The sequence below is a fragment of the Musca vetustissima genome, unplaced genomic scaffold (genome assembly GCF_032173495.1).
Source record: "Musca vetustissima isolate MV318-11 ecotype Yass unplaced genomic scaffold, APGP_CSIRO_Mvet_v1 utg1129, whole genome shotgun sequence".
Lineage (NCBI taxonomy): Eukaryota > Metazoa > Arthropoda > Insecta > Diptera > Muscidae > Musca > Musca vetustissima.
The window spans coordinates 902,102-974,190 of NW_026888644.1; the positions used below are offsets into that span (position 1 = coordinate 902,102).

At 34.3% G+C, this 72,089-nt stretch overlaps 1 protein-coding gene across 1 annotated transcript; it reads right to left on the minus strand.

The window, feature by feature from the left end:
• Window positions 1–25,405: 25,405 nt before the first annotated feature.
• Window positions 25,406–51,926, minus strand: LOC133336548 (probable serine/threonine-protein kinase DDB_G0282963). Its single transcript, XM_061544830.1, has 8 exons — window positions 51,729–51,926; window positions 46,290–46,424; window positions 31,277–32,027; window positions 27,926–30,627; window positions 27,667–27,865; window positions 25,865–26,048; window positions 25,664–25,783; window positions 25,406–25,592 (listed from the first exon to the last, which is right to left on the minus strand). The coding sequence occupies exons 1-8, from the start codon at window positions 51,924–51,926 to the stop codon at window positions 25,406–25,408; spliced, it is 4,476 nt and encodes a 1,491-aa protein (XP_061400814.1).
• Window positions 51,927–72,089: the final 20,163 nt, after the last annotated feature.

A 72,089-nucleotide genomic window follows, 5' to 3' on the forward strand; every position in this document is an offset into this window, starting at 1 on the left:
AACCTTTATCAAACTAGAAAGCAGGTATTTGTCTTTTTTTAGTTAAAGGATAATGCATAAAATTTTCGAAGACGATCAGATAATTATATTGTGATGAAGTGCACCGAAAACTATTTTTTTGTGTTTTTTCTAGGGGGCCAATGGGAATAAGAATTTCACAACACAAGGGAAGGGAATATGGACAAGTAATTAGAAGGGCTGTACTGAACATTAGTAATAATTGTCGGCCTCAGAAAGCAGATGGTTCAAATATCGCGAAATATTCTCCAAGCACAGAATATAGATCCCAGGAAGTTAGTTTTTGCGTGGAAGTTGTGTTACAAATATATTGGGTGTTAGAAAAAAATCTTTTAAATATATCCATATATCTTGAAAACAAAATTTAAAAAAAAATTTACCCCAATTTTATTATGCAAATATATTGTCCGAAATTCTGTTTAATTAAATTAATATAATTTGCATATTTAATTATTTTTCTTTTAAATAATTCCGCTACTCAGAAAATTTCTTTATCATTTACTGACCGCAACAAATTGTCATTTTACTGACCACATTCTTTGTGTGTGTGTCTGTCATTCTCTCTCTCCCCCCCTTTTCACTCTTTGTTCAAATTCATAAATTGAAACCGGAAGTTAAGATTAGCCATTAATCACAATATGGAATACATTTACATATATATATATATATATACATACACCTATATAACGACAAAGAAAATCCTCAATGATTTAAATCCGACTCTCTAACCGTTTCATTTTCTCTGTGTGTGTGTTGACGGAAATTCAAACATATCTAACCGCAAACCACAAAATGACATCTGGGCGTATCGTGGGGATAAAAGGACTCATTAAAATAATCGAGTTATGAATGAGTGAATGAATGAACGAACAAAAGAAAAGAGAAAAACGCCTAGTAACCTCATTACACTCCAAAAACACCCACACACACACACACATTGATATACTCAGCCACTCACTTTCTTCTTTGGCTGGAATAAGCCGCATTTATTTGTGGATTTGCGGGAAGAGGTAGAGATCTGAGGTCTATGTATTTTTCCCGAAGAAAGGGAATTTATAATTTCCATATATTTCTAAATTTGAACAAACAGTCGACAGCCAGCCACAACTCAAGGAAATGGGGTCATATTTATGGACCCAGAGGCATTCAGCCCCCACATTTTTCCCCTTGGTGGTTGGGCTTAAAGTTTTTTTTGTTTTGTTTTTTGAATTAGTTAAAAGACTATGAAATATTTTAATGTCTCAAATATTTAATAAACAGATTTATTTATTAGATTTGTTATTGTAATGGCCGGCCTGAACAAAGAAACAAACAAACGAACAGTTTGCTGGGAATTGGAAAAGGATCTTTTGGTTTTCGCATGGCTGACATACTTCCCACACACACAGACATGCACACATCTACCCATACATTTGCAAAAGAGGAAAAAACACACAAAGTTTATTATTAAAAAATATTGGTTCTTAATATTGTACAAGTCGTTGCCAGGCATTTACTGGAACCTAATAAGCCCAGCAACCAGCCAGCCAGCAAGCCAGGGAACGACAACCAGTCAGACGACATTGGAAAACCAAGAAAATAAAGTATTTTTTTTTTTTGCTTTGTGTTTTTCAATTTTCTATTCTTTGGCCTTCTTCCTCATCGTCTTCAAGACAATCTTGGCTGGTGCTGATGCTGCTGCTGAAAACAGTTGCCACAATTTATGTCACATTTTTTTTATGTAAAACTCTAACTTTTACTTAGCCTTTGTTGTTGTTGTTGCTGCTGCTGGCTGTACTAAAAATACCGGAAAATATGTCCAAGAAAAGACAATTTGAGAACACAAAAACAAACATTGTAACAAGCTTATATGGCACGTACACACACACACACACATATAGATACACACGTACTTTTTATTGCCAGTTAGACATTTAAATATGCAAAAATTATGATTTTGAGAAAGGCAAGAGAAAAATAAAGGCCATTTAGTCGAACTTGTACTTCTTTGGCAAAAAAAAAAAAAAAAAAAAATATTTTCATTTTGAAATATAAATTTTCTAGAATCTATTATAGGGATGGATTTTTTAAGAATACATTTTCAGGACGTATTAGACTCGTATATTTTTATACCCTTCACCACACTGTGGTACTGGGTATTATGTCTTTGTTTGTAACAGGCAATAGGAAGAAGAATACCTGCAGCTCTTCCACAGGAAGAAGAAGGAAAAAGACCTCCAGCTCTCCTATAGGAAGAAGACTCCTGCAGCTCTCTCACAGGAAGGAGAATACCTGCAGCTCTTCCATAGGAAGGAGAAAACCAGCACCCCTTCCTCAAGAAGAAGAATACCTGCAGCTCTCTTATAGGATAAAGAATATCTCCAGCTCTCCCTTAGGAAGGAGAATACCTCCAGCTCTTTTAAATGAAGACGAATACCTGCAGCTCTTCCACAATAAGAAAAATACCTGCAGCTCTTCCACAGGAAGAAGAATACCTACAGTTCTCCTCTAGGAAGAAGAAGACCTCCAGTTCTCCTATATGAAGGAGAATACCTCCAGCTCTTTCAAAAAAAGACGAATACCTGCAGTTCTTCCACAAGAAGAATACCTGCAGCTCTTCCACAGGAAGAAGAATACATACAGTTCTTCTCTAGAAGGAAGAAGACCTCCAGCTCCCCTTTGGGAAAAAAAATACGTGCAGTTCTTCCAAATGAAGAAGACTCCTGCAGCTCCTCCACAGGAAGAGGAATACATGCAGCCCTTCCACAGGGAGAAGAATACCTGCAGCTCTTCCACAGGGAGAAGAATACATGCAGCTGTTTCACAGGATTCTATGAGAATAGAATCACTTTCTGAGTCGATCTACGCATGTCCGTCCGTCTGTCCGTCCATGTATCTTTGTGAACCAACTACAGGTCACATTTATGATCCAATTTGGATGAAATTTGGCATAGGTCACTTATTTGGCCCAAGGACGAACCCTATTGAAATTGGGAAAAATCGGTTCAGATTTACATATAGCTCCCCTGAATATTTTCGTCCGATTTAAGGTAAATGGTGCACCAAAGTCCCTATATATCTTTCGATTTGCCCGAAATTTGGCACAGCGTAATGAATTAGGTCTAGAATGTTGTATGTTAAGTTTCCTGAAAATCGGTTCAGATTTCGATATAGCTCCCATATATATTTTCGTCCGATTTTAGGTAAATAGCGCACCAAAGTCCCTTTATATTCTTCGATGTGCACGAAATTTGGCATGGCATACTGAATTAAGCCTATAATGATGTATGTTAAGTTTCCTGAAAATCGGTTCAGATTTCGATATAGCTCCCATATATATATTCATCCGATTTAAGGTAATTGGTGTACCAAAGATCCTATACATCTCTCGATTTGCATGAAATTTGACACAGCGTAATGAATTAGGTCTAGAATAATGTGTGTTAAGTTTCCTGAAAATCGGTACAGATTTAGATATAGCTCCCATATATATTTTCGTCCGATTTAAGGTAAATTGTACACCAAAGTCCCTATATATTTTTCGATTTGCACGAAATTTGGCATAACGTACTGAATTGAGCCTAGAGTTATGTCTGCAAAGTTTCGTGAAAATCGATTCAGATTTAGATATAGCTCCCATATATATTTTCGTCCGATTTAATGTAAATGGTGTACCAAAGTTCCTATATATCTTTCGATTTGCACGAAAGTTGGCAGAGCGTAATGAATTAGGTCTAGAATGATGTGTGTTAAGTTTCGTGGAAATCGGTCCAGATTTAGATAAATTTTCTATATCTGACCAAATGAAAAATTTAGTATCGGTTGCAGAATGACATGTAATGAATTAGGTCCAATGTGTTCATTTTACTGGTCCTTTAAAAATGCCATATCTGTGAAAAATTTAGTTTGTTGAATATACCCAAAATGGGGAAGGGTCTGTTATGAAGTCGGCCCCGTCCGACTTTACTACTTTCTTTACTGGTTAAAAAAATAAAATTTCCAGGACCTATTATAGTCATGGATTTTTTAACAGCAACATTTTAAGGACCTATTATAGGTTAATTTTTAAGAAAATATTAATTTTAAATTTTTACCAATCCCCGTCCATTAACCCCAAAAGCCCTTGATGCTCTTATCTTTTCGATTTCCATGGAAAACAAAATATCTATTTTCTGCATAATCAAATGTAACCATATTATTCAAGGGAAATTTAGCATTTTATTAAAAATTAAGTGACTACAAAAAAAAAAGACAACGGTTGTTAAATATTTCAATTGAAATTGATACAGAAATTCTGTGGAAAGTGAAAATGCTTTTCGGTTTTAATAACCTACCCACAAACAAAACAAAACGCAACAAAACAAGCAACCAATTATTTTTATTTTTGCATCATATTCTTCTTAAGTAGAGTTTCATTGCCTCTGTCTCTCGATGTCTGAAATAAATAATAAAAAGAAAAACAAGAAATAATAAAATGTATAGAGCCATTGTACGGTCGTCAATGGTGCAGTAGTAGTAGGATTTCGAACTCAAACCAATACGAAACAAAGTGGTTTCGCCATTTAGCTTTAACCAAGACCATACAACCCAAACATGGCCGTCCGTCCATCCATTTGCCGTAGGAAGAACAATGGCATTCATGAAAAGACTTGACCTGATTTATAAAGTATTCAACGATAACATATTTAGAGAAATTTTATGAAAGTTGTTTTGCTAGGAACAACAAATGAAGCAGCAACAACAACTCCAACAACAATCACAACAGCACCAGCAATAACATTCACAATAACACCATAAACAACAACAGAAAGTGAAAGAAAAATATGAAACCACAAAAAGGCAAGCACACAGTTATACTCCCATACACACACACACACACACGATCCACCATTCGGAGGAAAACAAATGAACAACGAAGGAGCCTAACAAGCCAAACCAACTCTCCATTGGCAATATTTGTTTGATTTGATATTCAACAATTCAAATTCATGTTTATGTACCGTACGCGAGAGGGTGTTTGTAGTTAGCAAGAATGGCAGAGAGAGAGACAGAGAGTGGGAGTAGGTGTGTGTGTGTGTCTGATTGTGTGTGAGAGTATATTGATGACTGCCATAACAACGCCACCACTTTCACAACATTGAATAAGAATAATAAGTCAGTAGGAGCTTCTCCTTGTTGTTTTTTTTTTTTATTGTAAATGCCGCTACTACAGGTAGGTGCCGTTGTTGGTGTATATGTTTGTATGTAGGTGTGCTTGAGTGTTTGCTTATTGTGTGTGGACCACAACGATGAGTGTTGATGTTTATTATTATTTGTTGGTGTTGTTGTTGGTAGTTTTTTTATTTGGTTTGTGCTTTTAAGCTTATTTGAACATTCATGCCCGTGTAAAGTGAGCGGAAATGATTTATTTTACCACAAATTAAACAACTAAACGATGTACTTGTATTAATTATATATGTATTTTTGCTGCATAACAAAATGCGACAAACACACGAACACACATAGGTATTTAAAAATTCACTCACACACACACACGCATAGGTGGTCAACACAATGCGTGTGTTAATAACGCCATGGTTGCATTCAGGAGTAATTAAATAAATTTTTAAAATTATTGGGAATATTTTTAAAAATGAATTTTTAAAAAAGGAATATTTTAAAAACGATTTCATTAATAATAGGTTTTATGAGCGACTAATGGTATAAATTACAAAAAAAAAAAAAACAGTAAAGATACCCTTCACCACTTTGGGTATATTCGACATATGTATCCTAACAGATGACGCGTTTTTGTTATATATCTATATCTGAACCGATTTCAGTGAAAATTGCCAGAGCCTAATTTATATTACTTCAGTACGTTGTGTCAATCGGCCTAGCTAGGGATCTTTTCACGAAGCTAAGCAACATCATTTTAGACTTAATTCAGTACCCTATACCAAAATTCGTACAAATCGAAAGATATATATAGGGACTTTGGTGCACCAATTATATAAAATAGGACGAAACTATATATGGGAGCTATATCTAAATCTGAATCGATTTTCACGAAACTTAGCACAAGTCATTCTAACCACAATTCAGTACGCTAAGACAAATTTCATGTAAATCGAATGATTTTCAGAGACTTTGGTGCACCAATTACCTAAAATCAGGCGAAACTATATATGGCAGCTATATCTAAATCTGAACCGATTTTCATGAAACTTAGCACACATTATTATAGACGCAATTCAGTACGCTATGCCAAATTTCGTGCAAATCGAAAGATATATAGGGACTTTGGTGCACTATTTACCTAAAATCAGGCGAAACTATATATGGCAGCTATATCTAAATATCAGTACGCTATGCCATAATTCGTGCAAATGAAAAGGTTTCCAGGGACTTTGGTGCACCAATTACCTAAAATCGGACGAATATATGAGAGCTATATCTAAATCTGAACCGATTTTCATGAAACTTAGCACACTTTATTATAGAGGTAATTCAGTACACTATGCCAAATGTCGTGCAAATCGAAAGATATATAGCGTCTTTGGTGCACCAATTACCTTAAATCAGGCGAAGATATATATGGGAGCTATATCTAAATCTGAACCGATTCTCACGAAACTTTGCACACATTATTCTAGACTTAATTCAATACGCAATGCCAAAATTCGTGCAAATCGAAAGATATATAGGGACCTTGGTACACCATTTACCTTAAATCTTGCGAAGATATATATGAGAACTATATCTAAATCTGAACCGATTGTCACGAAACTTTGCACACATCAATCTAGACTTAATTCAGTACGCTATGCCAAATTTCGTGAAAATCGAAAGATATATAGGGTCTTTGTGCACCAATTACAAAAAATCGGACGAAAATATATATGGGAACTATATCTAAATCTGAACCGATTTTCACGAAACTTTGCCACATTATTCTAGACTTAATTCAGTACACTATGCCAAATTTCGTGCAAATCAAAAGACTATTTATATGAAATCGGAGGAATATATATATGTGGGAGCTATATCTAAATCTGAACCGATTTTCACGAAACTTAGCACACATAATTCTAGGCTTAATTCAGTATGCCATGCCAAATTTCGTGCAAATCGAATGATATATAGGGTCATTGGTGCACCAATTACCTTAAATCGGATGAAAATATATATGGGAGCTATATCTAAATCTGAACCGATTTGTCCCAATTTCAATAGGGTTCGTCCTCGGGCCAAATAAGTGACTTGTGCCAAATTTCATCCAATCCGAATCATAAATGTGACCTTTACTTTGTTTACAATTTAACATGGACAGACCGACGGAAATGCATAAATCGACCCAGAAAATGATTCTTTGCATATACTCAAAAGGAACCATGGGTCTATATCGATTATTTTTGTCTGTTACAAACATATGCACAAGGGCATAATACCCCGTACCACAGTGTGGTGAAGGGTATAAACGATGGCCTATCGTCGATTTTGGCATATAATAAATCTTAAAAATAAATATAGCTTTCTAGGATTCGTAATATTAGGCCCGGATTTGATAAAAAAATATGTTTTCAGGTACCTAACATAGGCGTGGATTTTTTAAAAATACTTTTTCAATTACCCAACATAGGCGTGCATTTTTTAAAAATATTTTTTCCACAACCTAAATCGGTTGTGGATTTTTTTTAAACATATATTTTAAGAGATTTTTTTTTTAATTTTTATATACAATATTTTATTTTTATGCGTTCCCCCCCAAAACGTAGGTAATGGCAACTTCCTTATATTTTTGTTTTACAACAACAAAAAATCCTGCTTCCAGTATCAGTAAACTATGAACGTGTCCTGTTTGATAGATGTATGGTGATTGGTTTACACGTCATATCATTTTATTGCTCATTGGCTTAATTTAGCTATTGAATAACAAAATAGATATCAGCCATAGCTCTTCATCATAAATGATTAACAAATATTATTTCTCAAAACCAAAAATCGCACACACACACACATACAAAATACTCATTTATTATCAGTTGGAAAATATCTCCCCAGGGAGAACTTTTACGGGGCCAAATGGAAGTAAATGTTTTACACTTGAAAAACAAAAAAATACGTCTCTCTATGGTATTCGGTGGGGAACGAGATGGGGGAGGGGGGTATTGAGTGTTAAACATGGGGCTAAAGTCTGGTTGAAATTTTATTGGAATTTATGTGTTTGGAATTTTAATGTGATTTCTGCTTTTTTCATGAGAAGACGACGACTTCATGAGAAACCGGCAATGAACTTTTCATTTCTCAAAAAATGTTCGGAAAAAATCATTGACAGGCTGTTTGTTGTTTGCTGTTGTCGGTAGTTAAGGATTTGTTGTTAACAACGCAACAAGGTATGTAATAACATTTTAAATGAAATAAATATGTAATTATATTCGACAAGAAACCACAACAACTAGGCAGGGGGAGTGATAGAACGTGAGTAGGGAGTGCGAACGGGATTGGTTCGCACTCTCCCTCTGGTATGTTAAATTTAAGCCACGTGGCAAAATGTTAAACAAAATAAACAAATTCTCAAGGTGATGTATGAGTAATATTTAATTTGTATACAGGGGGCGTATGATTAATTTCATTTCAAACAAAAAAATTGGAAATGTTTTTATGTGCACTTTGCCGGCATATTAAACACCTTTTGTTGAGGGCCTTAATAAAAATGAAAAATTGAAAAAAAAAAAAATAAAATTAAAAAAACATAATCCATTAATTGATGTGAAATCCCTGTCAAAAATTTTTTGAGGAGGGAAGTCACCCCTTTTAAGTTCATTTAATTATGCACCCCAGTGCGTATGATTAACATGTAATTGTTTTCCATAACAGCAAATCCCGCCATAATGGTCGGTTGAATGGTGGTTTTTTGGAAATTTTGATTCGCCATTTTTTATTAAACCTAGAAATCAATAGAGGCTTTTTCAGGCCCTATGCTTCGCTGGAATTTTAACTCCAGCCACAGACGTCACTCACTCACCCGCTGTGAATGTCTGTCTGAATACAAATTTTATTTTCGCTCTCTTTTATCACCATCAGCTTTTGATGACCTAATGGGGGTTTTTCGCTCAACTATTTTTTGTTTCTTTTGGAGGGTTTTTTTTATTCCCCCAGATAGCTTTTGGATGGAGTTTTTCATTCGTTCGCATGTGTGTGATTGAATGATTGGATTCATGCTGGTTCGGTGTTTACCCAAAAAATTTGTGCCAACCAAGTTTTTAGTGTTTTTCGCTATGTCCATATCTTAATGCCTTGACCATTTAAAAAATTTTTATTCTACAACTCGTATGTTTTTGTAACAAGCTTATTGCTGCTGTCATGTTGCAGCTGTTAGTTTTTTTCCATGCAATTCGTATATGTTTTGACATTAGACAGAACAGACATTTATTGGCTGCACTGACATTTTATGCTTCAGCTGCTGGAAATCTTGAAAACTTTGTTTCTGTGTTTTTTTTTTTTAATCCAAAACTGGCTTTCAATGTTTATTTGTTGCAGAAAGCAAAACAATGTATAAAATAGTAAAAAGAAAAAATATTAAATATATGTCATACGTCACTCATAGTTAGCGTATAAGTAATGACACCACTCATACGTTCCCCCAGTAAATTAATTAAGTGTCTATGTTGGGTGCATGGAAAAAAAATCCACCCCAATTTGAGGTCCTGTGTTGGGTACCTGAAAAAATTCTATTAAGAAATCGACACCTTTGTTGGGTACATGAAAAAATACTTTTAAAAATCCAAGCTTATTCGAGGTGCAAGTAAAAAAACACGCCTTTTGGTCGGCTTTGAAAAAAAAATATTTTTTTAAATTCTAAGCTTATGGTAGTAGACAATGTTTATATAGACAATATTTTTGCAAAGTCTAGGCTTTTCTGAAGAAAAATTTTATATAAATTATTTATGAAGCGTATAAGTTTTGACATACATCATACGTCCCCAAAACCTTATGTTATTTTCGATCTGTGCATGGAAAAAAAATCCACCCCAATTTGAGGTCCTGTGTTGGGTACCTGAAAAAATTCTATTAAGAAATCGACACCTTTGTTGGGTACATGAAAAAATACTTTTAAAAATCCAAGCTTATTCGAGGTGCAAGTAAAAAAACACGCCTTTTGGTCGGCTTTGAAAAAAAAATATTTTTTTAAATTCTAAGCTTATGGTAGTAGACAATGTTTATATAGACAATATTTTTGCAAAGTCTAGGCTTTTCTGAAGAAAAATTTTATATAAATTATTTATGAAGCGTATAAGTTTTGACATACATCATACGTCCCCAAAACCTTATGTTATTTTCGATCTGCAAATTATACGTCACCCTGTACCCCATATTAAAAATAATCATACGTCACAGATGGTCTTCTCAATCAGACCGTGATATCTTGGAGAATATTTTAAAAGCAGTGACCGGAGCAGTATAGTGGGACGGGACCGACCATTGATACCATACACAACTTCCACGAAAATCTAACTTTTTGTGGTTCTATATTCCGAGCTTGGACAATATTTCGCGATATTGGAACCCTTTTGAACGACTAGAGGTCAACTAATATTACTAATGTTCAGAACAGCCCTTCTAATTATTTGTGTAGGTTCCCCTCACCGTGGGTTGTGTTGTGATGTATGGCTTTCAATTGAAACTGATCATGACCATAACTGGAACCTCATGGAACATTTCAAAGCGATCAGCACTATATTTCCGCACTCTAGTGTGGTTTTGGGTTACGAAATAATATCTGAATACGCAAACACATGTATATATTTGAGTGTAACTCCCCACATCCGAGTACATACGACAATATAATTGGTATAAATTTAAAGGTCAACCACTCCTCTTGGATATACTATCAACTTCTCGGCTCTATGTCCTTCAGAGGCAAATATTTACGCTATAGAATACAAATTTTGTAATTTTTCACACAAAAGTCAGGTTCCATTTGACCCGCTAAATATTGACCGATCTTTATCAAAACAGCATGCTTATTCTTTGGCCCAATGCCCTTCTCCATGTAAAAATTCGAGATTTTTGGGCCATAATTGCGGCCTCTGGAGCGACGAGAAAAACCGACAAAAATTAAGTATTTGCTCCATTTCATCCCCTAAATATTTATCGATCTTTACCAAAAACAATAGGGGTCTTCATTGGCCAGAACCCATCCTACATGCAAAATTTCGTGAATATTGGTTCATAACTGTGCCCTGTATCGTGTTTACAAATTATAATGAACAGACGGACGGACACACATGTCTAGATCGACTCAGCTAGTCGAGATATGACGATCGGTATACTTAAAGGTGGGTCTAGGACTAATATTTCGCGGCGTTACAAACTCTTGGGGCTGCACAAAGCTATAATACCCTGACAACATAGTTGTGTAGGGTATAAAAATTGTAAAAAATGGTGTATGTATGTCATGTCGCCACACATAACCAGCGTATAAGTAATGATACTACTCATAAGCTCCCCCAGTACAAAAATATAGTGTGTAATTCTGGTCTATGGAGGTCTTTAAAAAAATTAATTTTAAAAAATCAAGGCTTATTGGAGATCTTCCCCTATTGTAGATCTTTGAAAATATGTTTAAAAAATCCACGCCACTTAAAGATTTTTGAAAAAAATTTATAAAAGCCATGCCTATTGGAGCCATTTAAATATAATTTTAAAATATTTTTAAAAATTCGAATCTTTTTTAAATACCTATTTATTTCATTTAATATAGTTTTGACGTTTTTATAAAGAATTTTTGTATTTTTCTGAAAAAAAAAAAAACATTTTATATAAATTATTTACAAAGCGTATACGTCATGACGTAAATCATACGCCTATACAACATATTCTCGGTCTGCACATTATACGTCACCCTGTACCCCATATTAAAAACCAGTAAGGAAAGTAGTAAAGTCGGCTTGGCCGACTATATAATACCCTTCAAAGTGGTATATTCTACATATGTATCCTAACAGACGTCGCCTTTTCTAAGGAACATTGACATATGAAATTAAACGAACTTAAATATGCCGCCTTTATCTATAAGTAAACCGACTAACATCAATTCCAACACATGAAAGTATATATAGAAGCTATATGTAAATCTGAACCAATTTCAAGACAACTTGACACACGAAAGGTTATAGTAACTTCAGTACATTGTAGAAAATTGTGTACCGATCGGCCAATCTTTGCGTCTTTAGTGCACAATTTAAATTAAATCGGTGGAAATATATTTATAGGAGATATATATAAATCTAAACCGATTTTCTCGAAACTTAACACACATCATTTTGGACCTAATTCAGTACCCTGTGCCAAATTTCGTGCAAATCGAAAGATATATAGGGACTTTGGAGCCCCATTTACCTTAAATCGGACGAAAATATATATGGGAGCTATATCTAAATATGTATCGATTTTTTCGAAACTTGGCACACATCATTCTGGACCTAATTCAATACTGTATGCTAAATTTCGTGCAAATCGAAAGACCTTGGTGCTCCATTTACCTTAAATCGGGCGAAAATATATATGGGAGCTATATCAAAGTAGAAACCGATGTTCTTGAATTTCAATAGGGTTCGTCCTTGGGCTAATTAAGTGACTTGTGCCAAATTTAATCAAAATCGGATCATAAATGCGACCTGTACTGTGTTTACAATTTAACATCTACAGACGGACGGACATGCATAAATCGACTCAGAAAGTGATTCTATGCATATTCTCAAAAGCAACCATGTGCCTATCTCGTTTCTTTTTGCCTGTTACAAACATCTCGTCTATAGAGACTCCCTTCAGCTTTTCTAGACTCCCTTCAGCTCGTCTATAGAGACTCCCTTTCAGCTCGTCTATAGAGACTCCCTTTCAGCTCGTCTATAGAGACTTCGCTTCAGCTCGTCCATAGAGACTTCGCTTCAGCTCGTCTATAGAGACTTCGCTTCAGCTCGTCTATAGAGACTTCGCTTCAGCTCGTCTATAGAGACTTCGCTTCAGCTCGTCTATAGAGACTTCGCTTCAGCTCGTCTATAGAGACTTCGCTTCAGCTCGTCTATAGAGACTTCGCTTCAGCTCGTCTATAGAGACTTCGCTTCAGCTCGTCTATAGAGACTTCGCTTCAGCTCGTCTGTAGAGACTTCGCTTCAGCTCGTCTATAGAGACTTCGCTTCAGCTTGGCTATAGTGACTCCCTCTAGCTCGTCTATAGAGACTCCCTTCAGCTCGTCTATAGAGACTCCCTTCAGCTCGTCTATAGAGACTCCCTTCAGCTCGTCTATAGAGACTCCCTTCAGCTCGTCTATAGAGACTCCCTTCAGCTCGTCTATAGAGACTCCCTTCAGCTCGTCTATAGAGACTCCCTTCAAGTCGTCTATAGAGACTCCCTTCAGTTCGTGTATAGAGACTCCCTTCAGCTCGTCTGTAAGAGACTCCCTTTAGCTCGTCTATAGAGACTCCCTTCAGCTCGTCTATAGAGACTCCCTTCAGCTCGTCTATAGAGACTCCCTTCAAGTCGTCTATAGAGACTCCCTTCAGTTCGCTATAGAGACTCCCTTCAGCTCGTCTGTAAGAGACTCCCTTTAGCTCGTCTATAGAGACTCCCTTCAGCTCGTCTATAGAGACTCCCTTCAGCTCGTCTATAGAGACTCCCTTCAAGTCGTCTATAGAGACTCCCTTCAGTTCGTGTATAGAGACTCCCTTCAGCTCGTCTGTAAGAGACTCCCTTTAGCTCGTCTATAGAGACTCCCTTCAGCTCGTCTATAGAGACTCCCTTGAGCTCGTCTATAGAGACTCCCTTCAAGTCGTCTATAGAGACTCCCTTCAGTTCGTGTATAGAGACTCCCTTCAGCTCGTCTGTAAGAGACTCCCTTTAGCTCGTCTATAGAGACTCCCTTCAGCTCGTCTATAGAGACTCCCTTGAGCTCGTATATAGAGACTCCCTCCAGCCCTTGTATAAATACTCAGTTTTGCTTGCCAATAAAAAAATCCATTCCTCTCCTCAATCATCTCGAGTTCATTACTCCCGGAATTTAAATTAATCCTGTGCCAAATAACCATTGACCTTGGATTAGAGAACATAGGTCGTAGAACAATAAATTCCTTTCCTTGACAATAAAATCGGACATAAAAAAGAAGCTGCAGTTAAAAATAAAAAAGAAGAACTTTTTAATGTCCTGGATAACCACCATATTCAGTCTTTCCACATTCTCACACGCTTAGTCACAATAAAAATGTAAAAAATTTCAATTTAAATTTCGTCATCAACGGCATACTTAAAAACAACCGGGCATAATGTGACTTTCTAACCATTTTTTTTTGTTGTTGTTGCTTTTGGTGGACCTTTGTCCGTTACATCCTTTGTTGCTGCAATAAAATGTATTTTGAAAAACACAAAGCCAAAGGCAATGGCAATGGCAAACATAAAACATCAGCATAAATTCAAGCTGCCATACGGTTGGATCAAACCAAAAAAATGAATGAAGAGAAATTTCACAACAACAGTGGCAACAGCAGTAACAACAATGGCAACAACAAGAAAGTATACAGCACAAGTTGTTTCACTTAATTGCCAGTGTTGTATGTGTGTATGTGTGGACAAGCGCGGAAAAAAGGAAATGAAGCAAATAATGTAGAAAGGCTCTAACAGCAACAATAACAAAAAGGGCAAGAATTATACAAAAAAGGAAACGAAATAAAAATAGCAGAAACAATAACATGCCACCTCCTGCATCCTGCAACCTCATCCTCTTCTCACAACGCACTTTTTTCAATTTCATTAAAAAAATCCAAACTAAATGCTAAACAACAAAATTGTTGCTCTATTGAGAGTGACAGAGAGGAGGGTCGGAGTTGAGGTTGAGGTAGGCGGAAGGAGAGTGTAAAAACATTATAGATGATAGCGAACAGCTAAAATGACAATATGCGTTGCAAACAACAAAAATAACAACAACAACAACCACGACGACTACAACAAACTGGACAAATATTTATGAATTTCATAGCATGAACGAGCATGGCACAGCGGTCAACAATATGTTGAATGTAGGAAGTGAATTAAAAAAAAGGGAAGAGATCGAGAGATTAAGGAAGTTACGATGATGGATTATGAATGTTTAGAGATAAATGGTACGGATGGGCGGATGGATAAAAATGAAATAAATATTGCATTGCAAATTAAATAAATAATTGATTTTATTATAAATATTTAAAACGTCTAAATTACCTCTAAATGGTCGCTTTCCTCCCAGAATGATTATATACCAGAAATATTTCTTGGCCTTGATAAAGTGTGCGAAGTTTTTTATCACATCCCCAGTCTACTGAACATTGCTGGAGTGGACTAGAAGTTCATTCTCTTGTGTACCTTAAAATTTTATCCTTGAGATTTTTTTCCCACAGTTTCCTTGATAATTTTTTTGTCCTGACCCTTTGATCAGTTCTATCACAAAATATTCTATTTCAAAGTTTTCAACTTTATCCAGTCCTTTAATAAAAAGGAAAAAAAATATTTTCTTTACCAAGGATAATGTATCCTTGCAATTAGCTACTCAACCCAACCCTTAACCGCTTATTCATAAACCGAGGTCAAGGTTCATTGAAACCATTCGCCCAGCGTTCATTAATGTTTTCATTCGGTTTTTTTTATGGCACAGCAATGAACTTCGACTCAGATTGATTATCCGTATCGATGGCGGGTATCAATGACCCTGACACTCCAAAAAAGGTTATTTGTGTTTTCTAAATGTCTATTCGTTGCAGGTTATTTGACGTATCGATTTTTATTGGTTTTGGTCTTCTAGTATTTTTTCTAAAAGGATATTTAATCAAATAAATCATTTGGAGGTGAAATTATTCACGGGGAGAAATGTCTCTCTATCACAAAAAAACAAAACAAAAATTACACAACATAGGGAGTGATGTCTAGACCAACATGTCGCATGAGATTATCGCTTAGGGGAGACAATGGGTATGTATGGATAGAGTCTTTCTTGATGAGCTGAAGGGAGTCTCTATAGACGAGCTGAAGGGAGTCTCTCTATAGACGAGCTGAAGGGAGTCTCTCTATAGACGAGCTGAAGGGAGTCTCTCTATAGACGAGCTGAAGGGAGTCTCTCTATAGACAAGCTGAAGGGAGTCTTTCATAGACGAGCTGAAGGGAGTCTTTCATAGACGAGCTGAAGGGAGTCTTTCATAGACGAGCTGAAGGGAGTCTTTCATAGACGAGCTGAAGGGAGTCTTTCATAGACGAGCTGAAGGGAGTCTTTCATAGACGAGCTGAAGGGAGTCTTTCATAGACGAGCTGAAGGGAGTCTTTCATAGACGAGCTGAAGGGAGTCTTTCATAGACGAGCTGAAGGGAGTCTTCTATAGACGAGCTGAAGGGAGTCTTCTATAGACGAGCTGAAGGGAGTCTTCTATAGACGAGCTGAAGGGAGTTTCTATAGCCCTCATTTTATTTTTGCCTTTTATTCTTTGAAATTGTTGTTTCCCTTTTGTTAAACCCTAACGAGAACATGTCCTTCAGCTTTATTATAAACCACCCCCTTCCCTTCTCCAACAAATGCAACATGTTGCGCCGCATTTTAATGGCCACAAGTGTTGATGGTATTTAAATATGTTTATGGCCCTTTGTTAAATTGCAAATTTCTTTGGGCCTTGTTATTTAGCATGTGTATTTACTCTGGACATGCCATCCCAAAGGGCCGAGAATTAAACGGAAGGATATAGACAACTGCATTATAAATATACACAACAATGGTCAATCCTACAACACATTCACATCCTTTTTTGCCTTTTTTTGTAACCCGGAAGGTCGTTAAGAAGTTAAATTTTATTTTATGGCTTTAAAATGTATTAAAAAAGACAGAATTGCACAAGTCCATGTCGTAAAATTGTCAGAGAGAACAAAAAAAAAAAAAAAAAGAAACAACACCCAACTTTACAATAAGATTAAAATTATAATTATTTTTCCGGGCGAATATCCTTTTAAATAAAATGGAATGAAAAGGATTTCAACACAAGTCCAACGAAAGCAAAAAAATTAATCGTAAAGTTTATTTTTTCTGCTTGTGTTTTTGTTTTCAAATCGGCTTTGTTTAAAGACATCAACGCATCCGTTGTCATTATCTCGTAAATCACAATTCTACGCATACATTGTAGATTTCATTGAAAAGGACATAGGACAGCTGCTGGTGTGAGTGTGTGTGTGAGTAAATTATACCGCCACCTAAGCAAATGCATGCGGAGGGGGAGGAATGCAACAAACGCACTTAACACCCCAATCGAAATATATTACCTACCCATCCCCTCCTCCTCCCGCTGACCCTTAAATCAACCGCTCAGTGGCATAGCCTAGAGTACATCATCACATAGCCGACTGACTGTGTTTTTATAGCGGTCAGTGTGTTAGACAAATTCACATTTCTTTCGCTTTTTTGTTTTGCGTTCATTTTCTGTCTGAATACATTCATCTTTATGGTCCTGCAATACTCATACCTCTCAACTCTCTTCACCTTGCTGCTCGGTGAAGAGAGTTGAGAGGTTTTGAATATTCTCAATGAAATGTTTCTCTGTCACACTCCATCTCTCTCATTCTCTGAGCATTCATTTTTCAATACGCATATCCTTTGTCTGGTATCTAGTGGAGACTGGATGTAAAGGAATGACACAAAAAAGGAAACCATGTTGACATTTTTTGGCAACGCGTGGAGGGTTGCTGTCAAATGAAATGGGGTTGAAAGAAAATATGGTAACTATAGATCCTTTAAAATATTGCCAACCTAAAACTTATGTTCGAAATAGAGTAAAGCCGAATAGTAAAGACATAAACCTTAACAGTTATTTCGAAATGCTGGTTAGGAAAAAGGGTAGCAAAATGTAATACAGGGTGCCTCCAAAATGCATAGATATTTGAAAAATAATGGAAATGTAGCAAAGGTTATAGAAGGTGTATGTCTAGACGACCTGAAGGGAGCCGTCGTCAGTGCCATCTATTGATGGATATGATTCAAATCTTTCAAATTAGTTTTTTTTTTAAGTCCAGTATGAAGTCTATATAGACGAGGGAGACGAGCTGAAGGGAGTCTCTATAGACGAACTGAAGGGAGTCACTATAGACGAACTGAAGGGAGTCTCTATAGACGAACTGAAGGGAGTCTCTGTAGACGAACTGAAGAGAGTCTCTATAGACGAACTGAAGGGAGTCTCTATAGACGTACTGAAGGGAGTCTCTATAGACGAACTGAAGGGAGTCTCTGTAGACGAACTGAAGGGAGTCTCTATAGACGAACTGAAGGGAGTCTCTATAGACGAACTGAAGGGAGTCTCTATAGACGAACTGAAGGGAGTCTCTATAGACGAACTAAAGTGAGTATCAAAAAACGAACTGGAGAAAGTTTCTATAGGTCATCTGAAAGTAATTTCTATAGACGATCGTAACGGAGTATCTAGAGAATGGATATTCAGAGGATCGGGGAAAACATTTTGGAAAATCCGATAACAGTTCAGAAATCCGATAACAGAGAAACCTTTTTAGAAGAACTTAGGTAAGGCTCAATGGAGCTTTGTAAAGCAGCCATTTTTGTTTATTTTAGGTTCATTTCGAAGTAGGACAAAATCACCCAAAATTTTTCATCATAGGGGAGAGGTGTCAATGGGAAAATATCCTATATTAAATTTCACTTTAAGTTTCCGAACAAAAGAAACCGCTATCTCCAACATGTATCTACAAAAGATGAGATTTATATATGGGAAATTGGGAGAAACAGATATTTTTTTCTATATTTATGGGTTAATTGCGAAATAGGGCAAAATCTCACACATTATGTCATCCTAGTGGAAAGGTACCAATGGAAATATTATTCTATATTAAATTTTAGTATAAGTCTCGGAACAAAGAAAATCTGTATCTCTAACAGGTATATATAAAATATGAGATTCAAATGTTGGCCATATGAATAAAACAGATTTTTGTATATATTTTTAGGTTAATTCCGATATGCAGCAAATTAGCCCAAAATACTTTGTCATAGGGGAAAGGTGTCAATGGAAATGTTATTATACATCAAATTTCACAATATGTCTCCGAACAAACGTAATCTCTATCTATATCAGGTATCAACAACAGATTGGACCCAAATGTTAGCCATATAAACAAAATTGTTATTCGTATATATTTTTAGGTTATGTTCAAAATCAGGCAAAATCTCCCATAATACTTGGTTACAGGGGAGAGGTATCAATGGAAATATTATTCTCCATAAAATTTTACTATAAATCTGAAAGCAAACGAAGTCTATATCTATATCAGGTATCAACAAAAGATGGTACCCAAATATTAGTCATATAAACAAAATTCCTATTTTTATATGTTTTTAGGTAAATTTCGAAATTGGACAAAATCCACCATAATACTTGGTCACAGGGGAGAGGTTTCAATGGAAATAGGATTCTATATCAAATTTTATTATGGGTCTCCGACCAAAAGAAATCGATATTTCTAACATATAACTAAAACGGAAGCGATCCATATTTTGGTTTTGTTAAAAACCCGCTATTTGTATGTATTTTTAGGTTAATTCCGAAATCAGGCAAAATCTCCAATATTATTTTGTCATTCTAGGGAAAATGTGACTATGGAAATTTTATTTTCCATCAAATTTTACTATAAGCCTCTGCACAAAAGAAATCTGTATCTAGATCAGGTATCAAGAAAAGATGGGCTCCAAATGTTGGCCATATACACAAAAGTGTTCTTTGTATATATTTTTTAGGTTAATTTCAGAATGGGGCAAAATCGTCCACAATTCCTTGTCATAGGGGAAAGGTATCAATGGAAATATTATTCTCCATCTTATTTTACTATAAGTCTCCGACCAAAGGAAATCTGTAGCAATATCCGATCTCAACAAATGATGGGACCCAAATGTTGGCCATATACACGCAACAGCTATTTTTATATATATTTTAAGGCTAATTTCGAAATCGGCAAAAATCACCCATTATACTTTGTCATAGGGGAAAAAGTGTCAATGAAAATATGAATCTACACTAAATTTCACTATATAGTTCCGCACAAATGAAATCTGTATCTCTTACAGTTATCAACAAAAAAATAGATCCAAATTTTTTCCGTATGAAGAAAAGTGTTTTTTATATATTTTTAGATTAATTCCGAAATAGAGCAAAATCTTCCATACTATGTCATCCTAGGGGAAAGGTATCAATGGAAATATTATTCTATATCAAATTTTACTATAAGTTTCCGAACAAAGGAAATCTGTATCTATATAAGGTATCAACGAAAAATGAGATCCAAATGTTGGTTATATAAGCAAAACTGATATTTATATATATTTTTAGGTTAATTCCGAAATTTGGCAAAATCACCCACAATACTTTATCGTAGGGAAAAGGTGTCAATGAAAATATAATTCTACATAAAATTTCACTATAAGTCTCCGAACAAACGAAATCTGTATCTATAACAGATAACTAAAACAGAAGAAATCCAAATGCTTGAAATTTTAAGAAAAAAAAGTGCATTTGTATATATTATTGTAGGTTATGTTCGGAATCTGGCAAAATTAACCATAAAACTTCGGGTCAGAGGAAAGTTTGGAAAGGAGAAAATATTCTATATCAAATTTCATTTGAAGTCTTAGAACAAAGGAAATTTGTATCTCTAACAGGTATCCATGAAAGATGCGATTCAAAGTTGGTATTGCAAAGGAAATAAAAATTCATATAGATTTTTGAGGTTATGTCGGAAAATGGATAACATGGCCCAAAATATGTCATCTTACGGGAAATATGTCAATGGAAGAATTTTTCTACATCGAATTTCACTATAGGTCTTCGAGCAAACCGAATCTGTATCTACAATATTTCGATATGAAATTGCGGACTCAAATGTAACTAAGCGCATCGAGAAAACAACTTCCAATTATCATACCCTTTATACTCACCATTAATTTTTCCTCTCCATTTTGAAATTGTATTTTATTAAAAAAATATTATTGTTGTTGTTTTCTATGTAATAATTGTTTCTCAGTTTTATTTCTATGTATGAACTTCTAAAAACTATACAATATTTTATTTTGTATTTCTTTGTTCTTGTTGATTTTTATTTGTATTCCATTGTTGTTGGTTTTTGTTTTGGGTTTATTTTATAATTAATCATTTCAATATGTATATCATGTTGTGTGTTTTTGTTATCATAATAATATGTTTATTTGTTTTTTTGGTTTAAATCTAAAAATATGGAAATGTATTTAATGATTAGAGTGTAATGGTGGCTGGTGTATACTATAACCCTCTAAGTCATCATCATTATTAGTATTTTTTTTTTTTCTTTTTGCAAAAAAAAACTTGTAAAGTAAGACTAGACCAATTTTAAAATTATTAAATTTAAACAAAATTGTTAATAAAAATTAATAACAACCAAAAGTTAGTATAGAACCTCTAGTTATTGCACTTAATAAAAAAAGAAAGTCCTTCATTTGTTTTCAGTTTCTTGTTTGGCTAAAGGAAAGAAAGTCTAACGAAATTTGTTATTGTTTTTGGCACACGATTCGAACTTAAACTAAAAATTGCAATCACAACAAAAATGCTAAAATTAATTAAAAATAAATAAATATTGCACTTAATTTATTAAATCGAAATTTCAATACGATGTTTCAAACAAAAGCTTAAAAATATATTATAATCTGTGGTGGTGCCTGGACCTACACATAGCTTAAATTTAAATATGTTTCGATCATTAATGCGAACGTATAGATAGATAGTTTTGCTCTTTGAGAGTCTTTTTGTTTATTTTTCTCCTTTATTTTTTTTCTTTTGCTGCAGTTAGTTGTATTTGTGTTTTTTGTTAAGCTGTTTACATAAAATTAATCAACAAAGTTATCAGTTTTCATTTCTATAAGATTATTTTTGTTAAATGTTTTACCTTTTTTAAATATATCTCAGTTATAGCTACTAAACTATGCCAGGAGATTTAGTTTGAGAGAGAGAGAGAGAGACAGGGAGAGGATTTTTGGGGAGAAAAGAAACAGAAATGTTTGAAATGTAAAGAAAACCCGGCATTTGTATATATTTGTAGGTTAATTTCAAAAAACATCAAAATTTTCCAGAATTCTTCGTCATAGAGAAAAGGTGTCAATGGGAATATTATTCTCTATAAAAATTTAATATGAGACTCGGAACAAAGAAAATCTGTATCTCTTAGAGGGACACACGAAAAATCAAATCCAAATGTTGTTCATATAAGTAAAACTGCTGCTTGTATATTTTTTTAGGTTAATTCGGAAATATGGCAAAATCGCCCACAATACTTCGGCGTAGGGGAAAGGTGTCAATGAAAATATTATTCTACATTGAATTTCACTATAAGTCTCTTAACAAAGGAAATCTATATCTGTAACAGATATATAAAACAGAAGAGATTCAATATTCGGCTACGTAAACAAAAGTGGCAATTTGTTAATATTTTTAGGTTAATTCCGAAATAGAGCGAAATCTCTTATATTATGTCACCCTATGGGAAAGGTGTCAATGGAAATATTATTCTACGTCGAATTTCACTATAAGTCTCGGAACAAAAGAAATCTGTATCTATGCCAGGTATCAACAAAAGATGGGACCCAAATGTTGTTCATATAAACAAATCAGCTTTTGGTATATATATTTAGGTTAATTTCGAAACCGGGCAAAATCACCCATAATACTTGGTCACAGAGAAAAGTTCTCAATGGAAATATTATTCTACGTCGAATTTCACTATAAGCCTCCGAACAAAAGAAATCTGTATCTATAACATATAACTAAAACAGAAGAGATCAAAAATTTAGCTCGGTAAAGAAAGCCGCTACTTGTTAATATTTTTAGGTTAATTCCGAAATAGGGCAAAATCTCCCATATTATAACGTCTTAGGGAAAAATTGTTAATGAAAATATTATTCTATATTAAATTTTAGTATAAGTTCCGGAACAAAGAAAGTCTGTATCTATATCAGGTATCAATACCAAATAGGATCCAAATGTTGGCCATCAACACAATATTGCTATTTGTATATAGTTTTAGGTTATGTTCGAAATCGGGCCAAATCGCCCATAATACTTGGTCAAAGGGAAAAGGTCTCAATGGAAATATTATTCTACGTCGAATTTCACTATAAGACTCCGAACATAAGAAATCTGTATCTATGTCAGGTAACAACAAAAGAGGGGACCCAAATGTTGGTCATATAAACAACACTCCTATTTGTATATGTTTTTAGGTTAAATCGGGCAAAATTACCAATAATACTTGATCACAGGGGAAGAGTGTCAATGGAAATATGATTCTACATCGAATTTCACTATATGCCTCCGAACAAATGAAATCTGTATCTATATCAGGTATTTACAAAACATGGGACCCAAATGTTTGCCATATAAACAAAACTCCTATTTTTATATATTTTTTTGGTTAATTTCGAAATCGGACAAAATCACCCACAATACCTGGTCATAGGGAAAAGGTCTCAATGGAAATATTATTCTACGTCGAATTTCACTGTAAGACTCCGATCAAACGAAATGTGTAACTCTTACATGTTTTAACGAAAAATGAGATCCAATTATTGGTCATATAAACATATCTGATATTTGTATATGTTTTTAGGTTAATTACGAAATCGGGCAAAATCACCCATAATACTTGGTCATAGGGGAAGCGTGTCAATGGAAATATTATTCTACGTCGAATTTTATTATAAGTCTCCGATCGTAAGAAATCTGTATCTTTGTCAGGTATCAACAAAAGAAGGGACCCAAATGTTAGTCATATAAACAAAACTCCTATTTGTATAATTTTTTAGGTTAATTTGGAAATCAGTCATAATTACCCAAAATACTTGGTCATAGGGGAAAAGTGTCAATGAAAATATGATTCTACATCGAATTTCACCATACGTCTTCGAACAAATGAAATCTGTATCTATATCAGATATTAACAAAAGATGGGACCCAAATGTTGGCCATACATACAAAGCTGCTTTTTGTATATATTTTTAAGTTAATTTCAAAATAGGTAAAAATTACATAAATTATGTCACCCTAGGGGGAAGATGTCAGTAGAAATATTATTCTACGTCGAATTTTATTATAAGTCTCCGAACAAAGGAATTCTATATCTATATCAGGTATCAATGAAAAATGAGATCCAAATGTTGGTTATTTAAGCAAAACTGATATTTATATATAATTTTAGGTTAATTCCGAGATTTGGCAAAATCACCCACAATACTTCATCGTACGGGAAAGGTCTCAATGAAAATATTATTCTACATCGAATTTCACTATAAGTCTCCGAACAAAAGAAATCTATATCCCTTACGGGTATCAACGGAAAATGAGATGCAAATATTGGACGTATAAACAAAATTGCTATTTATATATTTTTTAGGTTATTTCGAAATCGGTCAAAATTACCCATAAAACTTCGTCGTAGAGGAAAGTTTGCAAAGACGAATATATTCTATATCGAATTTTATTGGAAGTCTGGGAACAAAAGAAATTTGTATCTAAAACAGATTATCAAGAAAATCACGAATAAATTTGGGATTACAAAGGAAATAATAATTCATAAGGATTTTTAAGGTTAGGTCGGAAAATAGATAAAATGTTCCTAAATATTTCATCGTAGCAGAAATATGTCAATGACAAAATTATTCAGTATCGAATTTCACTTTAGATCCTCTCTCTCTTCTCTCTCTCTCTCCAAAAAAATCTCCATAATCTCAAAAGGATTTCTTTTTGCTGAATGTCACATCTAACATAGAGAGGAGAGAATTAATTTTTTTTTGTTATTTCTCCATTTAATATCTTCAGTGTAGTGTTTGTAATAGTAGTTGTTTGTTATTATTGTTGTTAGTTAGTTGGTGTGTGTGAGTGAGTGAGTTAGCGATTAGGTGAGAGTGAATTATCATTCAATTTAAAAATTATAAAATACTTTTTTTCAGCATCATCATCAGTTATGTATATATTGTCTGTGTGTGGATTTTACAACTAAAAAATTAAAACTTTGCTGTTGTTGTTATTGTTGTTGTTTTTGTTATCAAATTTGCCATCCATAAGTGTTTCTAACATTAAGTATGGGGGGTGCTTTTTTATTATAGGTTATATATATGTATGTATTTTGTTGTTATAATTATTATTTTTGTTGTTGTTGTTGGTTTCTTTGTTATTATCATCATCATTGTTGGCTCTTTTAAAAAAAGAGACTCGATTTGGGTCTTGGAAGAGATTTTTTTGTTTGCAACGTTTTTGTTTTTTTCTTTTAGGAGGGGGGATTATGTGTTGTTTTTGTTTTTAAAAATGGCTGACATTTTGTTGTTTGTTATTGTGTGTTGTTCTTGTTTAAAGTAACTGGGCAATGACCGGCTCAATTAAGCACATATGCTCGGCACCACGGACGGGTAAACGATTCAAACAAAAATGCCTAATCATATCGGGTACCGTCTCAAATGGCCGACTGAATTGTCCCAATATGTATTGGCCGCATTCATTGCGTTGTATGCGCATGTGCATAAAGCCTTTGGCTCCCCTGAAAGTAGGCAATGGAAAAATTCATCATTAATTAAAAATTGCATAATTAATTAAATTACCACCACTCACTTTAAGGACAATGAATAATCCTGTTTGGTAGATTCACAATTGCGCACCAAAAAACTACCCTCCGCCAGGGGGCGTAGAGTGGTTTCCGCTTCAATTCGGGTTATGGCACCATGATACCATCTGGAGGAGAAAAATACAATTTAATTAAAAAAAATTAAAAATTATTTTTCTTTTTTAATTTTAAAAAATTTTTCTACTTACCCCTGCCTCTCCAGTGGTATGGACACATCGATTAGATCCACAGCATTGGCAAATCCTTGATTTAGATTTAAATTTAGCTCCTTATTATTGCTGAGGCCACGCAAATCTAAGCTGCCGAATTTATTGTTGGTTTGTCGTGGCTCATTGAGATTAAGGGTTAGGTTCTGGCGGAACATGGCAGAATCTGTAAAAAAAAACAACACAAAATAGAATCTCAGTAAAAAATTAAAAATCTAAATTCTCCACCCCTATATAAAATAGAAACAATTGTGGTCAATTGCATATCCTAGCCCAGTGCTGCGGCAAGGCATTCAAGTGGAAATGGACATTAATGGGAAAAAATAAAAAAAATTGAAAAACTGCATACAGATGTTCATCTGATTATGGTGTAATGGGAAATGGAGCAAAACAAACATCGAGAAAGGGAAATGCAACAGAATGAAAACCTTTATTGTTGCTAGTTGTGGCATGCCACACGTTCGGACTTAATTATTCTATGATGTTTTGTTTAATATCGAAAGGGAAGGTTTAATTAGAAATAGAAATAGAATAGAGGTGTGGGATCGATAGAGATTTTATGTTATCACAATTGAACGCTTTTTTAAGGTTCGAAAAAGGACTTAAATAGGAGGATATTTAGTGAATTTTTAAATTGCATTTTTCCAAAGGCGTAGATTTTTAAAATAATTTTTTTTCAAGGCCTATCCAAGGTGTAGATTTTTTAAATAATATTTTTTCAAGGCCTATCCAAGGTGTAGATTTTTTAAATAATATTTTTTCAAGGCCTATCCAAGGTGTAGATTTTTAAAATAATTTTTTTCCAAGGCCTATCCAAGGCGTAGATTTTTAAAATAATTTTTTTCCAAGGCCTATCCAAGGCGTAGATTTTTAAAATAATTTTTTTCCAAGGCCTATCCAAGGCGTAGATTTTTAAAATAATTTTTTTCCAAGGCCTATCCAAGGCGTGGATTTTTAAAATAATTTTTTTCCAAGGCCTATCCAAGGCGTAGATTTTTAAAATAATTTTTTTCCAAGGCCTATCCAAGGCGTAGATTTTTAAAATAATTTTTTTCCAAGGCCTATCCAAGGCGTAGATTTTTAAAATAATTTTTTTCCAAGGCCTATCCAAGGCGTAGATTTTTAAAATAATTTTTTTCCAAGGCCTATCCAAGGCGTAGATTTTTAAAATAATTTTTTTCAAAGGCCTATCCAAGGCGTAGATTTTTAAAATAATTTTTTTCCAAGGCCTATCTAAGGCGTAGATTGTTTTCAAAGCTTATGGGGACCTGACAAAAATTTTCCATAGCAAAAAAGTCTTTCTCAGGAGACCTGACAAAATTTTTCCATAGCAAAAAAAGTCTTCCTCGGGGGACAAGAGGTTTTTTTCTATAGAAAAAATTCTTATTCAGGCGACCTGAGGAATTTTTTCTATAAAAAAGTCTTCCTTAGCAGACCTAAGGAATTTGTGTCTATAGAAAAAAAGTTTTCTTTAGAAACCTTAGAAATTTTTTCCCATAGAAAAAAGTCTTCCTTAGGACACCTAAGGAATTTTTTCTATAGAAAAAAAAATCTTCCTCAGGTCAGGTCCCTAGACAATTTTTTTTTTTTTTTTTTTTTGTCAGGGGCCAGAGGATTTTAGTTTTCGAAAAAATTGTTACTCATGGGCCTGAGGATCTTTTTCGGGCCAGAGGCATTTTGTCTATAAATAGTGTTTTTTAGGGGACCTGAGGATTTTTTTTTTTTTTTTTTTTGTAGAAATATTTTTTGTACATCCCACAATTTCCCTTGAAATAAATACTCACCTAACTTCATGCCGGTTTTATTGTCATCTCTCATCGAATGACTGGAGGATGCCTGGGATATGCCACTCGATTCAGTACTGTGCATCATCAGATTATTAATTTCCGCTTGATTGGCCCTTAGGCGGCGTCTCAGCTTCGGCATATCGAAGGGCAAGTCACCCAAATCCACCGAGGTGGCACTGCCCGATGTGCAGGCGTCCTAAAGGAAACACACAAAATTAATTACACCCCAAATTTTGTAAATCACCCTTTCACTCACCTGCTGCAGCGTTTTTCGCCTTCGCAATTTTGGCATATCAAAGGGTAGATCCCTCAAATCCTGTGGCAGACCCACACTACTACTCATCGCACCCACCGCACTAATATCACTGTGATTATTACCACCCTTATCATTGGGCGGGAAATTCAATGTGGGTAAGGTGAATTTTTGCAGACCCATCAAAGGTTTACCATCCTCCCGCGAGTGGAGCGATATGCCACTGTCTGAACCCAAAATTTCATCGGTAAGCTGCATTAGGGTTTTGTTGGCCGGTGGTCTTCGTTTTTTCAAAGCATCGATTTGTAGCTGAGGTGTGGGTCGCATATTTTCTCTATCCTGTAATTGTTGTTGCTGTGAGGACAATTGTTGCTGCTGTTGTTGTTGTTGCGACTGCTGCTGCTGACCAACTGCCGGCCCGCCACCATTATCCTCGGGCGTTACATTCTGCGTCTTATTCTGTTCAGACAACTCGGAGGCCGGTTCTTGGGACGATTTGTCCGATATGGGACTGAGGATATGCAATTTGGAATGTATCACCACGGGTGCTCTCAGGGGAAAAGCCACACTCGAACTGCCAGATTCAGAGCTATGTGAACTCAACGAGGTCGAGTGCCTTGACTCTGAACTGGATGTGCTACGATTGCCTTCGCTCGTGCTCGAGCGCAACGATTCCATGCTGCCACCACTACTCGATGTGGCTATGCTCTCGGTCGAGGAGTAGTTGTGCGTCCTGCGACTGCCATTGCCAACATGGTGGTGGTGGTGATGGTGGTGGGCAGACGAGGAGGACGAGGCATGGCTTTTGCGCAGCTCCAGCACCCGCCCCGACTCCAAGACAAAGGAACGTGGTCGGCTGCGGGACCTAGAGCTGCCGGCGCTCAAATGATTGGCGCCACCCTGATGCATGGCCGATGACAGATGATGATGGTGGCTGTGACTGTTATGGTGTTGTTGTTGTTGATGGTGTTGGTGAATAATGGAAGATGGTGGATTTACATAGGCGCTATCGTTGAGGCTGTTCTCATTGCTGGTGGCTAGCGAGGACACAGTGGCCTGCTGCTGGGACGACTGACGCCCCAGATTCGACTGCAGTGGAAGACGTAGATCTCGCAAACGTGGATGGGCCGGATTCGATGATGGCAGGTTGGGTGCACTTCGTATGCTGTTCATAAAAAAACGCTCATGCTTGCCGGGAAACTTCATGGGCAGTGGCGCTGTGGATGGAGGCGATGGTGTATAGCCGCGCATGGGCAGCTGTGAGCTGGACGTTGTGGGATTGTTCTGTTGATCCACTTCGGGTTCCCGTATGTGGACATTGTTCAAGTCTGTGCTAAGGCCGGAAATGTTGGAGGCCAGTATCTGGTCCGTGCTGCGATTGGCCGCTTGGCCAACGGTCAGGGGCGAACCACTGCCACTGTTGTTGCCACCCGAATTGGAGGCCTGATCCTGGATGGCTTGATTTTTGGAGTTCTTCAAACGTTTGCCATCCAGGCGGCTTTTGTGGGACTTGGAGCTGCGGCTTTCCGTCTTACCGGTGGTGGGCGGAACATTGCCGTTGTTGAGTTGCAGCAACACCGAGTGGTTGGTAATGCGATCCACTTCATCCAAGTCATCATCGGACTTGGCAATCTTACAATCGAAAGCGGTTTCATAAATTTGACGTGTACGACCCGACATATCGTCTTCGAGTTCGGCCAGTGTCGAGTTAACTTCGTCCAAGGCGTTATCGGATTGGGCCAAACTGCTCGAGTCGAGGATGCTACGTGAGCTGGTGTGGTTCAAATGCTTGGAGTCCGGAGCACAATCGTCACACTCATGCACCCCATGGGGATGGACATAGAAGATGCTGCGTGGCCGGAAATACTCATCTATATCGTCACCGATAGAGGGAGCAACACAGGCACAAACTGCAGCCGGTCCTAGCAGTCTATGCGGTGGCATTGACGGTGTCGTTTCGGGGAAGTTGCCACAATTCAAATCCTCGGAAGCTTCTTGGCAAATGTTGCCGTAATCGGCGGCGGCTGGTATCAAAGGTTGGACGTTACAGGTTTTGCGTACCAGGGCTAGGGCGCGGGCATGCCATTCACGCCGCTTCAAGCACTCACTGCAATCGCTTTCCTCGGAGGTGGTGGTGGAGGGCGAATCACAACGGATAATGTGTACACCGTCTTCGGTAAAGGAGTAACGTTTGTTTGTATCGTCCTCGTCGTCTTCGGCGTCGTGATCGTCGGCGTGGTGAGAGGCGTTTGGTAAAACGGTATTGGTAGTGGTTGTTGCCTCGGTTATATCAAATTCGTCTTCCTGTTCGTCACGTTCGTTGTGCTCGGGGGGCACATCTAAACTGGTACTCTTACGATAAGGTTGTCCTGGTTGGGCATAGAGTTGGTTGATGGGTGGTGGTGGTTCGGAGACTGTAGATTGGCGACTTTTTTGTTTGGCCTCTTTGTCGGTAAGGACTTGAGAGGATCCCAAGGCCCCGGCTTCTTTGGATTTTAGTAAGTCGGAGTAGTAATAGGGTGAGGGGTTACGTTTGCTGCCGTATTCCGACTGCGATGTGGTGAGTTTTCGTGGACTACGATTTGTGGCCGAGGGTAAGGGCTTCACCAAATCATCCGAAATGCTATCGGGTGAATTTAAATCAGGAACTTTTACAGAGTGATTGTCGTCGTCTTCATCATCTGAGGATTTGGGTGCAGAAGAATCTGTGGGAAATTGAAAAGAGAGAGGGAAAGGGAAAAGAGAGAGAATAAAGGGAGAGAGAGAACATAGAGTGTTATAAGTTTCTGCTGTATAAAATCAAACAAAAATCCATTTCATGGCTGAGTGACTATCACACCAAACCTGCTGCAGGAAAATAATTAAATTTCCATACCACAGCCCAGGTGGAGCAGATAGACAGACAGCCATCCAGCCCATGGGGCTGCCAACCTGCAACCAAATGTAATTTTTTTCCTGCAGTTGTTAATGGTTAAGTGAAAGTTGATTAAAGTAGTCGGAGGGAAAAACTTTGTTAAAGAGTTTCCCAAGCCATTGAATCAGGGCAGAGATGGAAATTAGAGGGAGAGATAATCTCGGTATTCTACCAGCCATCAGCTGGCCAGTAGCCATTGTGTAAAGGAGAATATAAAAAAAGTTCTTTGGAGAGCATAAAAAATAATCTCTGGCCTCATGTGTAACTAATTGCCAATTGTTCGGAAATTCGACTCAATGAAGAGTTAGAAGGCCACACGATTGATGGCTGTGTTGAAAGGGGAAGTTCGTGATTGATTCCTCCAACTTTTTTGTTTTGTTGTATTTTTTTTTCTTTGCTTCGTAAAGGGTCACTTCCACCCGACCTCTTACCCAACTCACCTGAGCTGTAATTGCTGCGTTTATCCTTCTCCTTGGTTTGAGGAGTTGTTAATGTTTGCGGATTATTGCCAGTTGTTGTTGCTGGTTGTTTAGTTTGCTGTTGTAATGTTTGAGAAGACTGTTGTTGTGACTGCTGCTGTGAGGAAGGCCGTTTAGTTTGGGCCCTCCGCTTGGCCTTCTTGTGATAGACTTTTTTGTGGCGTTTCGTATCTTTGGGATCCGAATAACCTTCAATGAGTTTGACGGATGCCTGTTTTATGGCCGATGTATGGCTGTGTATGGTCGAGGTTAGGCCAGCGGGTAAGGGTGGTGGTAAGGGGGCGCCAGATGTATTCAAAGCTCCTCCACCTACTCCTGATGCAGTTCCACTATTAAGGGTTGCAGAATTGTTATTTGTGATTACAACAGCCTGTGACGATGCTGACGACGGATGTGGTAAACGTTGCTGTGTCTGGCTACGTAGAGATTTTTTCTGATGCTGTTGTTGTTGCTGCTGTTGCTGAAGAGTTTGTGTGGTCTGTGCAGCATGGACCCCAACTGGTTGGGTAGGCAAAGTACTGTGGGCCACAGAGCCAGAAGCTACAGTATTCGGTTCGTTGTTGTTGTTGGTGGTGGTGTTGCTGGCATTTGCCGCCACTAGTTGGGCATTGACTCTGGAGGGTAAAGTCGATAAGGGAGCCGGTGGTGGTGGTATCTGAGGCTCAGATTGTTGCTGCTGCTGTTGTTGCTGTTGGAGCTCAGCAAAGGTTAGCTGTAATGAATGCAAGAGAAGAAAATAAATAATTTTGTAAGGAGAAAAAAAACGATATTTTACTAAATAATAATTAAAACGCTGACGGGCCTAACGAAATTTAGCCAGAAGCGGATAATTTTGTCATTAAAAATATAAAAAATGGCATTAAGAAAAAATTGCTCTTACACGTTATTTAGGATTCTCATTGGATAGCAATTATTTTTACCAAAAATAATGAATATGGGTCCATGCTTTGAGAAAGCCCTTATATAAAGGTACCTCCGAACTTTTGTTTTTTTGAGAATTTCTGACAAGTTTCTTAACCTAATTGCCTGTTATTTTATATTTTGGATTTCCGTTGGCTACAAATATCCTCCTTCTTAAAATTATCAATATAGGTCCACCTTTTAGGGTAGTTCCATATAAAGGTACCTTCCGATTTTTTAGGTATTTTTGAAGATTTCTGGTACGTTTCTTAACCGAATTGGCTCTAACTTGCTATTTTGGATTCTCATGGAGTCCCAAATCTTCCTACCAAAAAAATATTAATATGGATTCAAATTTAGGTGTAGCCTCCATATAACCCTAGCTCCTTCAAATTTCGGAATTTGAGGGAGCTTGGATAAGTTTTTTAACTGAATTGCCCTTTAATTTGATATTTTGGGTTGGCTGGCAAATCATCCTACCAAAAATGATCAATATTGATCCAGGTATGGGTTCAGCCCCCTTATAAAGGTACTTCCCGATTTGCGGAATTTGGGGGAGCTTGGGGATGTTTTTCAACCGAATTGGCTATAATTTAATATATAGGGTTCTAATTTGCTGGCAAATCTTTCCACAAGAAATTATCAATATTGATCCATGTTTAGGTTCAGCCCCCATTATAAAGGTATCTTTCGATTTGCGGGATTTGGGGGAGTTTGGTCATGTTTTTCAACGGAATTGGCTCAAATTTGATATTTTGGGTACTCGTAGGCTGGAAAATCTTCCTACGAAAAATTATCAATATATGTCTACTTTTAGCTATAGCTCCCACATATCGGTACCACCAAAATTTCGAAATTTGGGAGAGCTTGGACAAGTTTTTCAACCGAATTGGCTCTAATTTGATATTTGTGGTTCTCATTAGCTGCCAAATTTTCCTACCGAAAACAATCAATATAGGTCCACATTTAGGTATAGCCTACATACAACGGTACCTCCGAATTTTCGATATATTGAAGATTTCGAGCATGTTTTTCAAACCGAATGGACTCAAATTTTGTATTTGGGGTTCTCATGGTGTCAATAAATTTTCCACCAAAAATTATAAATATTGGTTCATGTTTTGTTATTGGCCCCATTAAGGGTCCCGCAACATTTTCGGCATTTTGAAGGTCTTAGCCGCATTTTCCCTACCGAAGTGGTTGTGATTTGACATTCAAGGATCTTGGAGGGTTAAAAACTTCTGCGCATAAAATGTTTAATATTGGTCCACATTTTGATATAGCTCCCATCTAAAGGTCCCACCCCATTTAAGGTTTTTGATGGTTTCAATTGCCTTTTTCCACCGAAGAGGCTGTCATTTTGGCATTCAGGATTCTTGGAGAGTTAAAAACTTATTCGCAATCAATTTTTAATATTGGTCCCCATTTTGGTATAGGTCTCATATAAAGGTCCCGCTCCATTTGAGGTTATTTGATGGTTTTAGTCGCATTTTCCCCACCGAAATGGCTACAAGTTGCCATTCAGGGTTTTGGGAGGGTTAAAAACTTCTTCGCAGAAAATATTTAATATTGGTCCTCTATTTATTGTAGCTTCCAGATAAAGGACCGCCTCAATTTTCGGAATTTTTAAGGCAAAATCCACATTTACCTACCGAAGTGGCTTTCGGAATTCAGGGTTCTTGAGAAGTTAACTGCTTCTTTGCAGAATTTTTTTTATATATGTCAGTATTCTGATATAGCCCTCATATAAAAAAAAATATTTAATATATTTTCCCCACAGGTGTATGTTTTGATGGACCTTAATTGCCCGCCCGAAGTACTTTTAACTTGACATTTCAGGTTCTTAGATGGTCAGGGATGCCTTGAAGTCCTCTTGTATGGTGTAGGGTATCCTGTAGTCAGTTTCGTCCCACTTTGGTATTTTTCTTACTGGTTTGTAAACGAAAAAGCTACCAAATTAACTAAAAATAATCTGCAACCGCCCCCTTGACCCCCTGCCATCCTCTCCCCCTCTCTTTCACGCTATGGAGGTCACATCGTTACTTAGTGGCGCAAAAAAAAATAAGTAAAACAAACCGCTTTTGGGGAAAAATTATGCCTTTAGCAAACTCATTAACACTGCTTTATGTGGCACATAGCGTAAAATGTTACTGCTGCAGAGACAACGTTTGGAATTTTTTTTTGCCTGGAGTTAGGCTACATACATACTCTCATACATACACACACACACACTCATAAATAAGTGGAAACCATTAAAATCATTTTTTCCTTTCAATTTACCATGATAATAACAATAATGCATAGAAGGAAGGAAGTAGGTAAGTTTTTAATAAAACCATGCCTGGAAGGCTATCACATTTTTCTAGTTTCATAGCCATAGATAACTCATTAAAAAAAATCGCTGGCATAACTAAAAATATTTATTTTACTTAATAGGATGAGAAAAGCGTATTTTAATCAGAGTGATTATTTTAATAACTAAGAGAGGGAAGAAGATGGAAATTGAATTTATTTTTTATATAGAAAATAAATTGAATTTCCTTGAGAGAATTTCCCTGAAGGTAGAGGATTAAAATTTTATTTTTTTATTTTATTTTTATAATAAATATTTCCTTATTAAACTATCAATGAATTTAATAATGGTATTTTTGGTTAATCTCTATTTCCCTTACGCCTAAAAGTATGCTTTATTTCTGCAAAGGCATTCCCTTCTCTACAAACCACCTTCTTTAAACTATTCCTTATAAATTATAGACTTTGTTAGGCCTTGAAATCTATATTTGTATTTAAAAAAGTTCATAAAATGAGTAAGTAATCTATGTATGCATGTATGTATGTCTATTTATAATCACCCATTTGCAATAAATATCAATTTTTAATTATATGTCACAGATACACAGGTTTTACATGTCTTCTAGACATAATAATATCATACGATATCATTGTATTTGTTTAAAATTTATTACAGGAATGGAAAACATGTTACTACAGTTACTCCTCTTCCAGTGACACTCTCTCTCTCTCCTTACCACTCCTTTCCCTCTCTCACTCTTTCGTATAATTTATATTCATATTGAAAATTATTGCAATTAAAATGAAAAATTGTCTGGCAGGCAGATAGACATTTTCTACACAAAGTAGATATTATAGACTTCGGGGTGTCATTCTATTATTGAGAGGGGGACAATGGGGCTGCGGGATATATGGTATTTAATAAATGTTAAAGTAATATGGTCTACAGTTTAACAATGTTTATGATATTTTGCATTGTAAACCACAAAGTAGACAATTTTTAATGGAAGGTAAATGAATGAAGAGGAGAGTTATATAGCAAGGTAAGGGAATAATTCGATGGGAAATTTCCCGCATATTTATGGAATTAAAAAAAAAAAATAAAAAAAAATGTATATCATTAAATTTACCTTATCAACTCTTGAATTAAATTTAGTCATACGCCCCACAGTCCACTGAATTAAAATTAGTCATACGCATCACAACACCTTGAATTAAAATTATCAATGAAACCGACTTTTTTAATTTTTTTCATAAATTTAAAGCAAATATTGTTCATATCATAAGGTCATTATTGGTCCACAAAAGCTCTAAAAGATTATCTTCAAATTCCCTTAATCGCATTTCACATATCTCTTGTAGAATTTTTATAAAAATGGATTTACTAATATTGCCTATGAATTAATATTAGTTATACGCTCCCAAGTACCCCAGGAGAAAAATGTCTGATATTTACAAGAAGTGTGAATAATACCAGGAATTACTGCTTCAAGGATAGCCTGATAAGGTAGTTTAATACCAATATCTTGATATTTTTAAAGCAGTATCAATAATGATATAAAGTCCTTATTTCTACCGATAGGAAAAAATAATTTTATTTTATTTTTTTTTTGTAATTTTACAGAAAATACTGTCCATAGCTTTGCACAATTTTTGGACCATAGAAACCCTAATAAGTAATCAGAGAATTGCCATGTTTACATTTCATATATCTGTTATGAAACGGCTATAAAAATCGAATTACTTACATTACCTATGAATTAAAAGTAGTCATACGCTCCCAAGAACACCCTATAAAATAGCTCATATTTACATAAAGTGCCTATAATTCCTTCAAAAAATAATGCTCCATGTGGGCTGCAAAACGCCCTCTTTAATCTGACAGATTAAACTTTACTACATCAGTTTTTGCAATAACATAAAATTTCCAATTTATTTGTTTGCTCGGGAATTAAGGATAATCATATGCAATAATTTGGAAAATACTACTCCAAGGAAGCCCTAAGAAGTTATTTTAAAGCAAATATAAGGAAAATATAGAAACGACGTCCCACAGTCGAATAGTGATAAAAATACAACTGAGTGCAACTTCTGCGGTGAAGTGGAGAAGAAAATTAATAAAATCCCTTTACATATAACATCTAACTTACTACTAAATATTTCTCAGAAATTAAAATTAGTCATACGCACAAAAACAAGGCTTGTGATATGGAATAAATAGGGCTGATGAAAGTCGGAAAACTTAATATATCATTAAATTATAATATAGCATTAAAATAAATCGAATCATACGCCCCATATCCCATTGAATGAAAATAAATCATACGCCCTATAACCTCTGGAATAACAATTAGTCATACGCCACATAACACCTTGAATCAAAATTAGTCATACGCCCCATAATCACTAGAACTAAATTGTGTATTATTACTCGGTTTAAACTGACACTACATTTCACAAAAAAATAAATAAATAAAAAATTAAAATCCACATGTATAGCTATGAAAAATACTTAAACTATAATAACCGAATAAAATGATCCTTCATATTATAGATTACAGCTCTTATAAACCTTCAAGAAATTACTTCAAAAATCCTTGCATATAACTTGAATAATCTGTGGGGAAATTTGATCGAAAACATAGTTCAAAATTATGTATTTAAAATGTTTCGATTATAGCTCAGAGAATACTTTCACAAATAAGCCTGCAATTAAAAAAATTCACAAAAAATCTGTACAATTCTTGGAATTACTAAAACATTTTTCCGCGTGATAATACCCAATATTAAGGAGAAATCCTTAAAATGGTGTACCTAATTAATTTAAGACTAAAAAATCCATTTACACTATTTAATTCATAAATCGTGCGACCCATAATCAATAAATGTTAATATATAGTATTTGCAATTAAAATTAGGCATACGCCTCAAAGTCCCTTAAAATAAAATTAGACCTACGCTCGATAGTTATTTAAATTACTAGGAAATTAAAATTTATCATACGCTTATAGTCCCTAGAATAAAAAATCGTCATACGCCATATAGCCCTTATAATTAATATAAATCATTCGCCCGTTGTCCCTGTAATTAATAGTAGTCATACGCCCAAAAGTCCCCCGAATTAAAATTCTTCATACTCTCCATTGTCCACAGAATGAAAAAATAATCTTTATAATTATATTTTTATTTCCAATTTCATAAACTCCTTAATTGCCTTTACCACATGGCCAAATGAGTGATTCAAAATCAACTTAATTTAATTAACTTTGTTTTTAAAAATATATTGGCATTATAAGCCACGATCCTTTGCTTAACTTTTTTTGCAGCTGCTGCTGTTGACCAAATATGGCTCCTGAAATGATTTTTTAAAAGGCTATTTAACAAATTAAAAAAAAAATAACAAAGACAACAACCACAACAGCAGGACATTAATTTAACTGTAATGACATACTTAAAAAATGAAAAAAAAAAATTAAGAGTTCATGGTAAACAAACACATGATACTTTGACACTGCAGCAGACAGTTGCCATATTATGAGAGCGAAATAATAAATTACCCACTCATAAAGAATTGTGTATGCAGAATTTGTTTTCATAATAATTAATTTACAAAAAAAACACGACAACAACAACAAAAATAACGGCTGTTTATGACAAGCCCATACAATATTTTTTTATTTATTTTTCAAATAAAGAGAAAAATAAAATTCCATATATCTATTCTCTCTTTGATGTCGTGTATCCTTTTCAATGTTTACTTGTTGTTTTTTTCTCTCTACCATAATTGTAATACAATCTCATCAAGGAGTGTGTGTGTGTGTGTATTTGTGTGCGAGTGTGTGAGGTATCTGATATTTATAGCCAAATGAAATTATACGTAAGCATCAATAAAAGTATCACTTTCACTTGTATTCCAGCCAGCCAAAGACTAATGAATGTTGAAGTTTACGATGATGATGCCGATGATGACAATCAAACTAATGACCAACAAGTTGAGAGGGTATGGGTGTGATGCGTCGTCGTATGATAACAATAATGAAGATTGTATTTATGTGCGTGTGTGTGTGTGGCTGACTTGCTTGTTAGTTGTATTGTCATATAACTCATCATTTCCAGACAAACAACCATGTCTATTGTGTGGTTTAACAATAATGACTATTGTCTGTCGAAGAGCAGACGCAGATGAAGAAGTTAAATAAATATTTGGAAATTTTTAAATTTAAAGGAGAATGAAAAAAATACTTTGGGCAGAGGAAAAAAACATGGCTGATACTAAAATTAAAAGTGATACGCCTGGAATTTTCTGTAATCTAAATAAGTCATACGCCCCACAGTCCTAAGAATTAAAATTAGTCATACGCCCCAAAGTATGCTTATATAGAAATTATAATTATACATTGACCCAGGAATTAAAATTAGTCATACGCCCCACAATCTCTACATTTCAAGCTGTTCATATTTCAGGGTTTTAACTGATCCTGATTTTGAAAAACATATGTTTCTAAGCACAATTAAATTTATCCTGGATTTAAATTAGTCATACGTCCCACAGGTCGTTAAATTAAAACCAGACATACATTCCATTCGTCATAATCCTGGAGTTTAATTGGTCCTTATTTCGAAAAATAGAAGCTTATAAACTCAACAGGTAATTAAAATTAGTCCTAGGCCCTAAAGTTCCAAGACCTATAAAAGGGGTGGATTTTTAAAATATGTTTTCCAAAGCCTATAAAAGGCGTGGATTTTTAAAATAATTTTTTCCAAGGTCTATCCTAGGCGTAGATTTTGAAAATAATTTTTTCCAAGGCCTATCCTAGGCGTAGATTTTTAAAATAATTTTTTCCAAGGCCTATCCTAGGCGTAGATTTTTAAAATAAATTTTTTCAAGGCCTATCCTAGGTGTAGATTTTTAAATTAATTTTTTCCAAGGCCTATCCTAGGCGTATATTTTTCAAATAATTTTTTCCAAGGCCTACCCAAGGCGTGGATTTTTAAACGAATTTTTTTCCAAGGCCTATCCAAGGCGTAGATTTTTAAACGAATTTTTTTCCAAGGCCTATCCAAGGCGTAGATTTTTAAAAGAATTTTTTCCAAGGCCTATCCAAGGCGTAGATTTGTAAAATGATTTTTTCCAAGGCCTATCCAAGGCGTAGATTTTTAAAATAAATTTTTCCAAGGCCTATCCAAGGCGTAGATTTTTATAATAAATTTTTCCAAGGCCTATCCAAGGCGTAGATTTTTAAAATAAATTTATCCAAGGCGTAGATTTTTAAAATAAATTTTTCCAAGGCCTATCCAAGGCGTAGATTTTTAAAATAAATTTTTCCAAGGCCTATCCAAGGCGTAGATTTTTAAAATAAATTTTTCCAAGGCCTATCCAAGGCGTAGATTTTTAAAATAAATTTTTCCAAGGCCTATCCAAGGCGTAGATTTTTAAAATAAATTTTTCCAAGGCCTATCCAAGGCGTGCATTTGTAAAACAATTTTTTTCAAGGCCTATCCAAGGATTAAAAAAAATTATGTTAAAAACCCAGGTTTTAATTGCCTGCAATTAAAATAAGTCATACGCCACATAGCACTCTGAATTCGAATTAGTCATACGCTCCATGGTACCTGTGTATTTTACTGGTTCTAAAGACAGCGAAACTTCGAAACTTCTAGAGGATATTTTTCTGGTAATGACAGATGTTATTAATCTAAAAAATATAACCCTACAAAAGTGTATGTTTCCTTTTTGCAATCCTTGAAGGTACATCCTGCATAGCTTCATATTTATTTCTTTAGTTATGCTAACAAACCTTCCTATCCATTAATATGCCCAATTTATTGTAATTTAAGAATTTGTTAACATCAATCATTTTCATTTCAAATGAAAATACCTTTCATCTAACCAAATTTTTTCCCTCACCTTTGTTTACCCCCCACCACCCACATTTTTTTTTGGAAACGTGAACTTTTTCAACCACACATCTGTGGTAATCTAACTCGCCTATCAATACATTTGACATATACATTCTCTAGCCATAATATGTCACTTTTTGCAGGGATACAATGGACATCAAATCCGGCACCCATACTCATAACCAAGCAACAGACTTGGCCGGATGGCCATAACAAATACCATCTATTTACGACTTTGGTATTGAAAAGGCCTATAGGCCTTTTATTTTTGGTCATACAAAGTGTATCTAAGCCAAGCAGACATTTAGACAAATATCTTACACATACTCTGTCGAGTATTTTTGAAGGGTGTTTCAAGTTGTTGTTGTTGTCGTTTATGTTATTGTCACTGTTGTTGCTATTCAAACTTGTAATGGATGAGTTTTTATTGTTGCCAATATTAAATGGCAGGCGAAGCAGCAGCACTTAGAACATGTCATTGCCAGTGTTTATAAGGTAATGACAATGACTGAGTTGCAACAATAGATATTCAATACCATATTCAAACAACCAACCAACACAATTGCTAATGCATGTATGTGCTACAAAACAATATTAGAAGAAGTCTTGTCTGGGCTGGACTTGACTAGACAGAATATATATTTCCTTTCCCCTTTTTGAATACAGAGAAAGTTGCCATTTTTTTGTTGTCTTACAATCTATTGTTGTTGTCAATGACATTTATAGCCTTCTAATCAAGTTTTGAAATTAAATTCTTGAAAAGGCAATAAATTGGCCTCTGCACAATATGTATTGGGTGGGTGTATATTTTTAATTTGAATATTTGGAAGAAGACATTAATAAAAACAAAAATATATTTTCAATATTTTTTTCAAAGGCGTACATTTTTAAATACATGTTTCCAACGCCTATCTAAGTGTAGATTTTTTAAATAATTTTTCCTAAGTGTGGATTATTTCAATAAATTTTTTCCAAGACCTATCCAAGGCGTGGATTATTTCAATAAATTTTTCCAAGGCGTGGATTATTTAAATAATTTTTTCCAAGGCCTATCCAAAGCGTGGATTATTTCAATAATTTTTTCCAAAGCCTATTCAAGGCGTGGATTATTTCAATACTTTTTTTCCAAGGCCTATCCAAGACGCGGATTTTTTCAATAATTTTTTCCAAGGCCTATCCAAGGCGTGGATTATTTCAATCATTTTTTCCAAGGCCTATCGAAGGCGTGGATTATTTCAATATTCTTTTTCCAAGGCCTATCGAAGGCGTGGATTATTTCAATATTCTTTTTCCAAGGCCTATCCAAGGCGTGGATTATTTAAATAATTTTTTCCAAGGCCTATCCAAAGCATGGATTATTTCAATAATTTTTTTCCAAGTCCTATCCAAGGCGTGGATTGTTTAAATAATTTTTTCCAAGACTTATCCAGGGCGTGGATTATTTAAATAATTTTTTACAAGGCCTATCCAAGGCGTGGACTATTTAAATAATGTTTTCCAAGACCTATCCAGGGCGTGGATTATTTAAATATTTTTTTCCAAGACCTATTCAAGGCGTGGATTATTTAAATAAATTTTTTCCAAGACCTATCCAGGGCGTGAATTATTTCAATAATTTTTTCCAAGGCCTATCCAAGGCGAGGATTATTTAAATTATTTTTTTCCAAGGCCTATCCAAGGCGTGGATTATTTCAATAATTGTTTCCAAGACCTATCCAAGCGGAGATTTAAATATAAACATGTTTATTTATTTCTTTTTTAAAGAAATGTGACTTAACCCCTTTTACTTTTTCACACACTTCGAAATATTATTTAAACACAAAATATTTTTTCCCATGAATTATGAGCTCTTGAGAAAACCCGATGAGAGCTAGCATTTAGCATGTAGAACATAGTAAATATTTATATCCTAAAGAGAAAGATGATGATGATGAAGATGACGAGGATGTATTTTTTTATGAGCAGATATTAAAAAAACATACACATAAATCTCAAGTAGAGAGAAATAAACGTCAATACAACACAAGCATCTTTATATAGTTTTATGTTCGACTCTGAAGTACCCGTCTGAGAATGTTTAGAAGTATGCATGTCTTGAGTACTACACATATACAATTTCACATAATGTTGGTTTGTTTGTATGTGTGTACATGTGTGTATGTTTTTAGTTATTTTTATTGAAATTAATAAAAACGGGAAACCCACCCCCCCTCACAACAACATTTACGTGCTAGACTTATTTCCTAGGTTTTGCTACTGATTTTTGTGTTATTTTCTGTATTTGGCTTAAAAAAAATATTCCCATTTTTTTTGGTTATTGTTGTTCTTTGCCGGTTAGCTGTTATTTGTAAAATGCCGCCTTTTTTCCAGTGTCATGCCTCGGCTGGCTGGCTGACTGTTGTTGTTTATAGCACCCCATGGTGTTCATGTTCTGACGTTTGTAGCCATAACCATCATATACGCATACACACACAGACATAACAGTCATTCATAGCAATGGTCCCCACTAATGCCAACAACGTCATACGCTGTGCACGTTTTCACTCTTGATGTTTTATACGTTAATATCACAACAACAACAACAAAACAACAACAGCAGGCTCAGCAGCAAAAAAAAAACGACAACAGCATCAATACGAACGAACGAACACAACAATATCAAACGAACATAGCGTACATGAGATAAAATTACGCATATTTTACTACGACAACAGCAGCGACAACAACAACAATAATACACAGAGAGGCAGGCAGGCAAAAAATAATAATAACAACAACAAAGAAACCTACCACATGCAGCTTTTCATAAAACCTTCTCCGCACATCGCATTGGGTGGCAAGCCACCCAAAAAAAATGCCACGATACCACCACGATATAAGGATTTTTGTTGTTGTTGTTAAACGAAGTTGTAGTTGGAGTAGTAGCTTGTCTACGCAACCATTATTAATGTACGAGAAAAAAGTGCACACACGAGACTCTCTCTCTAATACAAATGCCCACAAAGGCAAACGTACAGACACACACACATTTTTACTAATGTAAACCACCATTGGCAAGGTACACGAGGCGTATAAGTTATGGCAGACACGCTTAGTCATCATCATCAGCGGCATTGTTGTTGTTTTTTGTTATTATTATCATCATTATTGTCAGTTCGGGATTGTTTGTGAACAGTGGGTGAAGAAAGGGGAAAATTGGGTGAATTTCTAAGACATGAATTTTTAAAAAGATTTTTTCCAAGGCAAGGCATGGATTTAAAAAAATTCAAGGCCTATCTAAGGCGTGGATTTTTTAAATAATTTTTTTTCAAGACCTATCTAAGGCGTAGATTTTTAAATAATTTTTTTTCAAGACTTATCTAAGGCGTGGATTTTTTAATTTTTTTTTAAATAATTTTTTTTCATGACCTATCTAAGGCGTGGATTTTTTAAATATTTTTTTTCAAGGCCTATCTAAGGCGTGGATTTTTTTAATAATTTTTTTTCAAGGCCTATCTAAGGCGTGGATTTTTTTAATAATTTTTTTTCAAGGCCTATCTAAGGCGTGGATTTTTTAAATAATTTTTTCCAAGGCCTATATAAGGCGTGGATTTTTTAAAAAATTTTTTCCAAGGCCTATCTAAGGCATGGATTTTTTAAACAATTTTTTCCAAGGCCTATATAAGGCGTGGATTTTTTAAATAATTTTTTCCAAGGCCTATATAAGGCGTGGATTTTTTAAATAATTTTTTCCAAGGCATATCTTAGGCGCGGATTTTTAAAATATTTTTTCCAAGGCCTATATAAGGCGTGGATTTTTGAAATAATTTTTTCCAAGGCCCATCGAAGGTGTGGATTTTTTAAATAGTTTTTTCTAAGGCCTATTTAAGTCGTGAATTTTTTTAATAATTTTTTTCCATGGCCTATCCAAAGTCTAATACCCCCGCTACTTTTTATTTTCTGTTCACTTCCCCCCTAACCCACAGTCCCTGCTAAATACCGTTGATGATATTGAAAATTGTTGTCATTTTTATGATTGCATGAGTGTGCGTGTGTGTGTGTGCGTATGTTGTGTTTTTTATTTCCATTTAACTTCCAGCTACGTTGATAGAAAAAATAATGATTCTTTTTCTGCCGCCTATTGAATGGGCCATAAAGTTACGATAACAATGGTGGAAACATTTGAGCTATCTTATCATTGGCGAACTTCCCTAATGGAACATAAATATTGTAAAGGTAAAAGGTTGGAAATCAGATCAATGACAATCCGAAAAGGAAAACAAGGAACCTGTCAGATTTTTCACGGCTGGGAAATAAATCTTCAATTTGGTATTTAGGCGGAAAATTTGCTGAGTTTGTTTTGAAATGAAATATTTTTTTTAATGCGGGTTATACCTGTAGCATAAGGCAAAAAATATATTTTGAGGAATTTTGGAAATAAAAAAATCAGGTGCTCCTTATGAAAATGTATTGATATTCCTCAAGATTTTGAAAACCTCTCCCCGTGGACCGTATCATAATTGTTTGCCATTAACAAATATTTTTGATCTTTAAAGTCAAGTTAAAGTCATTAATAGCTTGTCTATCATCACTCACTCCCTCTCCTGCTCATGTTCCTTCACATGTTCCCCCTGAAGCAGCACACACTTGCTTTATAATAACATTTCAAAATGCTGTTTGTCAGTTTACCAGGGGGCTGTTACGACTAAGCCTCATGTGTTCAATTGAGGCGAGTGTTCATGTGTATTGGCGTTGTTAAATCCCCCCATTAATATTGGAAACACAAATGGCAGCAAAAAAAAAAAAAATAACGAAAATATTTACGTTCCTTTCAGCCATGGATTTTCTAAATTTCATTTTCGTTTTCCAGTTTTTTGCAATGTTTTTTTTTCCTAAGCATCAGCCCTTGAAAATGATTTTTTCCATCAACAGCAGCGACCACAGTCGATGATGAAAAAAATCGAAAACGAAAACATTTATGACTTTATGACATTTTATATGCCAAGAATCTAGGCAAAAAATCCACAACAACAACAAAGAAAATCAAAGATTTTTTCAGTTGATGTTTTTTTTTTTTGTAGAAAATAATAATGGCTTTGCAGAATGTTTATGGTGTGTCACCATGTGAGCCTCAAATAAAAATAGGAAGAAGTAAAAGTGACTACTCATTTCATATTGGATTATTTACTTCATCGAAAAATATTGAACGGCGTTCGTTGTAGGCATGAAGCCAATTTTTTTGTTTATTTTCTCGTTCATTTCATAAGTGCATCATTTATGGATTAAATGAAGGAAGACTTAGGGGAGGAGGTGGGGAAGGTGCAGACACATAAATTCGATTTCAATAATTTTGTAAAAAAATCGATAAAATATTAAAGAACGAAATCAGTATCGTGAAGGACTGGCTACTTATAAACCTGTAATAGGCCAAGGTCTATACAAGGCGTGGATTTTTTAATAGATTTTCCAAGGTCTATACAAGGCCAGGATTTTTTAAATCGATTTTCAAAGGTCTATACAAGGCGTGGATCTTTTAAATAGATTTTTCAAGGTTTATACAAGGTGTGGATAATTTTTTCTAAGACCCAAACAAGGGGCGGATTTTTTCCAAGACCCACACAAGGCGTGGATTTTTTAAATAATTTTTTTTCGAAGGCGTGGATTTTTCTAAAAATAATTTTTTTCGAAGGCGTGGATTTTTCTAAAAATAATTTTTTTCGAAGGCGTAGATTTTTCTAAAAATAATTTTTTTTGAAGGCGTGGATTTTTCTAAAAATAATTTTTTTCGAAGGCGTGGATTTTTCTAAAAATAATTTTTTTCGAAGGCGTGGATTTTTTAAAAATCCAAGGCATGAATTAAAAAAAAAATTAATAATTTATGAATAAATCGTCTACTACTTACAAATTCCTGTTGTGGACTGGCAGCTACCCAATTTTCTGGATTGGTGGGTAATGCCTCAGCTAGACAGGGATCAAAACTGGACGGTCGCTTTTTAACAAAGTCCACGGGCAGACTATAATCATCACAGATAGCAATCTACGGAGAGAGACAAAAAAAGAACAAGAGAGAGAGAGAGAAAATTAATATGATGACAGGAAAAAAACATTTAAGTAATTTGTAAATTGTTTTGTACCAAATAATTAAACATATTCCGCATGTACACTTCAAGCATTAACAAACAGGCTCATCATAATCATCATCATCAGCATTTGCGATATACGCCACCACTTAAGACAATCAACCACCACCAACAACAACAACATAATGCCATTAAGGCCATCACCCTCTTGGTTTCCTTTACATCGTGTCTTTATTATTATAGTCATGTAGCCCAGCAAAAAAAAAAAAACAAAAATAATAATCCTTAAATCTCACAAGTTAAGCACGTAGAGCCACCACTCCTCCCGCACACAAACAGGAGCAGCAGGGAAAACAAAATCAGCTAAGACAAAAACAAATGATTTGCCATTAACACAAAATGTTTGAACCCACGAAGAGAAGGAAACCTGAAACAACAAAACAGCTTTAAGGATGTAAGAAGACAACAAAACAACATCCTTCATTGAAGAGAGTAATATTACCTCCGTGAAGGTCAGCAGATGAGACACAACAAAATGATAAGCACACACAACCTTTTGATAAGCAAAAAAGAAGAATCCAAAAGGAATGGATTTCAATGGCGCCCAACTAAAAGCGACCAAAAAATGTTCAGCATTCCTGTTGAGGATATTTATTTCTTGTTGTGCCCGCGAAAGTAAAAGTATTTCTCTTTTTTTGTAATAATGATCCTAGACGTTTTTAACTTTGGCCAACAGGCTCATACTTCACTTTACGTTAATGCTTCCGGTTTGGCCTCAAGCGCTCAGCCACCAAATAAAAGCAGTTCCAAAGAAATTATTCATATTTTCATTATGTGTGTATGTGTGTGTGTGTGCCTTAAAAGCATTTTTTGTGTGTTGTTTTCCTTCTTAGAAGTCTGCCAGCCTTTTCTTCTACTTTTCCATTTTTTTTTTTTGGAGAGGTCTTATTTTCTTAAACAGCTGCTTAGCATTAAAATAATGACGATGATGAGGATAACAATGTGCCAAAGGGAAGAGGGTAATTTTGATATGCCTTCCTGTTAAAATGTTTCTCAAGAAAATAATTATCATTCCTTTTTTTAGAAAAGGGTGGGTGAAAACAATGCCAAGTTTTTTTCTCACAAATATTTTTCATAACCATGAAAAGAATTTTTTTCTATGGCCGTGGAATTTTTATTTTTGAAAAATGGCCATGTCTTAAGAATTTCTTTTCAATTGGTAATATAATAAAGGCATATAAATTATAATTTTTATGAATATGGAGAAGGCAATAAACGGTTTTGTCTTTATGAGATTATGTGCTAAAGGAAGCCCTTAAGCAGACTAGTTGACAACTTATTTGATATTTGAAAAATCAAATATGATAATGGGATTTATGATATTTCTTAAGACGAGAATACGTTATTCATTGACTTATTTCAGCTAACTATGTCATTGATCCGCTATAGCCTATCCTGGATGCTGAGGCTGTCATCTATCGTTGCCTAGAAACAACGACTCCTACAATTTTGGGCAGTGGTTGGGGTCCTTGCTTATTTAGTTTTGCCATTTTCGTCTGAGTGGCGAGAACGCGTTATTCATTGACTTATTTCGCTTAGTAGATGATTTATCCGCTGTAGCCTGTCCAAAGTGCTGAACCTGCCATCTATCATTGCCTAGAAAACACACATCTTTAACTTCTCGGCAATGATTGGGATCCTTGCTTAACTATCCTTGCTTGACATGTTAGTCTAGGTGGCGCCATCTATCGTCTCCCAGCATTTTGGGCAGTGGTTGGGTTCCTTGCTTATTTAGTTTTGCCATTTTGATCTGGGTGGTTGGGATCCTTACTTATTTAGTTTTGACATGTTCGTCTGGGTGCCGCCATCATATGTCATACCTATTTTGTATTTTTCTACCATTTTGTTATTTATCTGCCGGATTTATTTTATCTACAGAGAAAGTATAATCTATTTTAGATATGTTCGAATATTCTCTCTCCTCTGCTGAGATTTAAAGCCTGTACCAAATTAACATCAGCTCATTGATAGCTCTATGTTCTTAAAAATTTACACACATAATGCGAAGCGCCTAGAAAGAGTTCATGTTAAATTTCATGAGGATAGCTCAATTACATCTTCCTTAAATAAATGAAGTTGTGAGCATCCCAAAAGCCATATAATAGGTTCATAACTTGACTTTTGGGCTCCAGAGTATTAAAAAAATTGGCATATATGTAGAGAAATATCTGTAGATTGTCTGTTTCAAATTTCATGAAGATAGCTCAGCTCCTTCAACTATTTTTAACTCTGTTCTTAATTACATACCTCACGTAAACTGAACTAAATTATATTGACGCATCTGTGATAACTTTATTAATGGGTTCATAGCTTAGCTTCGGAGAGAGTTGTGTTCTTACAAATTTACACACATCTGACAGGGTATCTGAAATTGGTATGTGTTAAATTTCATGTAGATACGACAATTACATCCATAATTTTGTAGCTTAAATTTAAACTTGCCCGTAAAGAGCTGTGGGCATTATAATTTAATTGTGCTTAGTTTTATGGTTCACAACTCGGCTTCCGAACTCATGTGTATCCTACAATTGCACATAATTAGAGAAACATTTTAAGATTGTCTATGTTAAATTTCATGAAGATATCTCGGTCCGTTCAATTATTCTGCCCACATTTTTCAATTGAATATCAAACCTTAAGCTTGCTAAACAAAATGGACAATACTGTAGGAACTTAATATATGGGTTCATAACTTAGCTTCTGAAAGAGGTATGCTCTTAGAAATTTGCACGTTTCTAAAAGGGTATCTGAAAATGGTTTGTTTTAAATTTCATGTAGATAAGACGATTACATCCATAATTTTGCAGCTTAAATTTAAACTTGCCCGTAAAGATTGCAATTGCATACAGAACGTGAAGCTTGCTAAACCAAGTGGACAATATTGTAGGAACTTAATATATGGGTTCATAACTTAGCTTCTGAAAGAGGAATGCTCTCACAAATTTGCACACATGTTGCAGGGTATCTAAAAATGGTCTGTGTTAAATTTCAGGTAGATACGACAATTACATCCATAATTTTACAGGTTAAATTTAAACTTGACCGTAAAGAGCTATGGGCATCATAATTTAATTGTGCTTAGTTTTATGGTTCATAACTCAGCTTCCGAACTTTCGATTATCTCACAATTTGGCATATAATTAGAGAGGCATCTGAAGATTGACTATGTTACATTTCGATAAGATATCTTGGTCTTTTCAATTATTTTGGCCTTATTTTTCAATTGCATACCGAACGTGAAGCTTTCTAAACCAATTGGACAAGACTGTAGGAACTTAATATATGGGTTCATAACTTCCGCTTCTGAAAGAGGTATGCTCTTACAAATTTGCACGTATCTGACAGGGTATCTGGAAATAGTCTATGTAAATGTTCATGAAGATACGACAATTATATCGATAGTTTTGAATCTTATGGTTAAACTTGCTTAAAAATAGCCATGGGCGTCACAATTGAATTGTAAGTATTTTATATGGTTCATAACTCGGCTAGGGAACTCACGACTATTTTACAATTCGGCACATTATTAAAGAAGAATCTGATGATTATATGTACCAAATTTCGGGAAGATAACTCGGTTCTGTCAATAAGTTTGGTGTTAGTTTTTAAGTACTTACCGCATGTAAAGCGAGCTAAATTGAATGACAACAACTGTGGTAACTATATCTCTGGGTTCATAACTTAGCTTCTGAATGTGTTAGATTCTTATACATTTGCCCAAAAGTTTTTAGGATATCTCGCAATAGTTTGTGTCAAATTTCATATAGATATCTCCATTATATCGGTCATTTTCAACCTCATGTTTAAACTTACACAAAAAAAGCTTTGATCATCGAAATGAGTATGATGATATTCATGGGTTCATAACTTGGCTTATGAACTGCCTCGAGTTCCAAAATGTTGCTCAGAGTTAGAAGAAGGTCTTAAGGTAGTATGTGCTAAGTTTCGTCAAAATATCTCCTTTTCTTCAATTATTTTTCTTTTGGTATTTAATCTTATATCCTACATACAGCAAAAGGTATATCATTGTATATATCAATTTATTGGTTCATAACTTTGCTGCGGAACTTCCAAAGGAACTAGAAATTTGTATAGGTTTTGTAAAGACCTCAAACAGCAAGAATATAACATTTTGTGAAGATATATTTACGGGTTTAATTTTTTCTCTTTACAACTATTATATTATACATAAATAAAGTTAGAATATAAAAATTTGGGAAAATATTTTCATTGAATAATTTTCTTGTAGGAACAAATTTCGAAATTTGTTGAATAAATAAAGTTATGATTCTACAGGTTGAGTTGTGGAAGGTAGAGGTTCATAACTTGGCTCTCGAAGTATGTAGGGTCCCAAAATTGTACATGTTATGTGACACACACCTCTGTGTTACCTGTACTAAATTTCATGTGAATATTTGTATTCCATCAATTATTTCACCTTACTTTTCTAAAGGACTCCCTAAGGACTTTATCACTTAAATCAATATTTTTCCCCTAATGTGTTTTTTAATATTTCCGAATATTTCCTCGGTTTTGTTTTGTTTTTTATTTTTTTTTTACATATTACACTATCTCCAATATGTTACATGTCGTTAATTTTTTTATTCAAAACTTTAAACCAATCAATCTTATTATTTCTGAACAACTTTCACATATCCTGCCATCAATCACTGACAAAGGAATTTCAACATTAGAGTTTTTTTATTCAAAAACTACAACAAATTTGATATTAAGAGACAAGTGTTTTGGCATGTCGTGTTAAAAGGTTTGTTTGCTCTTTTCACAAGTTTCTATTTTCCATGGTGTTTTGACACTCACACATACACACATACAATAGCAGCACACCTTTGGGTTAAGACATTTTTCAAGTTGAAGGTCAAATTCTGCTAGCTACCCTACGCTACTGGCAGTGAATTAATGGTGGCAAAAAATAATGGCGTTTTAAGAAGGTGAGGAGGTTAGGAGGGAGAGTTTAAAATGTATTATAAAAATAAATTTACACTTGAAACGCATTTTATATATTGCACGAGTTGCTTGGCTCATTCTTTTATGATGAGAAGCCCTTTTCTGTACAAAATGTCAAGGTCTAACATACACATCATTCGTTTGAATAATCTTCAGAATGTTTTTTTGTGGGTGAGCGAATAAATAGAGGGAGAAAGGTTGCGGAGGTAGGTATTCTATTTTTGATTTTTGTTTACCTCAAAATACAACTGCAAACGATACAATTGACGACACTGCCAACAATACCATTCAAGCTCTTTGTTGTGCAACATCTGGCGTGCCACCTCATCTGGCATTTGAACGCAGCGATTGTGATAGAACCAGGCACACGGACCCGAACATTGTATATAACTGTCTTTGGGTTTGAAATCCAACCAACAGCGGCGACAAAACATTAAGAGGGCTTTGGAGCACAGGTGTGAACGTTAAGAAATTACTTGCGACACTGACACCAAGTGGCAAGTGTAAAAAGTATTAAGTAACTTTTTTTCTTGGAGAGACATACGCATCACCTCATTAACCAACGAAGCAACCAACCAACCAGCCATCCATACCCAAGAGAGTCATTAAAATGTATATAAGAAAACCATTAAATGTTTGTTTTGCCTTAACATCCATCAGATTTTTTCTTTTTCTTTCATTTTTTGTTCTGTTGGGGCATTTTTGTCGTTTTTTTCTTTTTTGTGTAAATAATAATCAGAATGGACCTCAAACTTCAAGGCTTCGCCATCTGTGTTGTGTATTCTATTTGTCTAAGTTTTGTGCAATTGCAATCTAAAACCAAAAGAAATGTTGCCCTTAAGCCGGTCATTTGTTTTTCCTTAGATTATTTTTAGTCATCCTCCACCTCCTTCTAATCACAACGACCACAATTCCATTGAAACAAGTGAAATGGAACGGGTCCATTCATGTTTCGTGTGGGTCCCATTGAATGACGTCCATAAATATTTAAACACATTCTAATAACAGGCAACCAAACACCCGCACACATACACATAAGAGGTGTTGGAGGTGGATAGTATGATGTGATATCTTAGGAAACTAATGACAAAGGCCAAAACAAAGGAGAAAAAAACAACAAAAACAGATGGGAGAGACTGAACATGAAAATTCGAAAAGAAAACATGGATCGAATTCTGGTAGCCTTACACAAAGATCGTCGTATGTATGAGCTCATACCTCTGCTTTTGTATGCTCTGGGTCCCCAAAAATTGTCACACACCCTGAGGTATACCTCAGCTTAGGCTATGATAAATTTCAGATCGATATTTCCAAAATATGTTAACAATTTTGCATAAAAAATAAAATAGGTTTTGAAGGGTCTGTTAGAGGGAGATGCTTATGTATATAAGCCCATAGGTCCGCTTGGGTAGATGCTAAGGTCCTAAAATTTTGCACACATCTTTAGGAAGACCTCGTTGGCATCTATGCAAAATATCAGATAGATATCTCAAAAATAAGCCCACTATCTGACCTTCGATACTTTAACAACATAAAAAAAAATCGTTTTGAAGGGTATGTTAGTAGGGGAATACATTTGACGGCTTATAGCTACGCTTGTGCGGGTGTTAGGTTCATGGAGATTTGCACATCCCCTATAGAAAACCCTCGTCGAAATCTATGCAAAATTTCAGATTGATATTTCAAAAACAAGTCCACCCTCTGACCTATATAAGCCCGCGCTGCTTTAAAAACATAAACCATTTGTTTTGAAGCATCTGTTCGTAGAGAATGAATTTGTGGATTAAAAGCTTCGCCTATGCAGGTCCTAAGTTCCTAGAAACTTGCACATCCCTTTTAGGATGTACTCGTCGGAATCTATACAAAATTTCAGATAAATATCTCAGAAACAAGTCCACGATCGGACCAATATAAATCTTCGATACTTTGAAGACATAAAAAAATTTGTTTTGAAGTGTCTGTTCGTAGGGAATGAATTTGTGGATTAATATCTTCACTTATGTGGGTCTTAGGTTATAGTCCTTTTAGAAATGTCTAGTCGGAATCTGGGCAAAATTTCAGGTAGATATCTCAAAAAATAGACCACGATCTGACACATATTTTTCCAACCGAACATTTTAATTGAAAATATTATATGTGACCTTTTGAGAGACGTATAGCTTCGATTGTGTATGCAGTGGATTCTAAAAAAATTGCAGAGACCCATATCAATATGTCGGCTTACGTTATGCAAAATTTCAGACCTATAACTCCATAATTATTCGATTTGCCACATATTCACCCACCTCAACCTGAATACGGAAAAATGATTTTCAGCGTTTTTAGGGTACTTGCTAACTTTGGACATGCATAGCTCTGCTTGTGTATATACTGGAATCTCAAAAAATTGCATACACCTCAGAGAACTTCTCGACTTAGCCTATGATAATTTTCAGATAGATATTTCAATATTTAGCCCAGGATTAAACATAAATACTTCCATTCTATTGCCTGAAACAAAAAAGAAATGATGAACGGCTGATATGGAAGGTGATGTGGTTCAGGGACTAGTAGCTCCGCTTGGTTCTACACTAGGTTTCTATAAATTTGCACACACATTTTGGACCTATTTAACTCTGACTATGTCAAATTTAAAATAAATATCTCCATAAGAAGTATACGATTTGCCGCAATTTTCTCCATCTCAAATTCGAACAGAAAAAAATAGAGTTTAAAGGAATATTAAGGAAGGTTGTCAATTTACGGGCTCATAGTTTAGCTTGTGTATGGATAAGGTCCTGAGAAATTTGTAATCACATTTAGGAGATCCTCTTCGAAGTCTGTGATAATTTTCAAATAGATATCTCGATAACAAGTCTCCATTTTGCAGTAATTTGTTAATTCGAAAGAAATTAAACATTTTTTGAAGGGTTGTTGTGGAAGGTGTTTGTAGATTTATAGTTTTGCTTGTGAATAGACTAGGTTCCCGCAAATTTTCATATAACTTTACGGAGATCAGTGCTAAATTTCAAACTAATGTCCAAACCATAACTCCAAGTAAAATATATTTAAATTATTGTAAAGGAAAGGTTATAGGTTTCCTCTCTATAAAAATTTGGAATGTCCTGGTATGGTTCTGAGCGACAAAATGTCCCCCAATCCAAATAATTTTCCCCATGTCTGTCCCAAACCGTATAACAAACACATTATACCCAATTGAAGAAAATAATACCGTTACATAAAGGAAATGAAATGCCACCATATGATGTTCATGGTGGCAACAGATCGACCATACTTTGACACGATTCTTTGCTTTGTTGGCATATTTTTTGGACTAAGGCCAAATTACTAGGAGAGTGAATGAAATGAAAGACATTGCTGCTCACACACACACAAATACTTGCACATATGCACACAAAATGGCTGCTGTGCTGCATGCATCTGGCTTAGTCTAAAGGACAACCAACTAACACAAATGATACATGTGACGGTAATACCTTTTGGCTAAAACGGCTTGCATTCATTTCCAACTTGAAAACAAGCAGAGCAGTGGCCAAATGTTTTTTTTGGGTGAAATATTTCCCAGCAATGCAGGTTCTCTCTATCTCTTTCTCACTCTCTATCCCTCTCTGTGTCCTATGTAACATAGGATGCCCAAACATTTAAGCAAATTTATTGCAACCTGGTTCACAAAGCAGCTGAAGCATAATGTTTTTTGGAAAAGGCATCCTGCAAATTTTCTCCACCTCACTTCCTCTCCTCCTCCTCTTCAACTTACACAACAGCCACAAACTGTGTGGAAAGAAGTTCATTTAAAATTAATGAAAAATCTTGTTACCCAACACAACAAACCCGCTATAACACTTTGGTTGACTTGGTCTTTTGTGCAGCATCTGTGGCATGTCATGGCGAAGAATCTCAGTTTGGCCACTAACTGAGGTAGAATTTTCCAGTAGCAAGAAAAACTAAAATCCTGTTGCTGATGGCTTATTATGCAGCAATCATGGATATGTTTAGTGTTCTCTCTCTTTCTCTTCCTTTACTAAAGAGGATTTAAAGTGGATTTTGTTACTAAAAGCTGATAATATCAACACGTTTGCCATACAACAGAAATCAGCAAATAGAAATATGCAAGACCATGAATTGAAAATATACGATAAGATTTCAATGAGATTGGAATCAATAAGAATGAAAGGAAATCAATGAGTAAAAGGAAGACACAAATAATTTTTACAGAACATTTTTGCTTAGTTGGGGGTTTTTAAGTAATTGCTCATTTTATAGAAAATTTATTTTTAGGTTAATATATTTTATATACAGATTTACAGTTGATCCTGCGACTTCTAAGCCTTCATAGCGAATTTTCTATGGATTCCCGACAGTTTTATATCGTAATTTAGACCTAACTTTTAATAGAAAATCATGTCGGAAGCTTCACTTATATTTTTACATAAGCCCAAGACCTTTACTACAGCAATAAAACATTTACGACATATTATACAAGTTTCTGACATTAACATTTTTAATTATCTGCAACAATAAAAACTTTAATGTACATTTTCAATAAAATTTTCTAACTTATACATGACTTCATACTGTTGTTGACAGTTTTTTACATGTCTTAGACATTTACGACAAATTTGTATATTTTCCTTTTTGATTATTTTATAAATTTATCAGATCTTTGGATCATTGCAAAAGTGTTTCAAATATATTCGACAAGTTTTAGACAGGTAATTGACCTATACGACACATTCGTGTAACAAAACTGTTGAAGCAGTACAATATTAAAATCTCCCAGAATATTTTAAGTGCGTTTTATATTGTTTAGATCGATTTATGACCTTTTATACAAGTATTATACACGTATTTGACATTTACGACAACATTTTCTATTCAATTTTTTTCATAATTTACAAAGTAAACTAAGTTCCACAACATTTCAATAGGATTTAAAATATTTCAGGCCAGTTTATGACATTTTCTGTGGCTATTATACATGTATTTGACATTTACGACATAATTGTCTATTTTCATTTACAACTGTTTGCAAATTTAAAACCTTCTAAGATCATTTTGAAATGATTGTAGATATTTTATACACGTTTTTGACATATTATACAGGTATTAGACATGTATTTGATATTTGATGCTAAGGGCTTGCCAGACTCTTTTAAATTGATTTTAGATATTTCTTGACATTTTATACACGAATTAGACATGTAATTTACATTTATGACAAACGTTCACAACAACTTTTTTCAATCATTTACAAATTTAGAAGAATTCAAATCAATTTCCAACATATAAAACAAGTTTTGACATTTTCTACAAGTATTAGACATTTACGACAAAATTGTTTTTTCTTATTTTCAATATTTTACAAATTTAAAGGACATTTTTTTGGACATTTTATACTAGTATTTGACGTGCATTTGACATTTGCAACATTGGTGTATGTTACTTTTTCTGATGGCGTATAAGGGTAAAAGCTTCCCAGGCAATTTTAAATTGATTTTAGATATTTTATACACGTTTTTGACACTGCTCTATAAGTTTTTGACATGTATTTGACCTTTACGACAAATTTGTATATTACAATTTTTGATATTTTCCAAATTACCTACCTTCCTATATAAATTTTAAACGTTTACAAAGGTTTTATACAAGTTTACGACATTTTATACCAGTATTAAACATGTATCTGACATTTACGATAATCTTGTATATTAACATTTCTGATAGTTTGAAAAATCTATTGTCTTTCCATATCATTTAAAGGGAATTGCAGATTTTTATTTTTTGTTTATGTTTACGACATTTTATACAAGTACTATACACGTTTGTGACATTTACGACAATCTTTTAAATTCCCGTTTTTGTTAATCTATAATGTTTTAACCCTTTCAGATTATTTTCATTGTGTTTCATGTGTTTTATACAAGTTTCTGACATTTACGACTTTTTATACAAGTTTGTGACATGGCAAATTTTTGGTTATTTACAACATATAAACCTTATTTAATAACTTTACATCATATTTACAATTTTTTACATCAATATATGACGTTTACGACACGTATATACATTTTTTGGAAATTTGTGAAATTCCGCAATGTGTCCTTAATATCCTTAACAAAAAAATTACTTTATTTATTTGTTTTACCTTACTCATTAAAACATATCCTTATAATAACAAAATTACGCCTTAGGCCATAAAGACACAATCACTCACACACACAGACACCTACACCCACACACTTGTAGTCAAGCAAATAAGTCCTTTTAATTACTGTCATTCCCTCTATATATATTTTTGACATGCCTTAAGGCATTTTATGTCATACGAAACTGATTGATTGACTTGCCTTTTAGCGGTCAGCAGAGACTCCCCCAATTATTGTTTTATAATAGTGACGAGAGAGGGAGAGTGGTGGGGCCAGGACAAGAGACAACACAAATTGATGATTTTATGTCTCATTATTTATGAGGGGTTGGAGGGGAGGGTCAAGCGGAGGCTTTGCAATGATTTGTCTACTTTTTTCTTCTATGAAAAAGTAATTACTTACAACTTCCGTTTTCTTTTCTGTGAAAAGGAATTTCTTCATTAAATTGCAGTGAAAGTGTGTGTGTGTGGTCAGCCAGCTTAGACGGAAACGGAAATGTAGAGTTTCAATTGACTTCAAACCATATTTGGCCAAAAGGCAATTTTTCTGTTATTATTTTTGCTTTTCTTTCCGAGGGGACATTTTGACCAAACTTAATTGATTTGTGGTCTGCAAATAAATTGCGTGCCACAGTGCGTAAACTTTAATTTTCAAAGGGAAGGCAAGAGAGTGTGTGAACGAGAGAGAGGGAGTGAATACTGTTTCTATTACTCTCCCCAAGTGGGTAATTGTTGAACTTCCGTTACACAAAACATTTAAATCTTAATTTAACACCTTTTGAATGTATGTGTTTGGGCGGCCAAACAAAAAGTTTGGAAGTTAGGAGGAGACATAGAGAGGAAGCCACGAGGCCCATGGGCTTTTCGAAGCAATATATAATTTTCCTAAAATGTTTTTTCTCCATTTTTATTTGCTGAATTCATTAAGCAAAGTATTTGTTATTTGTGTGCGATGTTAAGTAAATTAATTTGTATATTTGCATTAGAGGAAATAATCCTCGCTCTCTCCCTCACTCTCTCTGTATCACCATAAATGCTAAATGTTAATGTTTTATTGTTATTGTAATTGTTGTTGAGTCATAAAGGTTTCAAACAATACAAAAACTCTAATAAAAACAATTAAAAGCCAAACGCCACCAGGGCATTAAATGTGGAGAAAGCTCTCCTAAACACCCAACCCATCCACCCACCTAAAGAGAAGAAAATAATGTTGTGAGTGATGATTGCTGATGAGAAATGATTACCGGTATAATCATTAGTCGAGTTGATTGTCTTTGGGTTTTACTTTTCTCTTAATTATTTCCTGGACCAGGTTTCGTTTTGTTTCTTGGTAACAAAAGAGTAATTAAGGTGAAAACATTTTGTAGCTACTGTTGTATTTTTTTCTTTTTGAATCTTATTATCTGACTACAGAAAAAAAAATTCAGCTAGGATTTCCCAACAGAAACCCTATTTTATTAGGGATTTTTTTATGAAAACTCCAATTCAGCAAGGCTTTTTGACTGAGAAACTAAATCCAGCAAAGGTTCTAATATAAAGAATGTCAATGCAGTAAAATATCTTGTAGAACCTTAATTCTAGAAGATATTTCAGTAAGAAAACACAATTCAGCTAAGTTTTTTTACATTATTAATATGTTTTCTCTATAGAAAACACATTTTATTAATGCATTTCGAATGAAAAGCTCAATTCAGCAAACTTTTTTGACGGGGAAACTTAATTCAGCAAAGGTTTTTATATAGAAGATGTGAATTCAGTTAAAAATTTGTATAAAAAACCGTCATTTAATAAGATATTTCTGTAAGAAAACACAATTCAGCTAAATTTTTCAACATTTTCAGTTAGGTTTTTCTATAGAAAACGCATTTTATTAACGAATTATTAATGAAAACTTTAATTCAGCTAAGTTTTTCGACGGGGAAACCAAATTAAGCAAAGGTTTTTTTATATAATTTATGCCAATTGAGTTATGTATCTCTATGGAAAACACATTTTATTAATCCATCTTCAATGAAATACACAATTCAGCAAAGTTTTTCTATAAGAAATCCAAATTCAGCAACACTTTGTATGTAAAAATGTAAATTCAGTAAAAATGTTTACAGTAACTAACTTTTTACAATAAACAATGCAATTCAGCGCAGTATTTATATTTAAAAATTCAATTCAGCATGGTTTCTACATAGAAAAATTCAATTCAGCTAAGGTTTTCTATAGACAAACAAAATTCAGCCTGGCTTTTTCATTGAAAAACGCAATTCAGCTAACACTTTTCGGAGAAAAAACGCCATTTGACAAGGGGTTTACACTGAAAACTCAATTCAGTTAAGTGAAAATCTCAATTCCGAAAACTTTTTGTAATGAAAACCATAATTCAGCTGAAGTTATTAAGGGAAAAAATCAATTCAGCTGACTTTTTATTAAGAAAAACACCATTCAGCAAACATTTCTTAATGAAAATCCCAATTCAGCAAAGATTTGTGATCGAAAAAACACCATTCAGCTAACTTTTTCTCAAGAAAATCTAAATTCAGCCAACATTTTCTTATGAAAACTTCATTTTAGCAAACTATTTCTTATGAAAATCTCAATTCAGCAAACTTTTTGTAATGAAACCCATAACTCAGCTAAAGTTTTTAAGGAAAAAATCAATTGAGCAAACTTTTTATAGAGAAAAACAACATTCAGCAAACATTTCGTTATTAAAATTCTCGATCCAGCAAAGGTTAAAAAAAACTTATTCAGCATAATTTTCTATCAAAAATTTCAACTTAGCATATTTTTTCTTATATAATAAGAATACAAAATGGGAATTTTTATCATACGAATTCAGCTAAATTTTCTTTGGAAAATCTTTATTCAGCAAAATTTTTCTATATAGGAAACTTATTCAGCTAAATTTTCTTTCGAAAATTTTAATTCAGCATAGTTTTTTTATACAATAAGCATTCCAAATGGACATTTTTTCATAAAAATCGCAATTCAGCTAAATTTTCATTCGAAAAAGGTAATTCAGCAAAGTTTTTTATTAAATAATTTAATTTCCCAATATTTGTTTCGAGTGAAAATTGCAATTCAGCTAAGTTTTCTTAATAAATATTATAATTCAGCAAAGTTTTTCCTTAGAAAAATCTGAATTCAGGAGAGATTTCATCATTTTTTTTTCTAAAAAAAAAATAAATTACCTTTCTTTAATTTTTTGGATTTTTTTGTAACCTGCCAACCATACCTGTACAAACAAGCTTATCAAGATTTGCCAAGTTAAAAAGGATATTGAGTTTTTTGTCAAATCCATATCCTTTTAAAAACCATCTACATACCTTCCTCAATCACACAACAATGAACCCGCAATTTCCCATTACACCAGCGAGACACATCCTAATTTTTGAGGGCCAATGCACAATAAAACTGCGTTGTTGTTGGTGTTGCAACAGCACATGGCTGTAAATGATTGCCAGACAACAGCAGCAACAACAACTGCAACAACAATATTTTAGACCTCAACATGATATTGCCAACCAACAGCAGCAACAATAACAATCTCACATTGTTGACAATGAGTGTGACAACCACGATACCCTGATAGCTGCATGCAGCCTCCAAATTGTTCTTTCGAAAATTATGGGAGATTGGAACACGAAATAATTGCCAAGGGTTAAGAGCTTGAAAAACATGGCGGATTTTTCGACCGAAAAAAAAATATTTGAATTTGGCTTTGAGCCAAAATAGCACCCACTTCACTAGAAGGAAGATAAAAACTAGAATGTACATGCGACCGTTAAGTAGGATGGAGATGATTCTACACATTTGGATAGACGGCTTTTATTGTCATAAATAATAATTTTATGTCTCCTTTAAGCAGGAAAGGGAAAATCGTTACAGGATTCCCCTATCTGTTGTTACAAGGCTCCTGTTTCTGGTTTTGAAAATGTTATTTATTTTCAAAAAGGTTGGGCGCCACTTCCCTCGAGCAACTTTTGTCTACCTCCCTGATTTCTTTAGAAATATTTTTGCCTCCTTAAAATTTTTTTTGCCATCAACTAAATGTCTAAAAAAACAAAATTATAATTTTGGTCCTTTTGGCTGAATTTCTTATAAAAACTTTTACGAATAACACCGATGGGGATTATAACACACAGAAATGCCTCTCATAGGCTAATGAAATTATCAAAAATAATTTTTGTACTTAAGCCAAGGAGCAGCTTAAAAGAATCAGCAACTTTTAATGAAATGAAATGTTGTTAGGAACTTTTCGTTTTGCTTTTAAGGTAACCAAAAATGTTGTCAAAAAGGATGCCAAGGATAATTGCATGTTTTAGTTTGAGGTGTTCATTAAGTGTTGCACACACACACACCCACACATCAACTTTTTTAGTATGTGTCAATTTATAAGGATATTGTCATTTTGTAGACAATAATTATGTAGTAGTAGTTTTTGTCGTTGCCAGGACATTTAATGTTTACTTTGCAAAGGATATCCTTAAGATATCCACAAGACTGCCTTGCATTAGATTATGTGAACACCAAAAATTGACCATGCGTGTCCTTAAAACATTTTTCCAAGTGTGTGCGTTGCAGTAACATAAAACGCCTTAGGATAAACATGGACTTGTGTTTTTATGTCCTTTTGCGTAGTGCTTGCTTAACAACTTAATGTTTTTTAAGTGTTTCAACATGAACGGTTACCTAGTGCAAAGGACCAGTGTAAAGGACATTACTATGAAATTATACACTACATTTATATATTTAATTGTTGTTGGGTGTTAGCCTTAAGGAGAGTCTTTATGAGAGGAATTAGAACGATTTAAAATAAAAAACAGGATTTGGTTTTAAAATTTTGAAAAAAAATGTATATTACATTATTATTCAGCAAAGCTTTTTTTATCAAAATAAAAAATATGATTTTTTAAAGAAAAACTTACTCCAACATTTTTTTTCTGAAGAAGAACTCATTTTCGTTACGTTTTTCCATCAAATTACCCAATTCAGCTAAGTTTTTCTACAGATAACCCTTATTCAGCTAAGTTATTTTATAGTAAACCCATACTCATCCAATTTTTCCTATGAAAAAATTAAATTCAGCTAAGTTTATCCCCCGAAAATCTCAGTTCAGCAAACATTTTCTATAGAAAAACTCAAATTTGCTATATTTTCCTATAAATGCCTTAATCTACCACAATCTCTATATATTTCAACAAAATTCAGCTAAGTATTTTTGCAGAAAAATACAATTCAGCTAAGTTTTTTTTGCAGAGAAATTCAATTCAGCTAAGATTTTCTATCGAGAAACGCAAATAGACTAATGGTTTCGATCGAAAACATCTACTCAGCTATAGAAATCACAATTCAGCTAGGTTAATCAGTTGCAAACCAACAATTCAGCTAACATTTTCTATCAAAAAATATATTCAGATATGTTTTTCTATTAAAAACCTCAATTCAGCTAAAATTTTCTATCTGGAAGGTCTATTCAGATATTTTTCTGTCGAAAAACTCAAGTTAATCGATTAAAAACCTCAATTCAGCTTACCTTCTCTTTAACAAAATTTTACTCAGATAGCTTTTTCTGTCGGAAAAACTCAATTCAGCTAAGTTAATCCGTTGAAAACCTCAATTCAGTTAACATTTTCTATCAGAAACCTCTATTCAGACATTTTTTTATCGAGAAACTCAATTAATCTTTCAAAAAACTCAATTCAGCTAAGTCAATCTGCTGAAAACTTCAATTCAGCTAACATTCTCTTTCACAATAGTATATTCTTCTGTCTATTCTGACAAAAGACTAAATTCACTTAAGCCTATTCTTCTGAAAACCTCATTTCTGCTAACATTTCCTTTCAAAAAGGTCTATTCAGATATTTTTCTGTCGAAAAACTCAATTCAGCTAAGTTAATCTGCTAAAAACCTCAATTCAGCTAACATTCCCTTTCAAAAAAGTCTATTCTGATAATTTTTTCTGTCGAAAAACTCAATTCAGCTAAGTCTCTTCTTCTGAAAACCAAATTTCTGCTAACATTTCCTTTCAGAAAGGTCTATTCAGATATTTTTCTGCCTTCTTCAATTCAGTAAGTTATTCTGCTGAAAACCTCAATTCAGCAAGAGTTTTCTATAGAAAATCCCATATTCGGTGATATTTTGCTATAAAAACCTTACTTAGCAAAGTTTTTCTGAAGGAAACTCCAATTCAACAGAGTTTTCTTAAGTTAAAACATAATTCAGCTGAGTTTTTCTACAGAAGAACACAATTCAGCAAAGTTTTCTGATATGAAAACATAATTCAGCTAGAGTTTTCCAAAGAAAAACGCAACTCAGCAACGTTTTCATTAGGAAGCCTGTAATTCAGCTAGGTTTTCTTAACAAAAACCACAATTCAGCAAATTTTTTCTGAAGGAAAACACAATTCAGCATGGTTTTCTTAAATTAAAAGATAATTCCATAAGTCATACCATAATTCAGCTAAGTTTTTCTAGAGAAACCCCTAATTCAGCAAAGTGTTCTTCAATAAAAACATAATTTAGCAACGTTTTCTTTAGGAAGATCATAATTCAGCTATGTTTTCATCATTAAAAACACAATTCAGCAAAGTTTTTCTAAAGGAAAAATCAATTCAGCATGGTTTTCTTAAAGCAAAATTTAATTCAGCACAAATTGAAAGTTTCCTACTTACTATATTATTTGTGTTTCCTTTATTTGAGAAATCCTTTCATTCTTTATTAAAATCCTCTTTTAAATTTCCCTGATTTTTTTTTATTTATTTTCCAATCCGCACAATTTATTTACCTAAAATTTGACTTTTGGCTTTGCCTTGAATGTCTTCCTAGGATTACTTCAAAACAAACAAACGAGCAGAAAAACAATTTGAAAACATTCAAATGAATCCAAAGGGGGTACTTAAATGAAGTAATACAAAAACAACAGCAACAAAAACAACGTGAAAACAGATAAAAAGGAATCACAAAAAAACCTTAGACAATTTTCCCATTCTCTGTGCAAAAAATGGAAAGAGGTTATTTGGGACCACCTTGGGTCTGTTTGCTTCCTTCATTTCGACAAACACGACTTTCACTTTTCAGCTAAAATGCAACCCCCAAAACTAAAGGAATATTCAAAACGCAATGCAAAAGGACAGCAAGGACATGCTAAAGCTTGGGGATTGACATTTGCAAAGGGATATCGTAACGAAATATTTCATGAAAAATGAATGAATGGAAATCAAAGCGGGCAGAGAGAAAAACGGAAAGGCCAATGATGATTTCCAACATAACTCTCTAACCGAAATTCGCTTATGGCCTGTGTGTGCGTGTGTTTGTGTGGCTGCCACTCCAGCTTAAATGAAGCATCATTGGGCAATACTTCAATGTCGTTTTGCTTTTGGTTTTGTTGTTGTTCCTCTGTTCCTGAATGTTAAACATAAATTTTAATTAAATATTTCATTTACAAAAAAGTCATAGAAATCCCGCTGAGTGCGATGGCAACGCACACAAACGTATCATACCAAAAAAATTCAAAAACTTTAAATTTTCATCCATCTCCCTTGGAGATTTATCCGAAATAACAAGAAAAATATTTACGTGTATCGCTATACAATGTAGAACCCACAGCAAAGCCTTGAAATGATATTGTGTGTGTTAGAGGGGGACAGTGGGTTCCGTATGCCATTTTTGAATAGAAAATATGAGGGGTGTGCGGAATTGGGGTTTTCATTTAGAATAAACCTGCTGAACTTTGTTTTTCTATGGAAAACCCCTGCTGAATTGAGTTTTCTTAAAAACCACTTGCTATATTGAAGTTGTTTACAAAAAAAACCTTTGCTGAATTTAGTTTTTCTTTTTCAAATTCTTGCTGAATTACGTTTTTCGTAAGAAAACTCTTGCTGAATTAATGTTTTCATTCGGAAATCTTGCTGAATTAAGTTTTTCTCAGAAAACAATTTGCGATGGTAAGTTTTTTATTAGACATACCTTGCTGAATTGAGTTTTTCTTAAAAAAAACCCTTGCTAAATTGCGTTTTTCTCTTCCAAAACCTTGCTGAACCAAATTCTAGCTGAATTGTGGTTTTGTATAACAAATCTTTGCTGAATTGTGATTGTCTATAAAAAAACGTTGCTGATTTGGCGTTTTCTACCAAAACTCATTGCTGAATTCAGCTTTTCTCTTTCAAAGTAAGGTTTCTTTTAGAAAAACCTTGCTGAATTGAAGTTTTCATAAAAACCTCTTGCTGAATTCCATTTTTATCTTTAAAACCCTTGCTGAATTAAGCTTAACTATATAAAACCCTTGCTGAATTATTGTTTTCTATAGAAAAACTTTCCATATATGCATTTTTCTTTAGAAATACCTTGCTGAATTTAGGTTTTCTAATAAAAAAAACTAAGCTGAATTTGCTTATACCGTACAAAATCCTTGCTGAATTGAGCTTTTCGTTAGAAGAAACTGCTAATTTAAATATTACTACATAAAATCCTTATGATTTGCCATAGAAAATCTTGGAAAAATCTAGTTTTTAACAAGAAAAACTTTGCTGAATTTAGCTTAACTAAAGAAACCCGTTGCTGAATTGAGTATTTTCATTAGAAACACCTTCTGAAATGTGTTCTAGTAATGAAAACCTTGTTAAATTGAGTTTCCTTAGGTAAAAAGTATGCTGAGCTTATATTTACTGTATAAAACCGTTGCTGAATTGCATTTTTCTGTTGAAAACTCTTGCTGAATTAAGTTTTTCCTTAAAATCGACTTACTCAAAGAATTTTTTTATTCGAAATATTTAGCTAAATTATGGTTTTCAATAGAAAAACTTGTTTTTAATCAAAAAAAAACCTTGCTGAATTGAGTTTATCTAAAGAACCACTTTGCTGAATTGAATATTTTCATTAGAAAACCCTTGCTGAATTGAGTTTTTGGTATGTAAACCCTTGCTGAATAGAGGTTTACTATAGAAAAGCGTTGCTGAATTGGGATAAACCATTGAAAAACCTTGCTGAATATAATTATTTTTGTAGAAAACTCTTCCTGAATTATTTTGTTCTCTAGAAAACCTCCGCTGATTTATTTTTTCTACATAAAAATGGTGCTGAATTCAATTATTCTATTTATTTTTTCCAATTTTCCTCCCACTGTTCCCCTTTGTTGAAGGATTTTAACGAAATGCCCCCATATCAACCACATTGAACCTCAAAAAACCCAACCAACAAAAAGGATATACAAAATTTACCGTTATGCAGATTCATGGCAGTTGTCATGTTGGTCATATCAAATAGACTCACACACAACCTAAACTCTAAACTAACACACACGTACTGCTCTGGCATGTATGTGTATTTGTGTGATCAAATAAATGAATATAATTGTAGTGGTGATGGTGGTGGTGGCGGTGGCAATGGTAGTCATGATACTGCCATGATTCCATTGTGTACAAGTGTTCATTACATCCTCCAAAAACCAGCAGAGGCGAGGGGTGTGAGAGGAAGCTGGGTTTGTGTGTGCGTTCGTTCGTTTTCCGGATGACGAGAACGATGACGATGATGATGTGGGCCTCTAACGAAAGGGGTTGTTTTTGTGGTGCAGCAGCACCAGCCAAAAAATAAAACAGAAAAAATGTTTTATTGACTCTGTTTTGCTCCATGGCAAAGACCAAGCCACCAACCAACCAACCTCACCCACCACACCAGCTCCATTAACCACTGGGAGGAAGACTAGGCCTAGTATCCTTGCATTTGGCAAGGCAAAACAAATATTGAAGACAGAGAGACAGACAGAAAACAGTAACAAAATTTACCAGTTGTGTTTGTGTAACAATTAAAATTATGGTTGACATCGTTGTTGTTGGCGTTTTTTTTTTTTTTTCTTGGTTACAATCTGGAATGGAGCTCACTCCTTGGAGGGCTATCTATTTACATACGATATGTAGCAAAACATAAACGACTGTCAGTTTGATAGACTTTTACTTTCGTCTGGTTCAATACTGTGCGATTCACCAAACAGCAGAGACGTAGTCTCTGTATTCAAACACCTTTGCTGAATTAAGATTTTCCATAGAAAAACTTGGCTGAATTGCGTTTTCCATAGAAAACCTATGCTAAATTAAGTTTTTTCATAGTAAAACTATCCTGAGCTGTGGTTTTCGGTGAAAAACCCTTGCTGAATTGAGATTTTCTATCCGGAAACTTTGCTGAATTGAGTTTTTCTATACTGAAACTATGCTAGGTTGTGATTTTCTTATGAAACCCCTTGTTGAATTGAATTCTTCCTTATGTAATCTTTGCTGAATTGCATTTTTCGATACAAATACATGCTGAATTATGTTTTCCTTAGCTGAATATGTTTTTCATATTGAAGAAATTGCGGAAATGATTTTTTTCTATTTATCAATCTTTCTATAGAATCAATCGTGGCTGAATTGCATTCCTTTAGGAATACGTAGCTGAATAGAGTTACTCTATTGAAAAATTCAGCTGAATTAATTTTTTTCATTAAAAAAACTTGATAAATTAAGTTTTCCTTCGAAAAAAATTAGCTGAATTGGGGTTTTCTTCATACAAACATAGCCGAGTTGAGATCTTCTATTGAAAATTCCACTGAATTTACTTTTTTCTTTCAAAAACCACGAAAAATTGAGTTTTCATTCGAACAGATTTAGCTGAATTGAGTTTTCCCTTTTTAAAATCAAAGCTGAATTTAGTGTTTCTATTTAAAATATCAACTAAATTTTTTTTTCATTGAAACCACATGATATACTGAGTTTTCTTCGAAAAAATTTAGCTGAATTAAGTTTACCTTCAAAAAATTGAGTTCTTCTACTGAAAAATTATGCTGAATTTATTTCTTTATTGAAAACACATGATCTATTGAGTTTTCTTCGAAAAAAAATAGCTGAATTGTGTTTGTCCTTATAAAAACTTTTTTTCGAAGGAAAACTTAATTTATCAAGTTTTTTTAATGAAAAAAATTAATTCAGCTGAATTTTTCAATAGAGTAACTCTATTCAGCTACGTATTCCTAAAGGAATGCACAAAGCCACGATTGATTCTATAGAAAGATTGATAAATAGAAAAAAATCATTTCCGCAATTTCTTCAATATGAAAAACATATTCAGCTAAGGAAAACATAATTCAGCATGTATTTGTATCGAAAAATGCAATTCAGCAAAGATTACATAAGGAAGAATTCAATTCAACAAGGGGTTTCATAAGAAAATCACAACCTAGCATAGTTTCAGTATAGAAAAACTCAATTCAGCAAAGTTTCCGGATAGAAAATCTCAATTCAGCAAGGGTTTTTCACCGAAAACCACAGCTCAGGATAGTTTTACTATGAAAAAACTTGTGTTTGTCCTTATAAAAACTTAGCAGAAATGAGTTATTCTTCATAAAAATGTAGCTGAATTGAGTTATTCTATTTCGAAATTCAGCCGAATTGACTTTTTCCAATGAAAAACCTTGATGAATTGAGTTTTTCTTCGAAAAAATTTATCTGTATTGAATTTTTCTTCATTAAAACGTAGCTGAATTTAGTTTTTCTATTGAACAATTCTGCTAAATTTAAATTTTTCATTAAAAACCATGGCAAATTGATTTTTCCTTCCAAAAATGTTGCTGAATTATGTTTTCCATCATAAGAACTGAGTTTTTCTGTTGAAAAATTCAGCTGAATTTACTTTTTTCGTGGAAAAACCTTGCTGAATTCAGTTTTCCATCGAAAAAAGTAGCTGAATTGAGTTTTCCCTTATAAAAACCTAGCTGAATTGAGTTCAATGATTGAAAAACTCAGCTGAATTTAAATTTTTCATGGAAAAATCTTGCTCAAGTGAGTTTTCCTACTTACAAACTTTGCTGAATTGTAAATTTTTTGACGAAAAATGTATCCCATTGTACCAAAACCCCTTAATATCACCACCTAAGCCCCTGTTTGCATAGCTCACTTACAAACCAAAACCCCTTCTATGGTTTCATTTCATTCTGATATTTTTTCTTGATATTCTTCTGTATCTCTTTTCTGAATATTCTCAAGGATATTTATTGGCAATCCTTAAATCAACACAATCAAGCATCTGTTAAATGTGATTGGCATTCCACATAAGCCAAACAACAAATAAATTCTTAAACTATGGCAAATATGTTGAAAGACAATTTTGTTTGTTGGGATGAAAATCAATATCATAAGGCAAATATTTGTATGGATAAAAATCCATAATTTCTAAAAAAACACTTCATTGCCCATACTTGTGTTTTTCTCTCTTCACTCCCCTCCTCCTCCTCTCTAAACAACAGAAAATAATGAGAGAATCCCAAACATAAATTGTAGAATTTACATTTATGTTTTTTTTTCTTCTATTTTTGTTTCTGCATATCCTTGTGCTTTCATGCAGAAAATGCCAAAAAGGACACCCACAATGCTCAAGGATTTGCTAATGGTCGTGTCGAGCAACATCAGCCGGAAGAACAACTGCATGACCTGTGTGACAGGCCACCAAGCAACCAACGAACCAACCATCATACCTACCCCCTCCTTTATGTTCCCCTGCAGCCTTAGGTAAATCTTGTACTTGATTTTAATATTTGCTCACAGTTAAACTCATCGTTATTAAAATCCGCCCCGTTTTGAAGTACTTAAAGTTGTTACAGTACATTAAAAAGCAGCAGCAACAACCACAGCCACGCTGCCGAACGAACATTTAAGTGGAAACTTCATTACTTTTTGCTTTGCCATACCTGACGATGATGTTGATGACGACTATGATGGTGTCGTCGCCGTCGTCTCGGTATTATGATTATTTGTTTAGAAGATGAACAAAATCCTTGAGTAAAGTTTTGATGGCGGAAGGGAGAAGTGGAGAGAGGGAATGAGGAGAGAGGTTTATAGTTTTAAAGGAAATAGAAACATTACTGTTATCCTTAGTTGTTCTGGTAATTCACAAAACAAACATTGAAGGCTACACGGAGGTTGAAAGTTGTCATTGATTACTTTTTTTTATTAAAACTTAGCTGAATTCGATTTTTTGTGGAAAATATAAAATAGTTTATCTTTAGGAAATCGCTTAGCGAAAGTGAGGCAAATTAATTTTTTATTATACAAATTTTGCTGAGTTGTAATTTTCGTTAGAAAAACATTTGCTGCATTGGGGTTTTCTCCACAAAACCCCTTGCTGAATTGAGTTTTTCTATAGAAAATCCTTGCTGAATTGCGATTTACTATAACAAATCGTTGCTGAATTGAATTTTCCCATAGAAAAACAAGCAAGGGTTTTGATACAAAACCCTTGCTGAATTTATTGTTCTATAAAACCCCTTGCTGAATTGAGTTTTTCGTTAGAAAAGTCAATGCTGAGCAAAACATTTCTCTACAAAACCCTTGCTGAATTATGTTATCCATGAAAACGCTTAGCTGAATTGTGTTTTACTATAGAAAATCTTTGCTGAATTGAGTTTTTCAATAGAAACACGTTTGCCAAGTTAAGGTTTTCTATACAAAAATTTTACTGAATTGAGTTTTACTATGAAATAACCTTTTTTCATAGAAAAGCGTCTAAATTAAGTATTTCTGCAGAAAAAACACCTTGCTGAATTACGTTTTTGTGTAGAAATTTACGCTGACCTAAGGTTTTCTTTTCAAAAACCTTTGCTGAATTGAGTTTTTCAATAGAAACACGTTTGCCAAGTTAAGGTTTTCTATACAAAAACTTTACTGAATTGAGTTTTACTATGGAATAACCTTTTTTCATAGAAAAGCGTCTAAATTAAGTATTTCTGCAGAAAAACACCTTGCTGAATTACGTTTTTGTGTAAAAATTTACACTGACCTAAGGTTTTCTATTCAAAAACCTTTGCTGAATTGAGTTTTTTGTAGAAAATTCTTAACGAATTGATATTTACTACAAGAAATCATTGCTGAATTAAGTTTTTCGATGGAAAACCCTAGCTGAATTGAGTAGTAATGTAGAAAATCTTGGCTGAATTAAGTTTATCTGTAGACAAAAGTAGCCAACATAATTTTTTTCTTCACAAAAACTCAGCTGAATTGAGTTGTAATGTAGAAAATCTTAGCTGAATTAGGGTTATCTGTGAAAAAAAAAACCTCGCTGAATTGAATTTTTGATTGGAACACTCAGCTGAATTATGTTTTTCTTTGGCTAAAAATATTTTATTTGCTTCTACATTGAATTTTTTTAATTAAAAACTCAGCTGAATTGACTTTTGTGGAAAAAAATCTTTAATTGGACTTTTCTTAATAGAAAGACCTAGCTGAATTTAGTTAGTTTTGCACTAATAAACCTTAGCTGAATTGATTTATTTATTAAAAAACTTCATTGAATTGTTTTATTCTTATGGAAATGTTAGCTGAATTGAGGTTTTCTGTACATAATCTTCGCTGATTTGAGTCCTTTTCTGCAAAAACCTAGCTGAATGGGTGTTTTCTGTTAAAAACCTCGCTGAACTTTGATTTTTCACACGAAAA

Excerpts from the sequence above, each read along its gene's own strand:
- LOC133336548 (XM_061544830.1), bottom strand. The coding sequence starts at position 51,926 with ATGTTTTGTCGCCGCTGTTGGTTGGATTTCAAACCCAAAGACAGTTAT. Across the intron at positions 46,425-51,728 it reads GTTTGCAGTTGTATTTTGAG|ATTGCTATCTGTGATGATTA; the intron begins GTAAACAAAAAT and ends CTCTCTCCGTAG. Across the intron at positions 32,028-46,289 it reads CCAGTCCACAACAGGAATTT|CTAACCTTTGCTGAGCTCCA; the intron begins GTAAGTAGTAGA and ends CATTCATTACAG.